Raw genomic sequence first — 72,089 nt, 5'->3', positions numbered from 1 at the left:
TTTCGTGATTCAGATAAAGAATACAATTTTAAGCAACTTTCTAATTTACTCCAATTATCAATTTTTCTTAATTCTCTTTGTATCTTTATTTGAAAAAGCAGGAATGTAAGCTTATGAGCCGGCCCATTTTTGGTTCTGCTCCCTGGGTAGAGTTTGCCACTACATTTAGCCACCAGTCATCAAGCACTACCCAGGTTCTGAACCAAAGATGGTCCGGTTCTTACACTTACATTCCTGCTTTTTCAAATAAAGATACCAAGAGAACAAATACAAATTGATAATATGAGAAAATTAGAAAGTTGCTTAAAATCACATGCTCTATCTGAATCATGAAATAAAAAAATTGGGTTCTGTATCCCTTTAAAATCAGTTCCCTAACATTTCAATTTTTGTGCTCAAATTACAAATACATTTCTTTTGCCTCAAGATAATTTTGTAAGCTGTGTAGTAGTTTGCACTAGTACAATGTCTAGTACTGGATCAAAAAAATATATAAAAAATACCCAATTAGCCTCTAAATCACCATAACCCGCAATTGCATTTATCATCTAAACTCTATCTAATGTATCCCCTAAACCATCAACTATCACTGCCATTAACCACCCCAATAACCTCCCTAAACTACTAAGACCCACTAACACTATTCACCCCTTGACCACCATAACCCTCACAGCCTTTAACCACCATAACTTTATTAAAAACACCCTCAATTATCTCAACCCATTTCTTTTAAGTTAAAGATTGAAAATAATAGCTACCACTATTATCTCTGTTATTAATTAACAATGTCACATGCAATATAATTGAAAACATGCAGATAATGTTATATACCAGATATAATTAACTGTAATTCCTATCAGTTGTAAATGGTGATTTTTTTTTAAGTTGGTTAGGCAGAAGACTCCATATATGTTCTCTGGCATTTCCTCCTGGATGGCCTCTCACCACCTAAAAATAAATATGTCCAAGACTGAACTACTTCTAATTCCCCCCTCTAGCTCCACTCCAGTCTCTAATTTTTCTATCACTGTTGGCGGCACCACTATCTCCCCATCACCTCAAGTCCGCTGCCTTGGAGTCACGCTTGACTCAAATCTGTCCTTCATTCCCCACATCCAACTGCTCTCTTCATCCTGCCGCAACCACCTACGCAATATATCCAAAATTCGTTCGTTTCTGAGTGCTGAAACTACCAAACAGCTCATCCACTCCCTGGTGAATTCCCGACTTGACTACTGTAACAACTTACTAACTGGCCTCCCTCTCTCCCGCCTCTCTCCCCTCCAATCCATCCTAAATGCATTGGCCAGGCTAATCCACCTCTCTCAACACTCTGTTTCTGCTGCACCTCTCTGTGAGTCCCTTCACTGGTTCCCAATCACAACAGAGTTAAATTTAAAATTCTCACCCTGACCTACAAAGCCCTCACCAATGCTGCCCCACCCTACCTGTCCTCACTCATCAACAAATATACTCCTGCCCGTCCCCTAAGATCCAACAACGACCTGCTCCTTGCATCCTCTACCATCACCTCCTCTCTTGCTAGACTACAGGACTTCTCTTGTGCAGCACCAACCCTCTGGAACGCACTTCCTCGAGATGTCAGACTTGCCCCTAACCTCTCCTCTTTTAAACGTTCCCTAAAGACCTTTCTGTTCAGGGAAGCTTATCACCCAACTTATCAACAAACTAACTTCACTTAACTAACAGTTGCCCTCTATCTCCTCACTAATATCATTCTCACCTCTGCAGTCCCCACCTCCTGTTTCCAATCCTCCTACCCGTCTAGATTGTAAGTTCCCATGGGAATAGGGCCCTCAATTCCCCCCCTGTATTTGTCTGTAAAATGTTGTGTCTTATCATATTGTTTCTCCACTGTACTGTTATCCTTGTACCCATGGGCAGCGCTGCGGAATCTGTCGGAGCTTTATAAATAAAGAATAATAATAATAATATGTTTGGCCCTTTTAATTTTAAATTGAAAGGTGTTTCTTCTACCAATCACAAGCCCTAACACATTTGGTACAGGTAATATAAATATAATATTCACAGATATCACTTTACAATAAAGTATCATTATGAAACCCACAGAGTAATCTCTCTACTGTTAAACTCTCACTCTCTCTGATGTTCAATTGTTCTCTCTCTGTAGATCATCTGTGTCTCTAGCGCTCAACTCTCTCTTTGCTCGCAAGCTGCCCACTCTCACTCCCAATCAGACACAACCAAAAAGGTGCAAATTTCCCCTTCCTCTACACTGAACCAATATCACAGAATGCAGGGAACTGTAGTTCCTTGGTTGCAGAGATGCTAACAGCAGCTAATATTGCATGCCATAGAGCTCTGATGGCCATAACAGTAATACCAGCATAAGGATTGCACATATATATAAAAAAAAAAAAAATAAGTAAACAATCAGGGAAAAAAGTACATTTTGTGTCCCTTGATAAAGTTCTAGGGACATAGGGACAGTGTGCTAAAAAATTGTACAATCCCTTTACAAACAGGACATCTGGTCAACGTAGGGTGCAAGTCATTTACATTGGCTGGTTTGAATTTTCATATCAATCAATGGGATCAATTATAATTCAACCAACAGGCATAAGAAACAACTGGATATTAACAGGAAATTGCCAGAGAAGAGGCTGATGCGAAGAGGTGACATTTAGAAGAGGACACTGCAGTGGAATACAATTTCAACAGACAATGGGAGAAATAGGATGGTGAGTAGATTGTGATTTTTTTTGTAATTTAAATTGTTTTACTTTATTATTATTATTATTATTATTATTAATATAATTATTAAGTATTATTACTTATTTGTAGCGCATCAACAGATTCTGCAGCCCTATAAGGGCTCTGTAGGGTCTTAGCGTAGGGGTCTTTTTAGAGTGGGGGTTCCTTGATATAGAAGTATCTCTTGCTGTGGGTTGATCTTAGAGGTTATAAGGTCTAGGACTGGGGCGGGGTTTGATAGGGTTCTAGTGGTTTAGCAGTTAATAGTGGGGTTAATAGCAGTTACTACTCTTGGTAACCATGGCCGGATTGGCCCGCCAGGACACCAGGAGACTTCCCAGTGGGCTGCAGCAGTTGGGGCTGCCCAGCTACAATGTAAGAAGGTGGTGTTGCTGCTGAGGTAACGCAGCAGTATGACCTCTCTTTTCTTCTCTCAGCTAAACTTATTAAGACCAAAAATTATTTCCTTTTATATTTTATTTCTTAGATCATGTACCATTTTAATAGCCCTCCTTTGAATGGTTTTCAGTGTCTAGTCAAGTTGCACTGTGAGTGACACACTGTTTTGAGTTTCAAGATCACAAGGAAAATCATTTTTATGCTGTGAGAGTTATGGATGAAATTTGTGTGTATGACGTCTAAATAGCAACAATTTGACATTTTTTAAAATTACAATGCAAACCAATATATAAGAAATCTGAAAAAAATATTGAGGGAAAGGGGTATCCTAGTAATCTTCTTGAAAAAATTGGTGTGTGTGTTTTCTACTAAATGGATAATAGGGCTGGTCTTCAAATTTTTCCATGGCGGCTTTTTATTCCAAGTCCAGCTCTGTTGGTAACAGTTTACAATAGCTGTTAAAAAGGGTAAGAGTTCAGTAAATCAGCCTGTAATATTTGTAAATTTGTCTTGCACGCTAATTAGAGCATCTAAATATAATTATGCAAAATGCTAATTTAGTTCCAAGCACAAGACAAGTCTTTGGTTACAGTTTTAAACCAATCATGTGTAATACCAAAAAAATCACTACTGACTGTGCGAGCACGAGAAAAAAAGTTCTGCTCGACTAATCTAGCCGTAGTCATCTAAGGTAAATAATGCAAAATCAATGTCAAATTATATTTTGTTTTAATTAAAATGTCCCTTTACTTTTGTGATATTTGTTCCATGTTACATAATTTTCATCTGATACAAAATTAATTTTACATCTCCTTTCTAACAGATATCTTACTCTCAGTCTCTAACCAGTAATTGTATTCATGTAATATCAACTGCCTCTCCGTAGCAGTGAAAATACAAGAGATTGTCTTAAACAGACGTGTCATACACTGCAATTATATAATGTATATGAAACTGGTTAAGGGTAACTGACCTTAAAAATAAAGTAGTGCCATATTTTTGTTAAAGGGACACTAAACCCAATTTTTTTTCTTTAATAATTCAGATAGAGCATGCAATTTTAAACAACATTCTAATTTACTCCTATTATCAATTTTTCTTTGTTCTCTTGGTATCTTTATTTGAAAATGCAGGAATGAAAGCTTAGGAGCCAGACATTTTTTGATTCAGCACCCTGGATACTGATTGTTGGCTACATACCCAAGCATGTGTTAAAAGATCACTAAAGTCAAAATTAAACTTTCATGATTCAGAAAGAGCACACACTTTAAACATCTGTTATGTAAATATGCACAATCTTTATAATATTCACACTTTCTGAGGCACCAGGTCCTACTGAGCATTCATAGAACATACGAATATGTATGTTGTGATTGGATGATGATGTCACATGATTCAGTGGTAAGGAAAATAAAACTAACTTTAAAATCTACTGCCCATGTAAAATTCAAGCTAAGTGCTTTTGCATTGTCTATTTATTTTGCATGTATTGATTATCCTATTATACTGTGTTTAGTTGTCCTATAACTTATCTTTTTTAGCTCTAAAGGGACCCATAATTAGAGCAGGTATATTCTAGAAAAATACAATTCTTATCACCCTGACAGTATAAAGCCCTATGCAGAATGTTAGCAGGGAAAAAAAAGCACGGCCAGATTACGAGTTTTAGTACTATATGTTAGGAAGCAATATATGTATTTAATATCTATAATCCCATTTGGAGTTTTTATGTCCTATTTCCTAACGATAATATCTATGGTTTTACTGACCAATCATTGTTTTAATAGATGAGTATTTTAAGTATTTGCATGATTTTATCCTGTATCAATTCAGTAGGATACATGTTCTTTATTGAATTATTTTAGCAACTCACATATATATTTTATATTATATATTCATATATCTCTAAGTGATTTTTACTATCTCCAGTTATATACTCGTTGTTTCTTTTTAGTAGGTTAGTTTATTAATGTAGAGTCCTCATTAAAAGATTCTGCAATTATGCGTGCTGTCAAAAAAATATCTGGCCCATTCATATAAGAATGTATAGTATCAATGTCGAGCGCAATGAATAATAGACAAATAAAGTTTTCCTTGTTCAATATGGCTTGTGACGAATTAGAACCCCGCCTCCTATGATGCAGTGACGTAGGAATAACATACTTCCTGACCGGCAATTGATCATAACAATTTGTAGCCGCTCGGAGCACAAGCATTATATAATTTGTTTTTAACTACACTTGCAATAGTTGGTATTCGCTTTGTTATTTGAAATTGCATTGTGTAGTGTTTATTTAGACTGCTTGTTAAGGGTGCAATGTTTTTTACAACCCCGCCCACTGACGTAATCACCACAAGTGTGAATAAATGAACTTGGTATTCTGTCAGTAGATCAATACCTCTGATGAAGAAGACAGACGAAAGTCATTTATGCCTTTGAAACGCGTAAGGATCTTACTGACTGCCTATTGTATTGGATCTCAGCTGATTTGACTAGATGCCACATTTTTCTTATTGTTTGCTGAAAATTTACCTCATTTATTGAGGTTATCCTTGTGAGTAGTTTTTCACTGTTAGTGTTTTTAAGCTTGAATAAAACGTTATTACACTATCAGTGTTCCTTCTTTTTCTCTACTTTGTATGAGCACCAGTGAGGTTTCATTACTACCTGAGGAGAGGAGGTCTGAAAGTTTCTAATTGTGGATACTTCAAGAGCTACAGAGGACTCACATCTGAAAACAGTGGCTTGCAAACTCAGTGGGATTGGATGGTGATTACGTCATTACTTACCTCATACAGATTGAGGGTTCCTCAAGTAAGTGCACATCCTTGGGGGAACCGTATTTGAAGATTTCCTGGGATTTTTTGAAATATTTCTCACAACTTTACCTATGTGTTTATGGACTTTTTTATTTAGTTTTTATTGTATTTTTTAACTATTTTTATATTCTGTGATTGAGACATTGACTCTGTCTATCTTTGTATGGTTTTTCTCTTTATGCCTTGCAGCGCTAACCGTTTATTTCTTTTATATCTTTACTTTTAGAAGGGGGAAAATAGGGAGTCTCCCTTTGCATTTTGGTTGAGCAGCAGCTATTGGCATACATAGAAATAATATTCTAGTTCTAGTTTTACTAATAAGGGATTATACTATATTGTCCCTATCTGGAGCGCTTATAGACCCTTAGCTTCCTGGGTATGTGTACATATTTACTTGTATGTGTATATATGTATTTACAGACATATATACACATATAAACACATAAATACATATGTACACACACACACACACACACACACACATATATATATATATATATATATATATATATATAATAGCAAATAATTCAAAGCACTCACTGGTCTTCTGCCATCAAGTTAAATATTTATTTATGTAACGTTTCGGGACCTGTAGCGTCCCTTCTTCTGACAAACAAATAGTGCAAGTGAACAAACTTATGAAGGCCTAACAAACCCTCCCCTGTTCAGCCTCCAATCATTAGTTGAGTGAAGTGTCTGTGATATGTGGCTTACGGATCAAATGTCTGTTTTCCGAGGTGCAGGTGCTTATGAATCAGAGTGGAGTTGGGATTCCAGCAACCTATGGGGACGGTGAAGTACGTGATAAGATCGACAACAGATTGTTTGTTAGGGTAAGTTGAGGTGCCTTATGACTAAGATTTATATCATATATCAAAGATAGGTAGGAATTAGGATATATTAGGGCTATGGTCTTTTGATGATGAACAGGATAGCTGTGATCACTCATGGGTGGTGAATATTAGTCTATTGACAGCATTGATGTCACTACTGCAGATTCAACCTATTAGAAATGAGGGGCGTTTTTTGTTTATAGTCTCTGAATGGAGGTGTGATTCAAGCAGCCAATCAGGACTAGAGGGGCGTGATAGGACAAACAACAGAGAATAGGAAAATGTGTGTTACGATTTTTTGAGGTGTCTTATGACTTAAACTACCTATTGTTGTCGATGATAAGTGAAGATTCAGGACACATTGTTGACGAATTTGATTTTTTGATCTGTGGAATGGCTGTGATCACCTGTGTGTGCAGTAAATCGGGCTGACAGCAGTATTGTTTTTTCAACGGACACAACCAATTAGAAATAAGGGGCGTTTTCTTTGCTGACAATGTTAAGAGGTGGATGATCCCATTTCACATAGAGGGGTTCAGGTGCGGTTCTTTGGATTATAATCATGATAAATTAGATCAGTGCCAATACATATATATACTTTTATTATCACATTTATTGAGAGATATGAATAGTAGCGCTTTTGTTACACTTTATAACACACACACGAGAAGTTTATTTCACTTTGTTATATTTATACTTTTCTAAACTGCATGATGGTTTAGTCTTAGTGTTTTGCACACGGTCTCCAATGATTGGAGGCTGAACAGGGGAGGGTTTGTTAGGCCTTTATAAGTTTGTTCACTTGCACTATTTGTTTGTCAGAAGAAGGGACGCTACAGGTCCAGAAACGTTACATAAATAAATAATTAACTTGATGGCAGAAGACTAGTGAGTGCTTTGAATTATTTGCTATTATATACTCCCTGAGAGCACCCTGGCAGCTGTGGAGAGGTGGTGAGAGTGCATATACTGAGAACTGTCTATATATATATATATATATATATATATATGTGGATTGGAGCCCTTTGCATTTACTGTAAATATTTCACATTCCTATGTTCTGCACATACCAGAATATATTGTAAGTATTTATAAATATATATTTCTACATATATCTCTGTATATCTATACCTATATATAAAATCATGTATATATATATAGGTGTAGATATACTGTATATTGTACCATATTACCTTCAGATATATATAGAAATATGTATTTTTTAATAAATAAAACATATTCTGCTATGTGCAGAAAATTGTAATGTGAAATATTCATATATTCATGTCAGGTTAGCGCACATGAGAATATGCGATCAGGTTTGGGCGCAAGTAGGAGGTTAGTAAGTTTCCACTTTTTTTTGCCCCATTGGGGTCAATTTATCAAGCTCCTTACGGAGCTTGATGCCCCGCGTTTCCGGCGAGCCTCCTAAAGACCGCTGCTCCATAACCTGTCCGCCTGCTCTGAGGCGGCAGACAGAAATCAACCCAATCGAATATTATCAGGTTGATTGACACCCCCTGCTAGCGCCCGATTGGCCGCGAATCTGCAGGGGGCGACATTGCACCAGCTGTTCACAAGAACTCATAGTGCAATGATAAATGCCGACAGCGTATGTCCGCTCGCACATTAATGAATTGACCCCTTTGACTTCTATGGAGGAATAGCTTATCGCACGCATTTTTTGCGTGCTTCGGGTTAACACAAGAGCGATAATGTTTTACTTTCAACTCTTAATACCAGCGCAACCCAACACGCAAAAAAGTTTAATTCTAGCCCAATTAGCACTTTAGCGAAAGCGCCAAATATCGCTCCACTTGCAATCTGGCCCATAAGATTTAATGGCAGTCACATAATAGTTTGTCTCTGTATGTTCCCATTCAATCACTGAAGGCTGGAATGTATTAGTGTGTTGCAAATGAGAATCTGTGCCCTTACTAAAATAAGCCGTAGCAGTAAATGTTAAGCTGTTTTTAGCCATAATGACAGGTATTTTTAATAGCGTTTTTTTTGTATAGAAATACAGAAATCCATCACCTTTTGAGTAATTGAATGTTCATCATTGCTATTCATTCCAGCTTATCTACAAGTCCTTTTTCCCCTTGTCAATGTGGAAGAAAATTGAAAAGTCCCAAGCAATCTGAGACTATTCACTACCTTATTCAGGACTGAAAATGAATCCTTATACACTTTATACCAGATGATATAATATAAGTACAAATACATTTACATTACAATGCTAAGTAACTGAAATTACAGGTAGATACAAATGAAAAAAATGCATGTTTTTTACTGCCCATAGCTATGTGTTTATTTCTTTGAATGAGTTAAACACATAGGTAAAGTTCTGCTATGTTATATATGATAAAGACACTCCTGTTCTTCAGGGAGAGAGAAGGTTGAACATGCACACTTATTTTACAGAAAAAAAGACGCAACTAAAGGATCACTAAACATATTAGAATAACATAATCAATAAACGCATAATAGAAAGTCAACACAAAATCATTTAGTTTGAATTTCATATGAGAAGAAGAATTTTCTGTGAGAAATTTCAAAGTTCTATTTTCCTTCCCACTAAATAATGTGATAACCATCAGCCAATCACAAAATGCTTATATGTATATATACTGTGAATTCTGCACATGCTCAGAGGGAGCCTCAGAAAGTGGGCATATAAAAAGATTATGTATATTTAGATAAATGCGGGAATTAGAAAGTTGTTTAAAAGTGTGTGCTGTATCTGAATCATGAAAGTTTACATTTTGACTGTATTGGTCCTTTAATAATGTGCAATGTAATGTTTTAACCACTGTTCCTTTAACGTGGAACTTGCGAACTATGCTTCCAACGATGTCTCTAGGAACATTCAATGCCTTCGCTATCTTTTTATATCCTGTAACCTTGTTTGTGAAGGGCGATGATCTCTTCTCTTATCTTTTTGGACCATTCTTTTGACTTAGCCATATTTCTAACATGCAGTCAAACGTGACAACAAACTGCTATCCAGTTCAGGAGGCCTATTTAACAACGGTCTTTCGGATCTGATTCGACAGTGCGGATCAGATCCGCAAGACATCGCTGAATGCGGAGAGCAATACGCTCTCCGTATTCAGCATTGCACTAGCAGCTCACAAGAGCTGCTGGTGCAACGCCGCCCCCTGCATTCTCGCGGGCACAATGGGCCGCAAGCAGGGAGGTGTCAATCAACCCGATCGTACTCAATCAGGTTGAATTCTTGCGATTCCTGTCCGCCTGCTCTGGCGAGTCTGAGCTTGATAAATGGGTCTCCAGGTATTTCATGTGTTCTAGCTCAAGCACACCTGGTGCAACTAATGAAGCCCTTGATTAGTTGAATCATTTTGAGACTGCAGAATTCATTAAAAGTTGCATTTTCAGTTGAATTTGGGGAAACAACTTGAAGCATTTGTTGTGCGGAGCTATTTCAATTGCTTTTGTTTGATTTGTTTATTGCAAACAGCTGAAAGTCTGTAGATTTTGACAATAATCCTGATTTGCAATGGAGGTTGAATCATTTTGTATGAACTGTATACTTATGTGTTAATATCTCTATATACACATAGTAACACAAAAATATTTGTATCTAAACATATACATTTATATTTACTGGGAACACACGGTTCCCATAGACTCCAATGTAAAGACGCTTTTCAGTGCTTTTTTTTTCTAACACCCCACAACCGCCAACTTTAACCCAACTGCTTCGCGCAGTTACTTTATTATAAAATAAGGATGCAACTATTTTTATTTTTAATAAAGAACACTACACAGAAATTTGTGAGCAATTGGGGCACATTTAGAAAACTAACCAGAAGCTCATGGTAGCAATAACCAGCCACTTGTAATGGCTGGTTATTTATTGTGCTCCTGTAAACAGGTAAATTTGTCTGTTTATTGACACGCAATAAATTAGCGCTCCACTTGTAATCTAGCCCTAATTGTTTAATTTTGTGTAGTAAAAATGTTCATTATTTTCTTGCTAATTTTTACTGTAAATGAACTCTGTATATTGTGGGCTTTTCAGTTCCTTGAGAATTGGAAGAACATACCCCAGACAAGCCTAACATTGCTATAAAACACACAATTATTGTTTGCTAACTTTAGTAAGTAAACTGTCCTAAGCTAGCCACAGCAGAGAAGATAATATGTAAACCTAGGTTAGATCACGGTTGCACACATTACTTAATGGATATGTACAGCATTAGGCTTAAAGCACTAATTTATCATGTGCCCGCAAACGGGCAAATTTGCCTGTTTACGGGCTCGCGATAAATAACCAGCCATTACAAGTGGCTGCTTATTGCTACTCAAAAAATTAACTAGCGGTCATCCATGTTACAGAATCCCCCTTCAAGGAAGACACTGCGTTGCTTTAATGTCAAGGTTTTAAGGGATGTCTTCAGTGGAAGGTATTAACTTCTCAGGAATTATCTTCTGGGCTGTACCCCTTCCTATTGAATTTCCTTCTATGTAACCTGGGATCCAGTATTTGTTCTACTTTGAATTCATCTTGACTCTCAACCTTGATAGTAGTGTCTGTTGGTGAATGGGTTTTGCCGATAAGGTTTTAGGAGTGAAACATTGAAAGTTGGGTGTATCTTATAGGTTTGTGGTAACTTCAATTGTACTGTGACAGGGTTTAGGATATGTGTGATTTGAAATGGTTTAATGTAAAGGCTGCTTACTTTTCTAGTCTAACTATTTTTTGTGGAAAGCCAAACTAAGTCTCTTTTTGGTAAGTGGGAGGTCTCTGTCTATGCTGGTCATAGTATTGTTTCTGTCTAGCTTGAGCAGTTTTAATGTTGGTCTGTAGAACCTTAAACTCATCTTGAATTTTATCAATAGTCTGAGTTACAGAAAGACACGTTGAGTGACAGTGAGAAAGAGGTAGGAAAGAAGGGTTATATCCATAGTTGGCATTGAAAAATGTGTATTTGGTTGTAGTACTCAGCCATAGATAGAAGGGATAACCAATCGTCCTGCAAATACGAACAATAACAGTGTAGATACTGCTCCAAACACTGACTAATTTGCTCAGTTTGTACTTTGGTCTGTTGTTAATCTACTTTTAAATTGTAATTTTTAGCATAATTCTATCCAGAATCCTGAGATAAATTGGGTACCTCAGTCTGTTGTGATGCTTAAACGGAATTCAATGGAGTTTAATGATATGTTAAAAAACTGACTGAGCTGTTGCAGAAGCATTTGGGTAGATCTTCAATTGGAAGGAAGTGTGCCACCTTTGTTAGGTAATCTACCACTACGAGTATCGTGTTGTGATTTTGAGATCTGGGGAGATCAACTATGAAGTCCATGGAAATTTCTTGCCAAAGTCTGTCAGGAATTAGTAAGGAGATTAAGAGACCTAAATGGGTCTTTTTCTGATTTTGCTTGGGCACAAACAGTGCAAGTTGTGATATATTGGGGGACTGATTTCTCCATAAATGGCCACCAAAATACTCTATGTAACAATACCATGGTTTTGTTGATTCCTGGATGTGCAGTTAAAGGTGCATCATGGAGTAATTTGAGGATGTTAGTGCATAGAGAAGAAGGTATATATTGTGGGTATTGCAAAGAATCACCCACCTTGAAAATTATCACATTTTATTGTTTTGCAGCCTGAAATAAAGACAGACACAGTTTTTGTTTATCCAGTTGAAATTACTCAGTGCATCTTTATAACATCCAAGTGAAAGATATAACACCATGTGAGGCAAAAAATAAAGACAATTCAAAAACAGATTCACTGAGCTGCAAAAAGGATCACCCCCTCCTAAAATTACTTGTAAACTCAATCAGGTGTAGCTAATCGCCCTCTCAACAGCACACACAAGACATTTGACCTTCAACTGTGATCAGCTGTGGGCATATTGATTAGCTCAGCATGAAAAGAGCTTTCCTGGAGCATCTCAGTCCCTGGTAGTGCAACTGAAGCAAACAATCAACTATGGGTGGCAAGGCACTGTCAAAAGATCTCCGGGATAATGTTGTGGATAGGCACAAGTCAGGAGATGGATACAAGAAAATACCAAAGGCTTTACCAATGCCTAGAAGCACAGTGAAGTCTATTATTAAGAAGTGGGAGGTATTTGGTACAATAAAGACCTTCTTTGGATCAGGACCTCGCTCCAAACTGGATTAAAGAGCCAGGAGGAAAATAGTCAGAGAGGCTACCAAGAGGCCCACAGCAACTCTGAAGCATTAATTTATGGCAAAGAGTGGCAATTGTGTGCATGTGAAAACAATATCACAAATTCTCCACAAATGTGGCTTGTATGGGAGGGTTTCAAGAAAACATCCACTCCTCAAGAAAGTCACGACTGAGCTTTGCCATAACACACCTAGCAGGCCACATGGATAAAGCTGTTATAGTCAGATGAGACTAAAATTGAATTATTTGGCCTCAACACCAAACAATATGTCTGGGGGAAATCCATTAAAGCTCACCATCCAAATAACACTATACAGTAAAGCATGGAGGTGGTAATATCCTGTTATGGTGATGTTTCTCTGTAGCAGGCACTGGAGCACTTGTCAGTATAGAAGGAATAATGGATGGGGAAAAATACTGTCAAATTATTGTGGAAAATCTGCTGCCCTCTGCCAGGAAGTTGTCGATGGGAAGAAGGTTTACCTTCCAACATGACAATGACCCAAAGCACACAGCAAAAATGAGCACACAGTGGTTGAAGGAGAAAAAGTTGAATTTCCTTGCATGGCCTAGTCAGAGCCCAGACTTAAACCTCATTGAATATCTGTGGCATGACTTGAAGATTGCAGTCCACAAACGGTCACCATCAAATGTAACAGAATTGGAGCAGTTCTGCAAAGAAGAGTGGGCAAATATTGCATTGTCTAGATGTGCAAAGTTAGTAGAGACATATCCCAACAGACTAAAGTCTGTATTTAAAGCAAAAGGTGATTCAAAAAAATACTGACACAAGGGGATGATCCTTTTTCCAACTCAGTGGTTCTGTTTTTGAAATGTCTTTATTTTTGCCTGACATGTTGGTGTTATTTCTTTCACTTGGATGTTATAAATTGCACTGAGTAATTACAACTGGTTAAACAAAAACTGTGTCTGTCTTTATTTCAAGCTGCAAAGCAACAAACATGATTATTTTAAGGGGGGTGATTCTTTTCAATACCCACTGTATAAGATCTCCTTCTTAACTGAGGATGTATTGTGCTAGCAATTTCCTGCTAACACAGAATGCAGCTTGGTTTTAGGCAGCAACTATGAGCCTTCAGTGCAGTTTAGTTTAACAGTGGGCAGGATCCTGGAAGTCTGAGAACACGCTGGCTGTATCTGGGAGAATCGCCCAATGGAATCCCGGGGGAAGAATGAACTGGACTGACCGAGTCAGACAGGCAGATCAGCAGGAGTAGTGTATCAAGCTGCTGTGCTGATAAGATACAATCCAGAGCTGTGGTTCATATGATACAATATAGTAAGCTACTGGGCTGATGAGATACAATTTGGAGCTGCGGCAGCAAGAAATTGGGCTGTATCTTGTAGCAAGCTGCTTAGATGGGAATTATACTCTTCACACTCAAGTAAAGTGTCTTACAACTCTGGATATCTTCAGTCGAAGGAAACTCTATGAAGTTGCACAGAGTGAGCTTAGTAGAAAGAAACTCCCCTCCAAGGTGGACAGAAGGAAAAGAGCTATACACTTTAACAAACCAAGCGTTTCAGTGATAATACAGCTGGGATTTAACAGAACGATTGATGTCTCTCCCAAGGGGAAGTGTCTGAGTAAAGGTTACTATTGGTCAGGGTTACTAATCACTGGAAAAGCTAAGCAGCAGCATGGATGTAAGTATTTAAGGGAAAAGAATACATCCATGTAACAATCCCGAGCAAGGGAGGTCTGGAGCTAAACATAGCTGCTGAGCCAATCAGAGGTGGCATTTGTAAGTAGCAACCAATCACCTGTCCAGCATAGGATCAACAGTGCATTGGTGCTCTGGAATAGACTTTGCAATAAGAAAATGCAGTAACACATTAGAACATTTTATTTTTGATCTCTTATGTCCCTTTTAATGTATTAAATTTAATTAAAAAATTCCCTTTGCAGCCTCAGAAGTCAGCAAACTACACTTTTAGAATATTTATTTTCTTTATATTACTGGAGATAGGATACTGAAATAGAGTTGATTTGAGACTTCAAACAACCTAAACTATGTTTGTTAGTTCTGCTTGCTAAAGCATTGGGGGAGCCCCATGTTCTGCTTGCTAAAGCATTGGGAAGAAAACACAAATCTTTCAGGTGAGCCTCATCAATTAACTTTGCCTGATGAGATATGATTTGTCATAGAGATAATGGTTTGGCATTAATCCTTTTGCAGCTTTTGTAGCTATTGTTCACATTGATTACCTTACTTGTATCTAAGAAGCATATGAGAAGACTCTCCTCTTTCAAATTAGTGGTCTCTTGTCATTCAAATTCTTCATTCTGTGTAATGTTATTGTACCTATTAGATAACATTCCACCCATTTTGGCAATATCTTGTGGAAGAATGGAAATAGTTTGGCAATGTTGTACAGATGAAAAAAGAAGGATAAGGTGAGAGATTGGATGTGGAGAGAAGAGAACAGAGTCATGTAGAACTCCAAGGCACTAGATATGTTGTGAAGGTGTTAAAGTGGAGTTATCAACACTGATGGAAATCTCTGGTGTTGGAGTGTTAAGAGAAGGGGGAATCAGGAAAAATCAGCCTTAGATATGTTAATTATGGTATGAGTTTCCCAACTTAAGACGTGTAGTTTGAGAAGAACAGATTGTGCAAATCTTAGCCTTTGGGGTATACCAACAGATACCGGATGCACAAATAAAAAGATGCAAAAGAAGTACATGCTGAAGAAGCAATTAGAGAAGTAAGATAACATTCATCATAGGGCTATGTCATGCAAGCCAATGCAGTGGAAACCATCCAATAGAACAGGGCGGTGTGACTTTAGCAATGAGCAAGTCATTTTTAACTTTAGTTAGAGCAGTTTCTGTATAATGTTGTGGTTATGGTGAGGAAAGAAACAGACAATGAGTGCCAAAGTATAAGTCCTCTCATTTATTGGATCTGGGCCTTAAAGTACATTAAGCCACTCCCTTTGTCTGACGCGTTTCACACATGTGTACATGCGCTTCATCAGATGTGGTTGAAAAACAGATTGTTGAATGTCAAGCAAAGAGTTTAAAAACATAGAGGCTGTAAAATGGAGTAGACTGGCTGTTTGAACAGTATGTTAGTTAGGCAGAAAATAAGCATCAAGGGAAGGCTGTTTCAAGATGGATGTTATGAATTTATACTTGAAATGGGATGGAAATGTGTCAATAGCTAAGGAGATACTGATTAGATGGATAAGAAATAGGTTGACACCTAAGTGAGAGTGATGACATACGATTAAAGAGACAGTTTTTGTGATGTAAGGAAAATTGCTTCTTCTTCTTTTCTATTATACGTCTTAAATTGATTGCATAATTACTGATCACGAGAGTAATTGGGAGTAGGACTTAAATTGGTGTTTCTGCAGTTTGGGGTGCTTCGTTAATAAAAAGGGCTATCTAACAACGCCCCCCCCCCCCACACACACACACACACACACACACACACACTACCATCAGCCTAGAACATCTACAAAAAAGAACTTCAAAAATAATTTACCACCATTTCTATGTGCCTTGTTAAATCCATCGCTTTCAGTTACAGAAAGACAACTGTGAACATTTTCTAATTAGAAAAAAAAAAGTAGTTGGAAGAACTTTAGACTTTTGTTTCCAGTCTACTGATTCTGAAAAATGTAATTATAAAGAAGTCATTTTAAAAATCTATTGAGAATGATCCTACCAATATTGGTTAAATTAAAACTTCTATCAAAATCTGCAACTGCCTCACTGATCCTATAACTAATGACACGGATGAGTGGAAAATGGGGCATTGTATTTAGTGTTCTCAAATCCCCTGTATTTCTCAGATAAGCTACAAAAGAATGTTTTCTTTTCAAGTCAAGCATGTAATATGCTAAAGTAGAATGTCTAATTGGAACATATAATCAGCCTCATGAAATTGATAAATTAGTTAACAGGCACAGAAACCATTAGTTAGTATAAGATTAATTCATCATATCTTGAAAGATTTTAAAGGGATATAAAACCCATAATTTTTCTTTCATGATGCAGTTAGATCAGGTAATTTAAACAACTTTCTATTTTACTTATATTAGCAAACTGTCCTTCATTCTCTTGGTATCTTTTGTTGAATAGCAGGGACATATCTTAGGAGGGGGCATGTGTCTGGCGCACTATATGACAGCACTTTTGCAACAATGTTATACATGTACAAGACACTTACCTAGGTATCTCTTCAACAAAGAATACTTTGGGAACAAAGCAAATTTGACAATAGAAGTAAATTGGAAAAAGTTTAAAACTTGCATACTCTGTCTGAATCTCAAAAAACTAATTTGGGTTTTCCTATCTTTTTAAGTCCTTGTACATACAGATCCAGACATAACCTGTCCTGTCACTGTGAACAAGCAAATAAAAAAATGTAATTGTTATATATTAACAAACGGCTAGATTACGAGTTTTGCGGTAAGAGCTGCTCGGTACTAACTTGCAAGCTATTGTCACCGCTCACTTACCTACAGTGCTGGCATTACAGGTTTACAAAAACCCAGCGTTAGCAGGCAAGAAGTGAGCGTAGAGCAAAAATGAGCTCCATACCGCACTCCAATACCAGCGCTGCGGTGAGCTGCGGTAAGCTGGTTTTATGTGCTAGTGCACGATTTCCCGTAAGACATCAAAGGGGAAAAAAAGCCTAACACCTGCAATAAAGAAGCGTAAAGCTCCGCAACCCAGCCCCATTGATTCCTATGGGGAAAGAAAAGTTATGTTTACACCGAACACCCTAACATAAACCCCGAGTCTAAACACCCCTAATCTGCTGCCCCCGACATCGCTGACACCTACATATACTTATTAACCCCTAATCTGCCGCCCCGACACCGCCAACACCTACATTATACTTATTAACCACTAATCTGCTGCCCCCAACATTGCCGACACCTACATAATGTTATTAACCCCTAATCTCCTGCCCCCAATGTCGCCACAACCTACCTACACTTATTAACCCCTAATCTGTCGCGCCCAATGTCGTTGCCACTATACTAAATTTATTAACCCCTAAACCTAACCCTAACACCCACTAACTTTAATGTAATTAAAATAAATCTAAATAAAACCTTCTATTAATAACTAAATAATTCCTATTTAAAACTAAATACTTACCTGTAAAATAAACCCTAAGCTAGCTACAATATAACTAATAGTTACATTGTATCTATCTAAGGTTTTATTTTTATTTCACAGGCAAGTTTGTATTTATTTTAACTAGGTAGAATAGTTATTAAATAGTTATTAACTATTTACTAACTACCTAGCTAAAATAAATACACATTTACCTGTAAAATAAAACCTAACCTGTCTTACACTAACACCTAACCTTACACTACAATTAAATAAATTACATAAATTAAATACAATTAACCAAATTACAGAAAAAAAACAAAACACTAAATTACACAAAATAAAAAAAGAAATTATCAGATATCTAAACTAATTACACCTAATCTAATAGCCCAAAAAAAATAAAAAAGCCCCCTCAAAATAAAAAGAACCCTAGCCAAAACTAAATTACCAATAGCCCTTAAAAGGGCCTTTTGCGGGGCATTGCCCCAAAGAAATCAGCTCTTTTACCTGTAAAAAAAAATACAAACAACCCCCCAACAGTAAAACCCACCACCCACACAACCAACCCCCCCAAATAAAATCCGAACTAAAAAACCTAAGCTCCCCATTACACTGAAAAGGGCATCTGGATGGGCATTGCCCTTAAAAGGGCATTTAGCTCTTTTTCCGCCAAACCCTAATCTTAAAATAAATCCCACCCAATAAACCCTTTTAAAAAGCCTAACACTAACCCCCGAAGATCCACTTACAGTTTTTGAAGACCCGACATCCATCCTCAACGAATCCGGCAGAAGTCCTCAATGAAGCAACAGAAGTCTAGGTGGCGGCGATGTTAGGGGCAGCAGATTAGGGGTTAATAATATTTAGCTAGTGTTTACGATGCTGCAGTACGGTGGTTTAAGGGTTACTATGTTTATTATAGTGGCGGTGATGTCCGGAGTGGCAGATTAGGGGTTAATAATTTTATTTTAGTGTTTGCGATGCGGGAGGGCCTCGGTTTAGGGGTTAATAGGTAGTTTATGGGTGTTGGTGTACTAATGCTGACCTGTGCAAGATAATGTATTTGCTGTAGATTAAACCTTACCAGGTTCATCCCAAAGTGCAAGGTGACCGGGTTTGCTTTCAATGTTACTGTGCCCACATGGATCCTGCTTCCACTGCCAGTATTAATTGCTTCACATTTACTTGGTATACACGTTAATGGTAAAAGAAAATGACACTCAGATACCTTGTGACCATAATTGTACTTTAAATCACATTATTGGTTGTTTTTGCAGAGCGAGTGCACATACAAACCTTACAGAGCCTTACACATCCTGGGAGACAGGGAGTAACATCTCCAAAAATTGTACTAAGGCTTTTAGCTTTTTGGATAATTTAACATCATCTATATATAAATGTCCCTTCATGTGTTCTGAAAAGTGTGTGTAGCTTCTAAGTATTCAGTATCAGTTGAATCCTAAATAAAAAATAAAATATAATCCCTGTCATGTAAAAATGTATCCTCAGGCCCAAAGGCAACCATTCAGCCCTTCATTGGTTTTAATTTGCTTTCATTAACCAGAGTGTATAGATTATATATATATATATATAAAACAGTGTATTTGTGTGTGTATGTGTGTGTGTGTATGTGTGTGTGTGTGTATGTGTGTGTGTATGTGTGTGTGTGTGTGTGTGTGTGTGTGTGTGAGTGTGTATGTGTGTGTATGTGTGTGTATGAGTGTGTATGTGTGTGTATGAGTGTATGTGTGTGTATGTGTGTGTGGGTGTGTGTGTATGTGTGTGTGTGGGGGGGGGGTGTATAAAACAATATTAATTGTGAGGGTGGTGGAGGTCTTGGTAAGTTCCCATACTTTTTTTATAGGACTTGGCCCCTGTATATATGCATTTAATAGTGCAGCTTTGCAAAAGAGTTGCATTAAAAATAAATATTTTAAAATCATTTAGTACTGTAACTTGTTTTGCAGTCCAGGGATACACACCTTGATACACTTCTTTAAAGGACAAATAAAATATCACCCCTGTCATGTAAAAATGTAACCATGGGTGGCCATCCTCAGGCCCAAAGGCAACCATTCAGCCCTTCATTGGTTTTAATTTGCTTTCATTAACCAGAGTGTATAGATTATATACATATAAAACAGTGTGTGGGGGGGAGGGGGGGGTGTATATGTGTGTGTGGGTGTATAAAACAAAATTAATTGTGAAGGTGGTGGAAGTCTTGCTAAGTTCCCATACTTTTATTTATAGGACTTGGCCCCTGTATATATGCATTTAATAGTGCAGCTTTGCAAAAGAGTTGCATTCAAAATAAATATTTTAAAAACATTTAGTACTGTAACTTTGTTTTGCAGTCCAGGGATACACACCTTGATATATATATATATAGATATATATGAGGACGTCATCTTGTCTATTGTTATTTTCTAAATTATATTCAGCTAGATTACGAGTTTTGCGTTATGAGTGAAAAAGCATTGTTATGCTTCATAACGCTGCTTTTTCCCTAACGCCGCTATTACAAGTTTTTTCGGTATAGGTGTACTGCACACCCTTTTGGCCGTCACGCAACGTCAGTACCGCACTTTTAAAAAAGTACTTTTTCAATGGGACTCCCATAGCGCCGGTATTACAAGTTTGCCTGGGAGGCCAAAAAGGGAGTGGTACACTCTATACTGACAAGATCTGTACCCCTATCTAAAGTCAGTACTTATGAGTTTTACGTTACAAAGCTGTAGCAAAAAATAATAACTAAACTGCTACAAAGTACACTAAACACCCATAAACTACCTATTAACCCCTAAACCGAGGCCCTCCCACATCAAAAACACTATAATACATTTATTAACCCCTAATCTGACGATCCGGACATCGCCGCCACTAAACAAATTATTAACCTTTATTCCGTCGCTCCCCGACATTGTCACCACTATAATAAACCTTTTAACCCCTAAACCACCGCCCTCCTGCATCACAAACACTAAAATAAAATTATTAACCCCTAATCTGCCGTCCGCCAACACCGCCGCCATAATAAACCTATTAACCACTAAACCGCAAGCCCCCCCACAACAAAATATACTAAAATAACTTATTGACCCCTAAACCTCTGACCTCCCACATCACTAACTCTACATAAATATATTAACCCCTAATTCTAACCCTGACGTAACCCTAACGTAACCCTAAGCCTAACACCCCCTAACTTAAATATAATTAAAATAAATCTAAATTAACCTTACAATTATTAACTAAATAATTCCTATTTAAAACTAAATACATAATACCTGTAAAAAAAAGAAAACTAAGCTAGCTACAATATAACTAATAGTTATATTGTAGCTAGCTTAGATTTTATTTTTATTTCACAGGTAAGTTTGTATTTATTTTAACTAGGTAGACTAGTTAGTAAATAGTTATTAACTATTTGCTAACTACCTAGTTAAAATAAATAAAAAGTTACCTGTGAAATAAAAATAAAATCTAAGCTAGCTACAATTTAACTATATAGGCCGCATGGATGAAGACTTCTTTGTATTTATTTTAACTAGGTAGACTAGTTAGTAAATAGTTATTAACTATTTGCTAGCTACCTAGTTAAAATAAATACAAAGTTACCTGTAAAATAAAACCTAACCTGCCTTACACTAAAAACTAACATTACAATCAAATGAAATAAATTAAATTAATAAAATACAATTTACTAAATTACAAAAAAAAAACAACTAAATTATACAAAATAAAAACAAATTACTCCTAATCTAATAGCCCTATCAAAATAAAAAAGCCCCCCCCCATAAAATAAAAAAAAATCCCTAGCCTACACTAAACTGCCAATGGCTCTTAAAAGGGCCTTTTGCAGGGCATTGCCCCAAAGAAATCAGCTCTTTTACCTGTATAACAAATACAAACACCCCCCAACAGTAAAACCCACCACCCACCCAACTAAATCCCCTAAATCTAAATAAACATAAGCTAAACATTGAAAGAAAGAAAGTATACACTTGTAGCACTCCTAGGTCTAGAGGTAAATTTAATCTAACTGTGTAACACAAATTATTCCATAAGGAATAAGTGAAAGGGGGAGAAAACAAATTACAAATTTAAAATATAACTTTTATTGGGTTGAATTTAAAATATGAATGAACTTAAAATCACACTTAGGCACTGATTATGTATGATTGGTGCAAACAAATTATTACAGGTTAAGATTGTTGCTCCTGGTACTTCTGTGTTAATTGTAGCCTGGATTTGGAATTGCTAATACTTGTCTCTTGGAGATGTGATGCACCACACGTTCTGTATATGATGTTCACAAATCCAATATGAGAATTGAGTAAATAACGTTATATTTTTTGTCTCCAAAGTGATATGTCTTTATATAGAAAACTTAGTGTAAGTGGAACATCGGGTATATAATTTTTCTATGCTTGTATTCAGCTAAAATTATCTACACCACTTATTACTTGAATTCTAAGTATATTTCAAGGTGGGACAAGTTTATATTAATAACGTTTTCTGTCAACAGTTATAAACAGTATCACTGCTTATCCAAAGTAACTAAACTTCTGTACTAGCAATTACCTACTAAGGGATTAAAGTGTAAGCTATTCACTCCGGAATTCAAAAACTGTCATTCGTGAGCACTCTTATAGTGTATATAGGTGATTGAACTTTATTTTAATACAATTTCTCATTTTTTGTAACAATGTATATCGTTATTCAACTGGATAAACAATATAATGTTAAATTCCTCTGAGGTTGTGTGTAAACCGCTGATATTAGATATACTCAGATTCTGATTGCAAGGATTGCGTTCTTTATTATATGCACTTCAGCTGTATGTGCTGAGTGGCTCCGTGGATAACTTAATTTTGTTATGGTAAGTGTCACTGTTCTGTGCTTGCCAGAACATGCAATCTCTATTAAGGTGCCCTTAATTATTATGTATTATTTATGAACGTAGTTGGGTTAAATTTGCTAATGCTCTTCATGTATTAGCGGCTCTTAGATCAAGTATGTAGCATGTGTTAAAGCAGCAGTAAAAGGTATGCCTGAGTGGTATGTTGCACAACTTATGAGTCAAAATTAGTTTGTATATATTAAACGAACTTGGGTAGAAGTTGTATGCTCACAGTTTCTTTGAGTGCCAATTTAAGTAACTCGCTGTGTTGCGGTAATTAAATAGTGTGATATATAACAGCAATGGAGCGTGTTTATTCCAAGCACTACAGGTTTATTTGAGTACCAATTTAAGTAACTCTCAGTGTTGCGGTAATTAAATAGTGTGGTATATTACAGCAATGGAGCGTATTTGTTCCCAGCACATGTACAAAAAAGAAACAGACAAACAACTCAGGGACACATCTTGCTACAAAAAGTTAGGCTTTAACCCAAACAAAATATTCCTCCATGAATACATGAATATCATAGATATGGCTAAATTTGATAATCTACTCTCAAATAAAGAATACCAATATCTTAAAGTGAAGGAACCAACAGTAGCAACTTTCTACTTAATTCCAAAAATTCACAAAAACCAAAAACAACCTCCAGGACGGCCAATTGTGTCTGGCATCAACAGTCTTACGGAAAAAGCGAGTAGATACATTGACTTTAGACTCAGGAATTATCTCCGTCAACTAGTATCATATGTACAAGACACCACTGATGTCTTGGTTCAGTTAGAAAATGTACATCTTTTACCATCCACATGGTTAGTTACAGCTGATGTTGAATCACTCTATACCTGTATAAATCATGATCTTGGTATAGAAGCTGTACAGTGGTTTCTTTCTATGGGATCTGAGGAAGACCCAGCTCATGACAGTTTTGTTCTACAACTGTTAAAATTCATTTTGACACACAATTTTTTTACTTTTGATAATGGTTTTTACCTTCAAACCAGAGGCACGGCAATGGGTACTGCCTGTGCCCCCACTTATGCCAATCTCTTCCTTGGCTGGTGGGAGCAAAAACATGTGTTCTCAGATGACAATACTGAGGATTTAAACAAAATCCCTTTATGGATGAGGTACATAGACGATGTGCTCTTCCTATGGGAAGGCACTCGTACAGAATTGGACCAATTTATGGCAAAACTGAACACCAATACACTAAATATCAAATTGACCTATGAAGCAAGCCAAGAAAGCATTGACTTTCTAGATCTGAAAATAATAAAAACACCAACAGGCTCACTGGAAACAGATGTCCATCGCAAGAAAACTGCCACTAACAGCTTACTCTTCAGGACAAGTGCTCATGCTCCAAACACAGTGAAAGCGCTCCCCACAGGAGAATTTCTCAGGATGAGACGCAATTGCTCCACTGAAGAGAACTATAAAATAAGAGCAAAAGAATTAACTGGGAGATTAATTTCAAGAGGGTATAGTAAAAGAACAATAAAAAAGCAGAATTTAGAGCTAAAAATACCATGAGACAAGAATTGTTGAAAACGAAAATTAAATCGAAACAGGAACAAGTGAGATTTATCTCTACCTATAACCCTAAAAGCTCTCAAATTCAAAATATTATGCAAAACAATTGGCATATTCTAACCTCTGATCCTGTAATCTCTAAAATTGTGGGAGAAAAAGTACAAACTGGCTTCAGAAGAACTCGCAATCTCAAAGATCTTATTAGTCCCAGTCACTTACAGGGACCAAGAACCTTGGGAGCCTTCAAGAAAGGATCATTTAAATGCGGAACATGCAGTACATGCAGCTTCATGGTCAATAAACAAGAAATTACTGATCGTTTTGAGAAAATCCATAAAATTGAATCCTACATCAATTGTCACACGGAAGGAGTCATATACGTTTTACAATGCAAATGTAATCTGCTATACGTTGGCATGACAACAAGAAAAATAAGACAAAGACTCCAAGAACATCTGAGGAATATAAAAAATGCAACTAAAGACCTGCAAGAAGGAAAAAATCTGACATCTGTAGCTCGTCATTTCCTGAAAAGACATAATTCCAAGCAGTCTGAACTGAAATGCTTTGGGATTCAGAAAATACATTTGGGCATAAGAGGGGGCAATGTAGAGAATGTCCTGCTCAGAGCGGAGAGCAAATGGATTTTTCTTCTTAATTCAGTTCAACCGAATGGATTAAATGAAGTGAATAACTTTACTCCTTTTTTATAAAAACAGATTATCTCTGTTCATAATTAAATAATGCTGGCAGTAACAGTAGCAAAATACACGGGCACACTTTCAGTGCATTGTCAATAAATTAATGATTGCAATATAAATAATTAATACAAACCACATTTCTATCACTTTACACCAATACACTTTTAAAACACCAAGTCACTGTATAAGTGTTGTTGCACTAACTTTAACACAATTCTAGTATGATCTTCATTAAAGATTTATAAACGCACATAAAATCATGTTAAGATTTATTCTAATTTCTCTTCTCTAAGAATAGATTATCGATACATATTATAATGTACTTTTTAGGGGTCTGACGATCCCCCATCTTCACGTAGTAAGCACACATATAGGTTTAGTTATGTTAGAGTTCAAATAGTCCAAACACCCCCCTTTTTTAATATTTTTTTCAATATCCTTTACTCACAGTTTTAACACGCTCCTCTATAATTTTTTCGTCACTATATAACACAAGCAGGTAAGGTTTCACACAGAACACAATCCTGGTGACAATTCTGATTGTATCTTTATCAGAATTATCAATATGACAAACTCAACAACTCTTTAGGAACAAGTCAATATAAGATAGTATGTTATGACAATATAAATATGAGTATAGAGCCACTTTGTTCTACAACACATTAGTTACCTCTGTCAATCAGATAGAATCGGCAAATGAAAATTATTTTGAACAGGATGACTGTTTTTATTATACCATCATTTCATTTTAATCTATCATCTGGCTATTAAAAGAATCTAATGACAGCTCGCAGACAGGATTAATACAAACCGTTCTATAATAGAATTCAGAAGCATCTCTTTACGTCAATCACAAGCCCATTCCATGTCATTGGTCTGAATTACAATACACGCCTATTGGGGGCGTGTTTCTAACGGCCTTAAAAAGCCGCCAATATTGCGGTGCGTTCACCTTTGAAAAAGCAATGTTAAGTTGCGAAACATGTTAGGGACGATAGGGCAATGGTGAGGAGTCCTAGGAGCTCCTGTGTTTTTAGACAGCCTTAGGCTACCGCAAATTACTGTAGTCAGCAAACATTTCACTTGAAATAATGAACGCTCAGATTTAACTATGTGTTAATGTACTGTGCTGGCACCGAATATTGTTTTAAGTGCTATTCCTCTTGTAATAACCGGCTTTAAAACTTATAGTGTAATATAACTGGACAATATAATTATGATTGTGGCTATGGCCTAATAAGTTACAACCGACCTCTAGCTGTATTAGGTATATTTACGATACACTTTTGCTGATAGATATCTCTGCTCCTAAAGCAAACGTGCACTAAGCATATTAGGAACGCAATTGTATTTGCCCTTGTTTTTTATCAGCTCGCAATAAGTGACTCTTTAACTATTAAGTGCAGCTTGATCACAAAGGCACAACTTTGCCTCTAACACCGCTCATACAAAGAGCAGTATACTAATTTAATCTGTGGAGATCTTGTAAGGGGGGTGGAACGTACACAGACTAGTTTAATCAGCTGCGAGTGTGCAAGTTTAAACGAACAGTAAGTTCAACCTCATAGATTTACAATACAAGCAGAATCTTTGTACATCTTTTCGCCAAAACTCTGGTGGTGCTGGGAACAAATACGCTCCATTGCTGTAATATACCACACTATTTAATTACCGCAACACTGAGAGTTACTTAAATTGGTACTCAAATAAACCTGTAGTGCTTGGAATAAACACGCTCTATTGCTGTTATATATCACAGTATTTAATTACCGCAACACAGTGAGTTACTTAAATTGGCACTCAAAGAAACTGTGAGCATACAACTTCTACCCAAGTTCGTTTAATATATACAAACTAATTTTGACTCATAAGTTGTGCAACATACCACTCAGGCATACCTTTTACTGCTGCTTTAACACATGCTACATACTTGATATAAGAGCCGCTAATACATGAAGAGCATTAGCAAATTTAACCCAACTACGTTCATAAATAATACATAATAATTAAGGGTACCTTAATAGAGATTGCATGTTCTGGCAAGCACAGAACAGTGACACTTACCATAACAAAATTGAGTTATCCACGGAGCCACTCAGCACATACAGCTGAAGTGCATATAATAAAGAACGTAATCCTTGCAATCAGAATCTGAGTATATCTAATATCAGCGGTTTACACACAACCTCAGAGGAATTTAACATTATATTGTTTATCCAGTTGAATAACGATATACATTGTTACAAAAAATGAGAAATTGTATTAAAATAAAGTTCAATCACCTATATACACTATAAGAGTGCTCACGAATGACAGTTTTTGAATTCCGGAGTGAATAGCTTACACTTTAATCCCTTAGTAGGTAATTGCTAGTACAGAAGTTTAGTTACTTTGGATAAGCAGTGATACTGTTTATAACTGTTGACGGAAAACGTTATTAATATAAACTTGTCCCACCTTGAAATATACTTAGAATACAAGTAATAAGTGGTGTAGATAATTTTAGCTGAATACAAGCATAGAAAAATTATATACCCGATGTTCCACTTACACTAAGTTTTCTATATAAAGACATATCACTTTGGAGACATTGACAAAAAATATAACGTTATTTACTCAATTCTCATATTGGATTTGTGAACATCATATACAGAACGTGTGGTGCATCACATCTCCAAGAGACAAGTATTAGCAATTCCAAATCCAGCCTACAATTAACACAGAAGTACCAGGAGCAACAATCTTAACCTGTAATAATTTGTTTGCACCAATCATACATAATCGGTGCCTAAGTGTGATTTTAAGTTCATTCCTATTTTAAATTCAACCCAATAAAAGTAATATTTTAAATTTGTAATTTGTTTTCTCCCCCTTTCACTTATTCCTTATGGAATAATTTGTGTTACACAGTTAGATTAAATTTACCTCTAGACCTAGGAGTGCTACAAGTGTATACTTTCTTTCTTTCTTTGCTACAAAAACGTTCATATACACAGCACCCGCATCCTGACAAACTATTGAAGAATTGTAGGAATTTAGGTCTCACATTACAGTAGTGCCATTGGTTTCTTTTCAAATTCCATAAGCTAAACATTGCCCTGAAAAGGGCATTTGGATGGGCATTGGATCAGCCAATAGAATGAGAGCTCAATCCTATTGGCTGATTGCAACAGCCAATAGGATGAAAGCTCAATCCTATTAGCTGATTGCAACAGCTAATAGGATTTGTGTCCCCTTTAATTCCTATTGGCTGATAGAAATCTTTCAGCCAATAGGAATGTAAGGGACGCCATCTTGGATGACGTCACTTAAAGGGAACCTTCATTTTCCCGCAACGGCCGTAAGAAGAGGATGCTCCCCGCCTGATGTCTTGAAGATGGACCCGCTCCGTGCCAGATAGATGAAGATAGAAGATGCCGTCTGGATGAAGACTTATTTCCACTTGGATGAGGACTTTGCCGGGTGGATGAAGATCAAAGAGGCCACATGGATGAAGACTTCTTGCCGCTTGGATGAGGACTTCGCCGGCTGGATGAGGATGGATGTCCGAATTTCAATAACTAAGTGGATCGTCGGGGGTTAGTGTTTTTTTAAGGGTTTTTTGGGTGGCTTTTTTTTTTTAGTTTAGGGTTTTGGGCAATGTAAAAGAGCTAAATGCCCTTTTAAGGGCAATGCCCATCCAAATGCCCTATTCAGGGCAATGTTTAGCTTACGTTTATTTAGATAGGTTTTTATTTGGGGGGTTGGTTGGTTGGTTGGGTGGTGGGTTTCACTGTTGGGGGGTGTTTGTATTTTCTATTACAGGTAAAAGAGCTGATTTCTTTGGGGCAATGCCCCGCAAAAGGATCTTTTAAGGGCCATTGGCAGTTTAGTGTAGGCTAGGTTTTTTTATGAGTAATTCGTTTTTATTTTTGATAATGTGTTGTTGTTTTTTAAATTTAGTGTTTATTCTTTTTGCAAGTCAGAAAATAGTTTTTTTAATAATTTAATTTATTTTATTTTATTGTAATGTTAGTTTTTAGTGTAAGGTAGCTTAGGTTTTATTTTACAGGTAATACCTAGTATTTAAGTTTACTAGGTAGCTAGTAAATAGTTAATAATTATTTTCTAATTAGTCTACCTAGTTAAAATAAATACAAACTTACCTGTGAAATAAAAATAAAACCTAAGATAGCTACAATATTGCTATTAGTTATATTGTAGCTAGCTTAGGTTTTATTTCACAGGTAAGTATGTATTTAGTTTTAAATAGGTATTATTTAGTTAATAATTGTAAGGTTTATTTAGATTTATTTTAATTATATTTAAATTAGGGGGTGTTAGGGTTAGGGTTACATGAGGGCTAGGCTTAGGCTTACGTTAGGGTTAGGTTTAAGGGTTAATAACTTTAGTATAGTGCCGGCGACATTGGGGGCGGCAGATTAGGGGTTAATAACTGTAATGTAGGTGGCGGGGGTGTTAGGGGCAGCAGATTAGGGTTAATAACTGTATGTAGGTGACCGCGATATTGGGGGCGGCAGATTAGGGGTTAATAACTGTATTAGGTGGCAGCAATATCTGGGGCGGCAGATTAGGGGTTAATAACTGTATTAGGTGGCAGCAATATCTGGGGCGGCAGATTAGGGGTTAATAGCTGTAATGTAGGTGGCGGCGATGTTAGGGGCAGCGGATTAGGGGTTTTTAGACTCGGGGTTTATGTTAGGGTGTTAGGTTTAAATGTAACTTTTTCTTTCCATAATGGGGCTGCGTTACAGAGCTTTTGTTTCCACAATCGCAGTTGTTAGGCTTTTTTTTTTGCCGGCTCTCCCCATTGATGTCTATGGGGAAATCGTGCACAAGCACGTCAAAGCAGCGCTTGTATTTGGTGCGGTATGGAGCTCAACGCCATAATAATGTGTGTCAATAATGATGTTATTTGTTCTGACTTAAAGGGACGTAAAACAGGTTGAGATATGTGCATATTCTAAAAGGGCTAATTAATTTATTAAAATAGTTTGCATAAAAAAAGTTTAAAGATTGTTGGCAAATATTTTAAAATAATTTTCAAAAATAAGAAAAATTAATTACATAGCTAAGCTGCCTGAAGCAGCCAACTCCACCCCTCTTATCAGTGTTTAGGCACAGGCATTGTATTTCAACTGAGTTCACAGCTTCTAGGCATGCTCAGCAGAAAATCACTGGGCATTCTTGCATTCTACTAAAACAACAATATATATAGATACAGCCATAGAAGGAAATGTGTGAGTGTGTATGTGTGTGTGTGTGTATGTGTGTGTGTGTGTGTGTATGTGTGTGTGGGGGGGTAGAGCTTTACAATTCAGAAAACTAAAAAAGAAAGGGTTAATGGCAAGACACTGCAGTATAAATTTGCAGGTAAAGTAATTAAAGTACATATTATTATATGTTGTGTCTATCCCAACTTGTTTTATGTCCCTTTAAGCCCTGCTATTAAAATGTTCTGCAGGAGAGAAATTGCAGTTCAGACTTCACAGGGGCTGAACTCACTGAATATTCAAAAGAAAAAGGGTGTAACTCTCCAGTACTGCAAGATCTCTCATTTCCAGTGCACTACAGCACTGCATGATATGTGAGTTTTGTTACACTTTTGTTACACTGCTACTTTAACAAATTAGGATCATACTTTGTATCTTTCTGTTTATATATACAAATTATATGGCACATGGAATTTATTGTATTACAAACTTAAACTGACACTTTTAGAACGTGGGAGTGACAGGGCAGTTCCCTGTGCTGAAGTTCCCAGGGTATGTCTGAAGCTCTCTCACAAGTATTGTGAAATTTTCTAAGCATTTTAAACAAGCTGGTCTCCCTGATTTGTCTCGCTAGCTGTATGCAGGTGAAGTTTGATCAAAATTCACAATACATTTATTTTAACTAACAAAAAACTAATATATATTAAAATATAGACAAACGCAGGTCAAATCTTAGGGAAAACATTTCAGTTTGATTTTGGATTGATGCAAACGGAGCCTTTATATCAGCCGCAGGGGTTCTCCAGTTACCTTCTCTCTCCCATGTGAAATTTGTATCCCAAAGAGCTTCATTACTTTCTATGGCCTAGATTAAGAGTTTGGCGTTAGCCGTGAAAACCAGCGTTAGAGGCTCCTAACGCTGGTTTTAGGCTACCGCCGGTATTTGGAGTCACTCAAAATAGGGTCTAACGCTCACTTTTCAGCCGCGACTTTTCCATACCGCAGATCCCCTTACGTAAATTGCGTATCCTATCTTTTCAATGGGATTTCTCTAACTCCGGTATTTAGAGTCGTTTCTGAAGTGAGCGTTAGACATCTAACGACAAAACTCCAGCCGCAGGAAAAAAGTCAGTAGTTAAGAGCTTTCTGGGCTAACGCCGTTTTATAAAGCTCTTAACTACTGTGCTCTAAAGTACACTAACACCCATAAACTACCTATGTACCCCTAAACCGAGGTCCCCCCACATCGCCGACACTCTAAAAAAAAATTTTAACCCCTAATCTGCCGACCGCCACCTACGTTATCCTTATGTACCCCTAATCTGCTGCCCCTAACACCGCCGACCCCTGTATTATATTTATTAACCCCTAACCTGCCCCCCACAACGTCGCCTCCACCTGCCTACACTTATTAACCCCTAATCTGCCGACCGCAAAGCGCTGCCACCTACGTTATCCTTATGTACCCCTAATCTGCTGCCCCTAACACCGCCGACCCCTATATTATATTTATTAACCCCTAATCTGCCCCCCACAACGTCGCCTCCACCTGCCTACACTTATTAACCCCTAATCTGCCTACCGGACCTGAGCGCTACTATAATAAAGTTATTAACCCCTATCCCGCCTCACTAACCCTATCATAAATAGTATTAACCCCTAATCTGCCCTCCCTAACATCGCCGACACCTAACTTCAATTATTAACCCCTAATCTGCCGACCGAATCTCGCCGCTATTCTAATAAATGTATTAACCCCTAAAGCTAAATATAACCCTAATACTAACACCCCCCTAAATTAAATATAATTTAAATCTAACGAAATTAATTAACTCTTATTAAATAAATTATTCCAATTTAAAGCTAAATACTTACCTGTAAAATAAATCCTAATATAGCTACAATATAAATTATAATTATATTATAGCTATTTTAGGATTAATATTTATTTTACAGGCAACTTTGTAATTATTTTAACCAGGTACAATAGCTATTAAATAGTTAAGAACTATTTAATAGCTAAAATAGTTAAAATAATTACAAATTTACCTGTAAAAGAAATCCTAACCTAAGTTACAAATAAACCTAACACTAGACTATCAATAAATTAATTAAATAAACTACCTACAATTAACCTAACACTACACTATCAATAAATTAATTAAATACAATTGCTACAAATAAATACAATTAAATAAACTAGCTAAAGTACAAAAAATAAAAAAATATTTACAAACATAAGAAAAATATTACAACAATTTTAAACTAATTACACCTACTCTAAGTCCCCTAATAAAATAACAAAGCACCCCTAAATAAAAAAATGCCCTACCCTATTCTAAATTACTAAAGTTCAAAGCTCTTTTACCTTACCAGCCCTGAACAGGGCCCTTTGCGGGGCATGCCCCAAGAAATTCAGCTCTTTTGCCTGTAAAAAAATACAATACCCCCCCCAACATTACAACCCACCACCCACATACCCCTAATCTAACCCAAACCCCCCTTAAATAAACCTAACACTAAGCCCCTGAAGATCATCCTACCTTGTCTTCACCATACCAGGTTCACCGATCGGTCCAGAAGAGCTCCTCCGATGTCCTGATCCAAGCCCAAGCGGGGGGCTGAAGAGGTCCATGATCCGGCTGAAGTCTTCATCCAAGCGGGCCAGAAGAGGTCTTCCATCCGATTGAAGTCTTCATCCAAGCGGCATCCATCCGGAGCGAAGCGGCAGCATCCTGAAGACCTCCACCGCGGAACATCCATCCTGGCCGACGACTGAACGACGAATGACGGTTCCTTTAAATGACGTCATCCAAGATGGCGTCCCTCGAATTCCGATTGGCTGATAGGATTCTATCAGCCAATCGGAATTAAGGTAGGAATATTCTGATTGGCTGATGGAATCAGCCAATCAGAATCAAGTTCAATCCGATTGGCTGATCCAATCAGCCAATCAGATTGAGCTCGCATTCTATTGGCTGATCGGAACAGCCAATAGAATGCGAGCTCAATCTGATTGGCCAATCGGATTGAACTTGATTCTGATTGGCTGATTCCATCAGCCAATCAGAATATTCCTACCTTAATTCCGATTGGCTGATAGAATCCTATCAGCCAATCGGAATTCGAGGGTCGCCATCTTGGATGACGTCATTTAAAGGAACCGTCATTCGTCGTTCAGTCGTCGGCCAGGATGGATGTTCCGCGGTGGAGGTCTTCAGGATGCTGCCGCTTCGCTCCGGATGGATGCCGCTTGGATGAAGACTTCAATCGGATGGAAGACCTCTTCTGGCCCGCTTGGATGAAGACTTCAGCCGGATCATGGACCTCTTCAGCCCCCGCTTGGGCTTGGATCAGGACATCGGAGGAGCTCTTCTGGACCGATCGGTGAACCTGGTATGGTGAAGACAAGGTAGGATGATCTTCAGGTGCTTAGTGTTAGGTTTATTTAAGGGGGGTTTGGGTTAGATTAGGGGTATGTGGGTGGTGGGTTGTAATGTTGGGGGGGGGGTATTGTATTTTTTTTTACAGGCAAAAGAGCTGAATTTCTTGGGGCATGCCCCGCAAAGGGCCCTGTTCAGGGCTGGTAAGGTAAAAGAGCTTTGAACTTTAGTAATTTAGAATAGGGTAGGGCATTTTTTTATTTAGGGGGGCTTTGTTATTTTATTAGGGGGCTTAGAGTAGGTGTAATTAGTTTAAAATTGTTGTAATATTTTTCTTATGTTTGTAAATATTTTTTTATTTTTTGTAACTTAGTTCTTTTTTATTTTTTGAACTTTAGCTAGTTTATTTAATTGTATTTATTTGTAGCAATTGTATTTAATTAATTTATTGATAGTGTAGTGTTAGGTTAATTGTAGGTAATTGTAGGTAGTTTAATTTATTTATTGATAGTGTAGTGTTAGGTTAATTGTAGGTAATTGTAGGTAGTTTATTTAATTAATTTATTGATAGTCTAGTGTTAGGTTTATTTGTAACTTAGGTTAGGATTTCTTTTACAGGTAAATTTGTAATTATTTTAACTATTTTAGCTATTAAATAGTTCTTAACTATTTAATAGCTATTGTACCTGGTTAAAATAATTACAAAGTTACCTGTAAAATAAATATAAATCCTAAAATAGCTATAATATAATTATAATTTATATTGTAGCTATATTAGGATTTATTTTACAGGTAAGTATTTAGCTTTAAATTGGAATAATTTATATAATAAGAGTTAATTAATTTCGTTAGATTTAAATTATATTTAAGTTAGGGGGGTGTTAGTATTAGGGTTAGATTTAGCTTTAGGGGTTAATACATTTATTAGAATAGCGGCGAGATTCGGTCGGCAGATTAGGGGTTAATAATTGAAGTTAGGTGTCGGCGATGTTAGGGAGGGCAGATTAGGGGTTAATACTATTTATGATAGGGTTAGTGAGGCGGGTTAGGGGTTAATAACTTTATTATAGTAGCGCTCAGGTCCGGACGGCAGATTAGGGGTTAATAAGTGTAGGCAGGTAAAGGCAACGTTGTGTGGGGCAGATTAGGGGTTAATAAATATAATATAGGGGTCGGCGGTGTTAGGGGCAGCAGATTAGGGGTACATAGGGATAATGTAAGTAGCGGCGGTTTACGGAGCCGCAGATTAGGGGTTAATAATAATATGCAGGGGTCAGCGATAGCGGGGCGGCAGATTAGGGGTTAATAAGTGTAAGGTTAGGGGTGTTTAGACTCGGGGTACATGTTAGAGTGTTAAGTGCAGACGTAGGAAGGGTTACCGCATAGCAAACAATGGGGCTGCGTTAGGAGCTGAACGCGGCTTTTTTGCAGGTGTTTGGTTTTTTTTCAGCTCAAACAGCCCCATTGTTTCCTATGGGGGAATCGTGCACGAGCACGTTTTTGAGGCTGGCCGCGTCCGTAAACAACTCTGGTATCAAGAGTTGAAGCTGCGTTAAATATGCTCTACTCTCCTTTTTTGGAGCCTAACGCAGCCTTTATGTGGACTCTCGATACCAGAGTTATTTTTATGGTGCGGCCAGAAAAAAGCCGGCGTTAGTTTTTCGGGTCGTTACCGACAAAACTCCAAATCTAGGCCTATGGAAGGCATCTTTCATCTCTCTGGGATTTCCAGGTTCCTCCCCTTTTTCTTAGAAAATGTAGCGAGTTCTACCTCCGATATGTCTGCTCTATAGTATTTGTAATATTACAATCCTAAATACACTGCTGTATACAAAATTAAATACATAATAGAAATTTAAAGTTTAAAAGTAATCAAATGTAATCTGAAGTGTAAAGTGATATAAAATACAGAGCACAAAGTGTAAATGCAGCAGAACTCTCGTGTCATGCAGTGCTATATTGTACTGGGCTTGTATCTCCCTCACATATAGAAATGCAGAGAAAAATATTAGGGATCTTGCGGTGCTGGAGATTCATTGTAGAATATCTCCCCTGAGCAGAGCGGTTTTGAATATTAGGGCCTTAGTCTGTCTTATTCTGTTTATCATTGGTTACAACTTGCACTAACTAAATATGATTTAGTCATACTTATCTTGTACTTTCATGTATTCTATCAAACCCATTTATACGTTGTCATATATTTTCCCCATATGAGAGCGATCATTTTATAATGATCTAGTTACATTTGGGTTCAGAGCAATATGTTTTGGCAGCACAAAGCAGCATTATCAAAACAATGTCTGTGATGCCCTAAAATATTGTTTATTAATATTACTATTTATTAAAATGCATAGCTGTTGGTCTCCTGTATGCACCTCTTTACTCACCTCTATATGTAAAACTGAGACATAATCCTGCCCTCCTCTCTCTCTTACACCCATTTATCAACGTTCCTGACTAAATCTTTTGGCAAAACGCAAAGCTGTTCATGACTCCTTCCTCACAGCAAAATAATGAACACTGCTTGAGCAACATATTCCAAAAGCTTTTAACTTGGTACCCCACTGAGTAATGTAAATATATATATATATATATATATATATATATATATATATATATATATATATAAAATTGTATATATATATATATATATATATATATATATATATACACTAGTCCTAAAGAACATTCACACGGGCCATTTTTTTGCAGTACACACGGTCCCACCCCTTGCTCTCTCCCCTCTCTTTTGCGCTCTCTCTCGCTCCACCTCTTTTTTGCTCTCTCTCCCCCCTCTCTTTTGCTCTCTCTCTCCCCCCTCTCTTTTGCTCTCTCCCCCCCCCCCTTTCTTTTGCTGTCTCTCCCCCTCTCTTTTGTGCTCTCTCCCCCTCTCTTTTGCGCTCTCTCTCGCTCCACCTCTCTTTTTGCTCTCTCTCTCCCCCCTCTCTTTTGCTACCTCTCTCCCCCTCTCTTTTGCGCTCTCTCTCACTCCACCTCTCTTTTTGCTCTCTCTCTCCCCCCTCACTTTTGCTCCCTCTCTCCCCCTCTCTTTTGCGCTCTCTCTCGCTCCACCTCTACCCCTCTCTTTTGTGCTCTCTCTCACTCCACCTCTCTTTTGCTCTCTCCCCCTCTCTTTTGCTCCCTCTCTCACCCTCTCTTTTGCTCTCTCTCTCCCAACTCTCTTTTGCTCTCTCTACCCCCTCTCTTTTGCTCCCTATCTCCCCCTCTCTTTTGCGCTCTCTCTCGCTCCTCCTCTCTTTTGCTCTCTCTCTCCCCCCTTTCTTTTGCTCCCTCTCTCCCCCTCTCTTTTGCTTTTTCTCCCCCCTCTCTTTTGCTCTCTTTCCCCCTCTCTTTTGCGTTCTCTCTCCCCCTCTCTTTTACGCTCTCTCCACCTCTCTTTTGCTCTCTCTCTCCCCCCTCTCGTTTGCTGTCTCTCCCCCTCTCTTTTGCTATCTCTCCCCCTCTCTTTTGTGCTCTCTCCCCCTCTCTTTTGCACTCTCTCTCGCTCCACCTCTCTTTTGCTCTCTCTCTCCCCCCTCTCTTTTGCTCCCTCTCTCACCCTCTCTTTTGCTTTCTCTCTCCCACCTCTCTTTTGCTCTCTCTCTCCCCCCTCTCTTTTGCTCCCTCTCTCCCCCTCTCTTTTGCGCTCTCTCTCGCTCCACCTCTCTTTTGCTCTCTCCCCCCTTTCTTTTGCTCCCTCTCTCCCCCTCTCTTTTGCTTTTTCTCCCCCCTCTCTTTTGATCTTTCTCCCCCTCTCTTTTGCGCTCTCTCTCCCCCCTCTCTTTTACGCTCTCTCTCTCCCCCTCTCTTTTGCATTCTCTCTCTCCCTCCTCTTTTTTACGCTCTCTCTCTCCCTTCTCTTTTGCGTTCTCTCTCTCCCCCTCACTTTTGCGTACTCTCTCTCCCCCCTCTCTTTTGCATTCTCTCTCTCTTTTGCACTCTCTCCCCCCCTCTTTTGCGCTCTCTCTCCCCCTCTCTTTTGTGCTCTCTCCCCCTCTTTTTTGCACTCTCTTCCACTCTCTTTTGCGCGCTCTCTCTCCCCCTCTCTTTTGCGCTCTCTCCCCCCTCTCTTTTGCGCTCTCTCTCCCCCCTCTCTTTTGCGCTCTCTCTCCCCTCCTCTCTTTTGCGCTCTCTCTCTCCCCCCTCTCTTTTGCTCTTTCTCTCCGTCCCTCTCTCTCTCCCCCCTCTCTTTTACTCTCTCTCTCCCCCCTCTCTTTTTCTCTCTCCCCCATCTCTTTTGCTCTCTCTCCCCCTCTCTTTTTCTCTCTCTTCCCTCGCTTTTTCCCCTCTCTTTTGCTCTTTCCCCTCTCTTTTGCTCTCTCTCTCCCCCCTCTCTTTTGCTCTCTCTCCCCCCTCTCTTTTGCTCTCTCCCCCCCCTCTCTTTTTCACTCTTCCCTCTCTTTTGCTCTTTCCCCTCTATTTTGCTCTCTCTCCCCCTCTCTTCTGCACTTTCCTCTCACTTCTGCTCTTCCCCCTCTCTTTAGCTCTTTCCTATCTTTTTTTGTCTCTACCCCTCTCTTTCTATTTCTCTCCCCTCTCTTGCGCCGACCGCATGCAGTCACGCCACCGTCACGCCCAATCACACCCCTGACCATGCCCACGCTCCCGACCCGGCCACGCCATCTTACGCCGCAAACAGCATGTCAGGTTATTGCCAGGTGTTTTTGTCCTCGTGCTGTCTCTACTGCGCATGACAGCTTCGGACAAACACACTTGGCCTTTTATATAATAGGATATATAAAGTGTGGTCTTATGCATACGTCTGTCTATCTGTCTGTCTGTCTATATGTCGGTCTGTTTATCTATAATGCTCCTTTATTTTGAGGCCCCCTCTTTGATGTTTATGATTTGCTAATATTGGATAGAGCATTTATTATGGCCCGTAATAGGGGCTATCTATCTATTTATCTATCTATCTATCTATCTATCTGTAATGTTCCTTTATTTATGGTTCCCTTTAAAGGGACAGTAAAGTCAAAATTAAGCTTTCATTACTTAGATAGAGCGTGCAATTTTAAACAACTTTCCCATTTACTTCTGTTTTCAAATTTGCTTAAGTGTCTTGGTATCTTTTATTGAAGCGTAAGACTAGGTAGGGTCATAAGAGCTCAGGATTGTGCATGTGTCTTCTTTAGTACTCTATAGCATCATTATTTTTAGATTTGTTATACAATGTTGCAAAACACTGCTGCCATAGAGTACTAAAGACACGTGCACACTCCTGAGCTCTTATGACCCTACCTAGTCTTACGCTTTCAATAAAAGATACCAAGACAATTAAGCAAATTTGAAAACAGAAATAAATTGGAAAATTTTTAAAATTGCATGCGCTATCTGAATCATTAAAGTTTAATTTAGTTTTTACTGTCCCTTTAATGTGTAAGGGTTACTAATATTGGATTCATTTATTCTGGTCTTTAATAGCACATGCATCAAAGGTGATGACATAATTTTATTTATATGAATTATTGATGTGTTGCTATTCTGCAATCAAGAATAATTTGGCATCATAAATGTAAAACTGCTAATATTGATTTAGAAATAGCCTACATTCATATCATTACCTAAGCTTATGAAGTCTGAAGGGTTTAGAGAATAATGAGGGCATAGTTTTGTATAAAATGTATCTAATCAGTCTTGTTAGGAAATTATTAAATGAAATCAATGCTGGACAAACATGAAAACACGAGTGCTCATAAATCAAATGTATGGCATTTTATTCCAACTTTCAACAGGAAACAATCAACCTTACAAAGCTTTATGGACTAATTTTGACACAAAAAAAAAATCTATTCTGCAATACTTTTAACAACGTGGCTTCTTCTTGCATTGTTGGTTAGTCATACAGTAACTAATTAGTGTGATAATGGCGTTTGACAGATTTGATACAAACACCATTGTCACACTCCATAGCTTCAGTAGTCAATTCCAACAGAAAATGGTATCTTGTGGGAAATGCTGAGCAACGTGAAAACTGGTTTTAGTGACATCATATTCATGACAAATCATCCCGACATCAGATTTCTGCAATACATAGAAATAAAATCAGATAAAAAAGCATAACAGTAGCTGTTAATTTCCAAATAGTGTGTTATAATTGCATGTTTTCTAATTAAACTTTAACAACAATCAAAATGTATATATACATAATATTCATTAATGTAAGTCATGTTTCTATAAGGATTGTCAACCCGTACATGGTAATTAATTTAAATATTGCCCATTCAACTAAAAAATATATAGTTAGAATGTGGTGTATATCTTAAAGGGCAATTAAAGTGAAAAAAATATTTTGCTGTTATTTGTTAGCATAACATTTTAGCATTAAAGTCACTGCAACTCTGTTTTTAATGCCCACAAAGGGGGAGCTCGTAAATTTTGTTTTATCATATCTGTCCCTTTAATGGGTCACTGTGAAGATATCATGAATAACTTTGCAGACTAATGTGCATATATAGTTTCCTAATATACATAATGTTGATGCCCGGCATACAGTAATTTAGCATATTCAGTCATATTAAATGTGTTTTTTTTAAATAAAGTTTTCACATTATTATTGAAAAGAAAGTACACATGATTCTATAACTGTCAAATGAAATAATTGGCCCCACAGATACCTAGCATGTGGTTTACACACTCGTGTTATATTTATTAAAAGTGGTTTCCTTCCATTTATTTTTTCAGTAGCTGTTACTTTTGAAAAGCTTATCAACAATTATTCTACAAAACTAAAACCTATAGGAGTTTATGTAGCTAAAATATATGCTAAGCATTCTTAATTATGACAGTATACCCAAATATTAGTCGCCTTGCTACTGTGTCTTAAACATACTAAACTTTGAAATTAAATTTTAATTAGCTGATTTATAACTTTCATGATTCAGATAGGGCATGCAATTTTAAACTTTCCAATTTACTTTTATCATTAAATTTGCTTTGTTCTCTTGGTATTCTTTGTTGAAAGCTAAACCTAAGTAGGCTCATATACTAATTTCTAAGCCCTTCAAGGGAGCCTCTTATCTCAGTGCATTTTGACATTTTTTTTACAGCTAGACAGCACTAGTTCATATGTGCCATATAGATACCATTGTGCTAACTCCCGTGGAGTTACTTATGAGAGGGCACTGATTGGCTAAAATACAAGTCTGTCAAAAGAACTGAGGTAAGGGGGCAGTCTGCAGAGGCTTAGATACAAGGTAATCACAGAGGTAAAAAGTATATTAATATAACAGTGTTGGTTATGCAAAACTGGGGAATGGGTAATAAAGGGATTATCTATCTCTTTAAACAATAACACTTCTGGAGTACACTGTCCCTTTAATGATCAGGTACTGCACTTTACAGAACATATATTGTACATAATGACAAAAAGAAAAAGCTTGACATGTTTTATAGAGACCTAATATTAAAGGGCCACTAAACCCAAAATCTTTCTTTCATGATTCAGATATAGAATAGAAATTTAAACAACATTACAATTTACTTCTATTATTTATTTTGCTTCATTTTTTAGATATCATATTTTAGAAAAAGTAATGCACGTGGTGAGCCAATCACACAAGGCTTCTATGTGCAGCAACCAATCAGCAGCTGCTGAGCATATCTAGATATGCTTTTCAGCAAAGAATATCAAGAGAATAAAACAAATTAGATAATATAAGTAAATTAGAAAGTTGTTTAAAATTGCATTCTCTTTCTAAATCATGAAAGAAAAAATGTGGGTGTCATGTCCCTTTAAAGTGATATGAAAGTAAAAATTAGACTTTAATGCTTCAGACAGAGCATGTTATTTTAGAGAGTTTTCCGGTTTACTTCTATTCTAAAATGTACTTCTTTTTTTTTCTCTTAATTTCCTTTGTTGAAGAGAATACCTAGGTCATTTTACAAGCATGTATGTGTCCTGGGCACTATATGGCACCAGTGTTTGTAACCAAGGTTTTTAACAATGTTATACATTGTTGAGAACTATAGGTCAGCAGTATAACAGTTACAAATATGGTTGCAAACATTGTTGCATATAATGCTCAAGATATATGCATGTTCCAGAGCCTATCTAGGTATGCTCTTTAACAAAGGATACCAATAGAACAAAGTAAATGTGATAATAGAAGTGAATTGGAAAATTGTTAAAATTGTGTGATCTGTTTAAATCATGAAAGTTTAGTTTTGACTGTTATATCCCATTAACTCTTTGCCTTCGATATGGGCCCTCTCTAGAAGACAAATGGGTTAAACCATATGGGTAAAGTAAATCTATTGACATATTGTAGCTTTTTCTTATTTGTAGAACTAGTGTTGTTCATACTATTTTGAAGAAAGATATATAATTAGGCTGACCATAGTGCCGCTTTAAGAAGGAACACATATGAAAAATACATATGTGAGGGTTCTTATACAAAACATTTCTTTAAACAGCCCTGAAAACAGCCCTGACATATGTATTTTTCATATGTGTCCCTTTTTAAAGCGGCAATATGGTCAGCCTATATATAATACATTACAACAAAGATATTCAGAGCGTTTCCTTTCAGTACTACCCCCTGAGTGACAGCACAGTGACCAATGAGGAGCCTGCATCTGCCACACCTTCTGTGATTCTGGTCTCCTTTACATGAAGGAGTGATCTCAGCAGATTAACGGCAGAAACCATATTGATATAGGACTCACTCAAAAGAAACTGAAAATGTAGGAACAAAAATGCCAAGGAAATGCTGTGGTTCCTAACTCTCAAAGAGAGTGAGACAAAGTTATTTTATTAGAAAGCTGTTGAGCTGTAAACAGGGATTTTATATTTTATATCATTTTTGTCTGTCAAAAAGTAATTTCATTTTAAATAGTGACTAATACAGCAGTATAAGTTGTTTACATCCTATTAATAATCACTGGCTGATAAGAAAACATTTCAGTATCTTATTGGTTGAAAGGGACAAGCCTCTGCAAGCCTGACAAGAAAATATTGGTTATTTAGGACAGGAAAATGCATTTGAACAAAAACAAACCAAAACAATTATATACTTTTAAATGTTCTTTTTTTTCTGTGGTTCACTGTTCTTGTAAATGTGCTTTAGTGCTATAAAGCACATTCACTTACATCTGTTCTTTTTATGCTTTGTGTTGTAATTTCACATCACCTCATTTTTCATTATTGGGTACAACAGTTCTGCATTCATAGATCATCTAGATGTTGCTATGAAGTTCATCAAATCTAAAGTTTAACATTAAAAAATAAAATAAATTGTCCTTAATAAATTTACCACTTTATACTCTATAAAGGGTTAGGTTTACCTCTGGGGTTTCAAAATTGTCATCATGACTCCCTAACAGGCCAGATTTTCAGGATTACCTGGGGTGAGAACAGGTTAATAACCTTGTTTACTAATCAGTTAATTATTTCACCTGTGCTCTAGTTTAGATATCCTGAATCTGTCCTGTTATGGAGGCCTAAGGACCGAGTTTAGCTCTTCAGACACAAAATACACAATGCAATGTAGCATTCTCTGGCATATAAGTGGTTAATATGAGATTGCCCCTCCCCATACTCGTAACACCACCTGCAACATTACAGCACAAATTACTGTAACTTTTTGATAAGAACTTCATGCTTTAGATATTATGACAGACACATTGTACCAAGAAGAACCTTTTTATTTATTTCCAAACTGCTTAATCAAATATCATGAGTTAGATTCAATCTTACAGATCAATACCTACACATCTACACCTCTAGCATTACTATAACAGACAGCCACAGATAATACATACTCTCTACTCCAGCTAAAATTACAAATATTAAATGAAATGGCGCTTCCCCACTGCGAAAATATTATTGTATGAAAAACATTTTTTTAGATTATCACTATTATGTACCTACAAACTCAAAAGGGGTATAAATAATTTTAAACCCCCCACCCTCCAAAAAAAGTTCTCTAATTGAACACACAACTACCTGCACCTTAATCCATTATTTCCTCCACACACAAAGCACTAAAGATCACTTTGCTGTGAGACCTTTGGACTCAGTGAGTTGGACTACTTTCTTTCACTTCAACACAAAAGGACAGTACCCTCTCTTATTACGTTATTGGGTACAATACACCTGCATTTATAGACCATAGGCCAGGTAGATGTTGTTTGTTATGGAGACCATAAAAACTGAACTTTTCCATTAAAAAATATATGTTGTCCCTAATAAAGTTACCACTTTATACTCAGCTCTGTCATCTCCTAATAAAAGTTTAGTTTTAGCTCCTTGGACACATATACAATGCAAAGTAGCACTCTCTAGCATCTAAAGGGTTAATGGAAGATTGCACCTCCCCATACTATCAACACCACCTGCAACATTACAGCTTTTTGACAGTCACATCACATTTAGCTCCTAAAGAAAGAAATGTTCAAGATATTTGTTATATTATCACCAAATTGCACAATGACTCTAATTGATCACACAAAATACCTGCACCTTAAAGGGACAGTACACTATAAAATTGTTTTTCCATTAATGTATTTTAAATTACTGATTATACTACCTGCAGAGTATAAAATATTTGAGAAATTGTATTTTCAGGTTTATTTGTGTATATGAAGTAGCTGGTTTTGTGCTTTAAAGCCACAGCCTATTACAATGGGTTGAGCTTCAGATAATATCAGATCTCATTATGTTATCACTTTTATTTACACAGACTTGCTTCCTTATCTTATATTTGTCTGGAACACCATCGCTCAATACAAAGAGAGAACAATGGAAAATTATCATTTTATTACTTAACTATCATGCCCCCACTGACAGTGTAATCTCTTCTGCTGACTGTGTTTACTTAGGCTTGTCAATAGCATATACTCCAGTATCAAAACTTTCAGTATAGGTTGGGAAACCACAAGCTAAATCAGCTATTTCAAATGCTGAAATAGAAGTAAAGGAGCTACTTGCAACCAATTTAATACACTCTAGCAGGTAAAAAGGATCATTGGGAATAATTTAAAGGGGAGAAAGTTTTTGGGTGAACTGTCCCTTTAATCCATTCTCTCCCCAACCCACAAACCAGTGAAACCACATAAGATAATTTTGCTGCACTCAGGGTCACATAAGCAACATTATGAGACTATTGGTTTCTTTTCAATGGATTATAGGCTTAAAATATAATTAAAGCAAGATGACTTATTTAACTTAAACTTTGAGGTTTGGTTCAAATTAGAATGGAAAAAATTCTGTAGGAAAAATCTGATCCAGGGAAATAATTAATATCTGAACTTATTAAATTCCCCTTTCGGCTCACAATTTCCCACCCTAAATAATCCTTATATGCTTGGCACCTAAATAGGTCTATATGTTTAATTTCAGAAGATAAATGTATTAACTAGCCTTAAAAATACTCCTGTGTCTTGTGGTAACTTTGGAAATGTGATCCAGTAGTTCAGCTTCCTTATACTCTTCTCTAACTCCATAATATTGTCATACATTTCTTTTTTCTGTTAGTTGCTGCATCTAAAAGTTTGATTTTAAAAATAGATGTTTCTGCACTGGAAAAAAAAAAGACGTAGTTTGCATGCCTGTATGGCATATCACTGTTCACTAATAGAATTATAGCAGTATTCTTTCTCAGCCAATGAGCAATTTGTCCTGAAGAATGAGCTGTGCATATAAACTTTATTTTAATTTCTCTAACTTTTTAAAAATTATATGTAAAGGTGTGTGTTTGAATAGTGATCATTCATATACATGATAGATATTTTTTAATTTAATATCTATATAAAAATACCCAATGGAATATTTGCTAGAAAAGGCAAACATATCATTTATAATATTTATTTCATTTTTTCCACTTCCATCAAATTTAATCTATTTTATTTTGTTTAATTATAATCCATTTTATTGTGTTAAATGTAATCAACTCCTTGAGTACTCAATAAGATGTTGAAACAAAAAACAAATCAGTTTATAGGAATATATTTTAATTAGGAAACTATTTCAAGTGCCTTTGATATGTGTACAATTATATATAAAGTTTTTTTTTGTGTGTAGTTACTGTACAAATATATTTATAAACTATCAATATCAATCTATTTCTAATCCCAAGGTGTGATATTTAGGTGGAGAATAAATAAAAAAAAAAATAAAATTACTGGGGTTTTTTTTAAATAAAGTGAGCTTAAAAATGCAATATTTTTAGTTATTTCAAGGTTTATAAACAAGCATGAAACCTTTTTTTTCCTGTAACATCTGAGGAAATATTCTAAATTACATCCTACAGTTCATGAATTGTTTAGTAAAGCATTCTAATTTAATATAATCTGTGTTTTATTAGGAAGTAAATGATGTTCAAGGTTACTATGGATAAAAAAATAATTAATTAGTACAAATTCCAATGAATATTTACTTATTTACATTTACCAATAAAATTTCAATCTGCAATTACAAGTAGAGTATTTTTAAATATTACCTGCTTTATGAAATAGTGAATTTATTTTAAGTACTTTTTTCCCAATATTCTACAGTAATGTTTATATTAATTTAAAAGCTAATGTTTTTAAAATGCTATTGTCATAAAAGTTTAAAATTTTACAAAAATCATATATATTCATAACACAAACAAAATCTTACCTTAAAACAATGTCTAGTTTCTGCCATCTGTATAAGGTGTTTATATTTTTAAATTCAATTCTTTGTCATTGGAGTTAGTTTATCAATTTACAACTTCTAATGCACTTAATAATTTCGGTAGAACCAGGTTTTATGCCAGTACCTAAGAGTCTAACTGTACAGGAAGTGTTCCCTCTCCCTTTATGTAAATCTGAACTTTTAAGTAAACAAACGTCTTTCTGATAAGTCACAGTAAAATATTGATTAGCAGAGTTAGTTCCGCTAGTTTTGGATTGAGCCATCTTTGGTTAAACAATGCAATTTTCCCCCTCTTTAAAAAAAATGTATGCAGTAATGTAATGACATTCTTTCTAAATGTTTTTTAGTCTCAAAACTACTTTTAATTATTTATAATTTGGGTCAATTTTATAGCAGAGTAAATCGTACATAACAAAACAGCAAATAGTAACAGCTATCAATTTATTGAAAAATAAAAAAGTAAACTAATATTTCCTTGTTTTAATCCTCAGATTATTATTGATTTGTTCTATCTTCATTTTAAATTGAGTAAATATACAAACTTTATTTTTTTTTTTTTTCTATTTTATTGTTGGCTATTTGTAATCAGAAACTGTTCACCTATCTCCAGACTTGTATATAAAAACATTTTTTTTGTGCTAAGCATTTTAATAAATGTAAACACTTTACAAGCTGGATAACATTTACTGATATATTTTTACGTAGCCTACTGTGTGTTTGTTGCATTATGCACCTTATTGGTTATAAATATTAGGTAGAGCTGTCCAAAAATATATCCAGAATGTTATTCGCAGTGCTAAATGAAAAGACATTAAAATATGTTGTCTTTGTTTCATCTAAGGGGTAATGTAAATTGTATAATTGAGATTTTTGTCACTGCAGGCATTCGTTATCATTATCGTTTCTACAAAAAAATGTTGTCAGATCAGGGTAAGCCTCCAACTGTGTCAACATAAATCATTTCCTCGCAAAAAGAGAAAAAAAGAGTATTAAACCATATAGCTACGGTTGCCACCAGTCCCTTAAAATACAGAACACTTATAAGTTACACATGCTGCAGGGTGTGCAGGAAGGAATATGAATAGTGCTGTCCAGAAACACAATACATGCTCCTCCCTGCATACCCTGCAGCATGTGTAACTCATATGTGTTCAGGAAAACATAGCACTCTCATCCTACAGGACTCCACCAAGGCAATAAACTAGATACAAATACAACTTTTATTGAAACTAATTAGAATTGGGTTAAAAAGAAAATGAATATATAAATATTACTACAGTTCACCAGTCAGGGTGATGAAAAGTAAAACAGCTAACTTTACACTTTATTTAAGTTTCGTTTACTACATTTCTTTTTCATTAGAACAGTTTAGTTTTTTTAACAAAGTTTCACACAGATTGTGATTAAACACTTAGGCAATGTAATTGCTGGTCATTACCAGAATCCCATGTGTGTTGCACAGGCTTTAACATAGAGATACATACATATACTGTACATGTCTAAATATGGGTATATATATATTGTACATTTGTATTTCTGTATTAATATGTGTATATTTGTATACTATTTACGGACATATATCCAAATATAAACACATTCATACATATGTACACACATACAGTATATACACATATATTTAAGTGCATTGGAGCCCTTTGCAGTTAAGTAGATGAAAACATGTAAAAGCCGATTTATGCAATATTCATATTTAATAAATGTTTTAACTATGTATTTACTGTAAATATTTTACATTCCAATGTTCTGTACATAGCAGAATATGTTCTAAGTATTTCTAAATAGATATTCCTATATATATCTATACCTATATATTATCATGTATATGTATGTATAGATATATACTGTATCAATATATATATATATATATGTAGAAATATGTATTTATATGAATAAGAAGAACATATTCTTCTATGTGCAGAACATTGGAATGTGAAATATTCATCTTTTCATGTCGGGTTAGTACACATGAGAATATGCGATCGGGTTTGCGTGAAAGTGGGGTTTTAGATTTTTTTTCACTTTTTTTTCTTCATTGACTTCTATAGGGGAATTTGTGAACAAGCACGCAATATTGTAAGTTTGTCTTTTGTGTGCTTGTTGGATTTGCGCACAAACGTAAACAGTTAACTTTCAACTCATAGTATGAGTGCAACCGGATTAGTGTAAAAAGCTTACTTCTAGTGCAATTAATTCTAGAGCGGGAGTGTTAATTAGTGCTCCACTTATAATCTGGCCCTAAATGTTTAATATTTTATATTAAACACACTTACAATAAACTTAAATTTTGTCCATTTTACCTGTAATTTTTTGCAAATTGTTGGTTTTCTCAGTATTCCTGAGTTTACAACAGGTGCCACCATGTTTAAACCTAGGTTTCCCCTTATAGAAACTCGTCTGCTGATGACAGGGGCAGATATAAAATAGTCAGTGAAAGAGTGAGTGCAAACTATGTCTGTGAGGAAACCTTATTAGCCTTCTGTCCCTCAGCAGAAGAGACGGTTAAGGGCAAATCCTAAGTTTTAAAATATCAGGGCCTGCTCCTTTATAGAAACTAAAGTGATATATAAAACCTAAACCTTTACACCTATACCTCCAATACTTAAAAAACAAATATAATAAATATATATATATACAGAAGCAACAAGAATGCACTCTCTGGATTTGAATCACTTCCAGTGTATATTTAGTGACATTTTGAGGTGGTGCAACCCCCTAACCCTTCCTCAGACGTCTGGAGAGTGCTTTCTTGTTGCTTCTGCAGATATTGCCCGGATTTGGCACCCTGGTCTAAGGATACATTTGGTTTGTGAGAGTGCACTGATTTCTACTTATATATACAGTATATATATATATATTCTTAAGGTAATCTTTTCATAAAACAAATTAAATAATCTCCAATAATTAAACACAAATAAAGAGGTAGGAACATTTATATTTTAGTGATATAACCAGATATGTGTATTATGACAGTTTTCAAAGCTGGCAGACCAGCATTTGACATATTGTTAGTGTATACCATTTTGTTACACACTGAAAGGTAAACTAATTGTATTTTAGGTATCGGTAGGTCATTTGTGTAACAACAAATTAAAAGATTCAGACATTAAAGGGACATGAAACCCCCAAAAAATTATTTCATGATTCAGATAGAGAATACAATTTTAAACAACTTTCTAATTTACTTCTATTATCTGATCTGTTTTATTCTCTTGGTATCATTTGTTGAAGGAGCAGCCGTGCACTACTGGTTTCTAACTGAACACATGGGTGAGCCAATCACAATCAGTTTATATATGCAGCCACTAATCAACAGCTAGAGCCTAGGTTCTCTGCTGCGCATGAGCTTGCCTAGATAAACATTTCAGCAAAGGATAACAAGAGAAAGAAGCACATTAAATAATAGAAGTAAATTGGAAAGTTATTTGAAATTGTATTCTCTATCTGAATCATGAAAGAAAAATTTTGGGTTTCATGTTCCTTTAAGGGCAAGATTACTAGTGGAGCTTTAATTTATCGCACACCTGCAAATGGGTGAATTTGCCCTTTTACGGGTGCACAATAAATAACCAGCCATTACAAGTGGCAATTAGCGCTCAAAAAAAATTAACCAGAGGTCAGACCTCTGGTTAATTTTTTAAATGTGCCCCAATTGCCCCCAACAAATGTGTGATGCCCCTTTATCACAAACTGCATATAGCTATATACTGTGCTCTTTTGCACATGGTCATTAGGAGTTAAAGCGCCAGAAAATGTGCACTTAGATGTATATACATTTTATTATATTGTTTGCTTTATCTGAATCATGAAACTTTACTTTTTACTTTAGCGACCCTTTAAGTCTTTTTTAATTATACGCAGTAAGTGGGTAGGAATAAAATAGCTAACAATATAAATATTACATACACCTAACATATGCACAATATTAATAGTTTAACAAATCTATGATGGACAGTCAGTTTCTTTTCAAGAGCTGTATATGCAGCAAAGTCATCAAAACCGGCTTCATGGTATTTAGAAATGTTAAATTGACTCAGCAATGAGTGTGTTGCGATGAAGGGTGGGAAAAGATAAAGCAAAAAGTTCAACAAGTGTTCAATATTTTTAATAACTGATGAACAAGCACTGAATTACTTATTGCACTGGCTGCTGAATAAGGTTGTAATGCAATATTGCATAATCTAGAGCAGCCCACTCTGGCATCAAAATGGTTAAAGGGACAGTCTAGTCAAAATTAAACTTTCATGATTCAGATAGGGTATGCAATTTTAAAATCTTTTCAATTTAGAGTATATAAAAGTGCAACAATATATGACTGTGCATTAAAGAGAAAGGATATAGTCCAAAATGTAGCAATTATAACACATAGAATCTGCACAATGTAACCTCGAAGAAAAAAGCAAACATAGCGTGACTCTGTAAACTGGTGTAATTTCTCAAATTAAAGCAACCTCACTCACATTAAAGAGAGCTATAACTGAGCTCTCAAGTTCAATATAGTTTTTTAATAGCTGTTTCCTCCGGCATCAATCCTATATAGGACTTTGTTCACGTGCGTGAGAGCTATAACTGAGTTCTCAGGATAGAAGGCATATAAATATATCACTCACTCCCAGGTAAGTAAGTAGATAGCTCATGGATGAATAGAATAAGTAAACAATTTATTACAACATTAAAAAAGCACAATACGGAGCAGTCACAGGGGTATTTGTTAGGACTAAGTGCACTATGTCGTCGGATCTACGGAGAAGTCACAAACGCTCACTCTCACTGAGTGTTCCTCTACTGATATTGGAGCTGACCAGCTGTGTACTAAAAGTCCCACTTCCAGCGATGTCACGAATACGTGCAGCGTAAACCTCCAACGTACATTTCACTGATAATTGAGCTTTTTCAAGGAGTATGTCTCCATTCATCCTGGTCTTGTATTGAAAGGTCTTTCTGCATCCTGATTGGTGGAATTTCGCAATTCATATTTATCTTAGTTGTAGGTAAGTATCAAAAACTGTAAATACCGCATTCAGTCATCAAGGATGCCACAAAAGTATAAAATAAACATTCGTACAAATTGCTACATTTTGAACTATATCCTTTCTCTTTAATACACATTGATATATTGTTTCACTTTTTATGTACTGTATTTTTTTGTTTTTGTAGAATATATCACTGCAGAGTGATAATAACACATTGTTTTGCACTTTGTGTATCTTTCCAATTTTCTTTTATCATCAAATTTTATTTTTCTCTTGATATTCTTTCTTGAAAGCTAAACCTATGTAGGCTCATATACTAATTTCTTAGCCCTTGAAGGGCACATCTCAGTGCATTTTGACAGTTTTTTACAGCTAGACTGCCATATACATAGTTAACATTGTGCTCACTCCCGTGACGTTACCTAAGAGTCAGCACTGATTGGCTAAAATGCAAGTCTGTCAAAAGAACTGCAGAGGCTTAGATACAAGGTAATTACAGAGGTAAAACGTATATTAATATAACAGTGTTAGTTATGCAAACCTGGGGAATGGGTAATAAATGGATTATCTATTTTTTTTAAACAATAACAATTCTGGAGTAGACTGTCACTTTATTTTTTTCAGGCTTCATTACATTACTAGTAAGTGTGCACACATTCTTGCAAGCAGCAGCAGTCTGTATATTTTTATTCCTTAACATTGAAGAGTAATTTGATGATGGTTTGCAGTATTGTCTACTGTGCGCTTCCCATCTGTACGGTTTTTATTCCTGTTTTGGTGAGCCATTTGCTTTAAATCTGGCAGCAAGTTCCTGATAATCAAGCCAGGCCTAAAAAGAACATAATGTACTGTACAATTACTAATGTAATGTCTGGCAGCGGCTGCCACAGTGTTTTCTCAGATGCAATATTTGTAGAATAACTTGATATAGATATAGAGAAGATGTTACTGCATTCTGACCCTTATTCAGATCATTACATATCACTTCTTTACAGGACGAAACCGAAATATTAGTATTAGTAGTAATATTATTATCTAAATATTCTTTTTAGGAATATAACTTGATAACCTTTATTCTCATTCTGGTCTGTGTTACACCTCAGCAATATATTTTGGAACATCTGGATTCCTTGCATGCATTGATAAAAGCTTTTGTCAGCTGTGGAAAATCATTGATCCAAACAATATTGTGCATCTAATTAACCCCCTATCGTTAGTATAAAGCACTTTAGGGGATTGAATGCCAGTATCATTTAGACACTGCCATTAAGCACCACCATCAGAATCATCCCAGTGACTGTTCCAAAACCGTTGGAATAGCCAAGTGCAATTGCTTCAGTTAGTAAATTAACCCCTGCATTAATGGAATTCCCTAAATACAATTGCACCTGAACACATCCTGCAGAATCCACTGCCTATTTTACAGAACCACAGTGTAAATTTCAGCCGAATTCACTAAAAACCCTCACCCACTGCAAAGTAACACACACAAGTGTTGGTGTACATTTAAATGCACATCCACTGGGGTAAAATGTATTTCATCTATATTTAAAGGGACAGTATACATTAATTGTCATATAACTGCATGTAATAGACACTGCTATAAAGAAGAATATGCACAGATACTGATATAAAAATCCAGTATAAAACACAAACACCTAGATTTAGAGTTCTGCGTTAGCCGTCCAAACCAGCGTTAAGGGCTCCTAATGCTGGTTTTGGCCTCCCGCTGGTATTTAGAGTCAGTCAGGAAAGGGTCTAACGCTCACTTTCCAGCCACGACTTTTCCATACCGCAGATCCCCTTACGTCAATTGCGTATCCTATCTTTTCAATGGGATCTTTCTAACTCTGGTATTTAGAGTCTTGGCTGAAGTGAGCGTTAGAACTCTAACGACAAGACTCCAGCCACAGAAAAAAGTCAGGAGTTAAGAGCTTTATGGGCTAACGCCGGTTCATAAAGCTTTTAACTACTGTGCTCTAAAGTACACTAACACCCATAAACTACCTATGTACCCCAAAACCGAGGTCCCCCCACACCGCCGCCACTCTAATAAAAAAATGTAACCCCTAATCTGCCGACCGCACACCGCCGCAACCTACATTATCCCTATGTACCCCTAATCTGCTGTCCTTAACATCGCTGACACCTACATAATATTTATTAACCCCTAATCTGCCCCCCCCCAACTTCGCCACTACCTTACCTACACTTATTAACCCCTAATCTGCCAACCGGACCTCGCCGCTACTCTAATAAATGTATTAACCCCTAAAGCTAAGTCTATCCCTAACACCCCCCTAAGTTAAATATAATTTAAATCTAACAAAATAAAATAAATCTTATTAAATAAATTAATCCTATTTAAAGCTAAATACTTACCTGTAAAATAAACCCTAATATAGCTACAATATAACGAATAATTATATTGTAGCTATTTTAGGATTTATATTTATTTTACAGGCAACTTTGTATTTATTTTAACTAGGTACAATAGCTATTAAATAGTTATTTACTATTTAATATCTACCTAGTTAAAATAATTACAAAATTACCTGTAAAATAAATCCTAACCTAAGTTACAATTAAACCTAACACTACACTATCAATAAATTAATTAACTAAACTACCTACAATTATCTACAATTAATTCAACTAAACTAAATTACAAAAAATAAAAAAAGATTACAAGAATTTTAAACTAATTACACCTACTCTAAGCCCCCTAAAAAAATAACAAAGCCCCCCAAAATAAAAAAATGCCCTACCCTATTCTAAAATAAAAAGTTAACAGCTCTTTTACCTTACCAGCCCTTTAAAGGGCCTTTTGCGGTGCATGCCCTAAAGAAAACAGCTCTTTTGCATTTAAAAAAAAATAAACTACTTGGTTTAGATTTTGGAATAGTTTGAATTTTGGAATATTTGCATCTTTAAAATGGGGATGGGGCCACGTGACTGTTCTATTGGAACAGCCAATAGAATGCGAGCTCAATCTGATTGGCTGATTGGATCAGCCAATCGTATTGAACTTGAATCTGATTGGCTGATTCAATCAGCCAATCAGATTTTTCCTACCTTAATTCCGATTGGCTGATAGAATCCTATCAGCCAATCGGAATTCGAGGGACGCCATCTTGGATGACATCACTTAAAGGAACCTTCATTCGTCGGGAATCGCCGGAAGAAGAGGCTGCTTCAAGATGGTCCCGCGCCGGATGGATGAAGATAGAAGACGCCGCCTGGATGAACAACTCTTCTTGCCGGATAGGATGAAGACTTCGGACCCTCTTCTGGACCTCTTCTTGCTGGATTGGATGAAGACTTCGGACCCTCTTCTGGACGGATCGGTGATACCCGGCGTGCATCAGCCAATAGGATTTTTTCTAACTTAATTCCGATTGGCTGATAGAATTCTAGCAGCCAATTGGAATCTATGGGACTCCATCTTGGATGACATCACTTAAAGAAACATTCTGATGAAGCCGTCGATTGAAGAGGATGCTCCGCGCCGGATGTCTTGAAGATGGACCCGCTCCGCGTCGGAAGGATGAAGATAGAAGATGCCGTCTGGATGAAAACTTCTGCACATCTGGAGGACCACTTCTGCCCATCTGGAGGACATCTTGCCGCTTGGATGAAGACCGGTAAGTGAATCTTCGGGGGCTAGTGTTAGGATTTTTTAAGGGTGTATTGGGTAGGTTTATTTTTTAGGTTAGGGCTTTGGGCAGCAATAGAGCTAAATGCCCTTTAAGGGCAATGCCCATCCAAATGCCCTTTTCAGGGCAATGGGGAGCTTAGGTTTTTTAAGTTAGTCTTTTATTTGGGGGGTTGGTTGTGTGGGTGGTAGGTTTTACTGTTGGGGGGTTGTTTGTATTTTGTTTTACAGGTAAAAACACTGATTTATTTGGGGCAATGCCCCGCAAAATGCCCTTTTAAGGGCTATTGGTAGTTTAGTTTAGGCTGGGGGGGGGTTATTTTGGGTGGGCTTTTTTTATTTTGATAGGGCTATTAGATTAGGTGTAATTAGTTTAAGTAATTTGTTTTTTATTTTCTGTAATTTAGTGGGGGGGTTGGTAATTTAGCTAATTTTATTTAATTTATTTAATTGTATTTAATGTAGGGAATTTATTTAATTGTAGTGTAGTGTTAGGTGTTATTGTAACTTAGGTTAGATTTTATTTTACAGGTCAATTTGTATTTATTTTAGCTAGGTAGTTATTAAATAGTTAATAACTATTTAGTAACTATTCTACCTAGTTAAAATAAATACAAACTTGCCTGTGGAAAAAAAAAACTAAGCTAGATACAATGTAACTATTAGTTATATTGTAGCTAGCTTAGGGTTTATTTTATAGGTAAGTATTTAGTTTTAAATAGGAATAATTTAGGTAATGATAGTAATTTGTATTTAGATTTATTTAAATTATATTTAAGTTAGGGGGTGTTAGGGTTAGGGCTAGACTTAGGTTTCGGGGTTAATACATTTTGAATAGTGGCGGCGACATTGGGAACGGCAGATTAGGGTTTAATAAATGTAGGTAGGTGGCGGTGATGTTGGGGGCAGCATGTTAGGGGTTAATAAATATAATATAGGTAGCGGCGATGTCCGGAGCGGAAGATTAGGGGTTAATAAGTATAATGTAGGTGGCGGCGATGTAAGGGGCAGCAGATTAGGGGTTAATAATATTTAACTAGTGTTTGCAAGGCTGGAGTGTAGCGGTTTAGGGGATAATATATATTATATTTATTATAGTGGCGGCAATGTGCGGAGCGGCAGATTAGGGGTTAAAAATTTTATTATAGTGTTTGCGATGCGAGAGGGCCTCGGTTTAGGGGTTAATAGGTAGTTTATGGGTGTTAGTGTACTTTTTAGCACTTTAGTTATGAGTTTTATGCTACAGCGTTGTAGTGTAAAACTCATAACTACTGACTTTAAAATGCGTTAGGAATCTTGTCGGTAGAGGGTGTACCGCTCACTTTTTGGCCTCCCAGGACAGACTCGTAATACCAGCGCTATGGAAGTCCCATGGAAAAAAGGCTTTACGAAATTTGCGTAAGTAGGTTTGCGGTAAGGCCAAAAAGTGTGCGGTACACCTATACCTGCAAGACTCGTAATATCAGCGGGCGTAAAAGAGCAGCGTTAGGACCTGTTAACACTGCTTTTTTACCTTAACGCAAAACTCGTAATCTAGCCGATATAATTTACGGTATATAAAAAACAAAAAGGCCCATTAAAGGGACACAGGAGCCAAAATTAAACTTTCATGATTCAGAGAGAGCAGGCAATTTTAATTTTTTTTCCAATTTACATTTATTAACAAAATGTGTGCAGTCTTTTTATATTTACACTTTTTTGAGTCACCAGTTCCTACTGAGCATGTGCAAGAATTCACAGAATATACGTATATGCATTTGTGATTGGCTGATGCTGTCACATGATACAGAGGGAGTGGAAATAGACATAACTTTGAAATTTGTCAGAAAAAAAAAAACTACTACTTATTTAAAGTTCAGACATAGGCCTGATAATTGAAAGTGCTACGAAGGGGCAAAATATTCAAAGGGATCCACCGATATGTAGAGCAAGCTTGACAAAATATTCCAAGCTCTCGACATAGCGGTATCGCCAAGAGGCATTTACTATACTTGCCATTGATCACCGTTGCTAGCTACAGGCAACGCCCAGAATCGCCGACCATATTGGCGATGTATTGTAAAAGAATCTCTTCAATATAACTGCCATGTGCCTAACCACTAATACTAATACCCTTAACCCGAAGCAAACTAACACTACACTAATAAAGATCTAAACTGCCACATACCCACCGAAAGTACTATCCTATTAACTCCTATGCTGCAACCATACCCCCTGCTAGTATCTAACTATTAACCCCTATGCTGCCACATACCCAATGCAAGTATCTAACTATTAACCCCTATGCCGCAACATACCCAGCACAAGTATCCTAACTATTTACCCCCTATGCCGCAACATACCCACCACAAATATCTAACTATTAGCCCCTGTGGGACCTATTTAAGAACGTGCGAGCGGACATGATCCAATATTGCGGATCATGTCCGCTGCACATTGATAAATGCCGACACTCTCATACTCTCATACATTCACTCTCGGCATTTATCATTGCACCACCAGTTCTTGCTAACTGCTGGAGCAATACCGCCCCCTGCAGATTTGCGGCCAATTGACCGCTAGCAGGGGGCGTCAATCAACCCGATCATATTGGATCAGGTTGATTTCGGGCGATGTCTGTCCGCCACCTCAGAGCAGGTGGACAGGTTATGCCGCCAAACCCCAAACTGTCCTAACCACCCTCTAAATTAAACCCCTTAAGTTACAATAAAAATCTAAGTTTAAAAAAATATTAAACCTAAACCACCACAACCCCAAACGTAATCTCCTAACCACCCCCCATACCTGTATGGGAGTTGATTAGGTGATTATTGATGGTTACCATTTATTAGGCCTCAATCTCCTAACCATCCCTCATACCTATATGGGTGTTGATTAGGTAATTATTGATGGATATCATTTATTAGGCCTCAATCTCCTAACCACCCCCCATACCTGTAAGGTGTTGATTAGACGATTATTGTTAGTTAGTATATATAGTAGGCTTTAACCTCCTAACCACCCCTCATACCTGTATGAGGGTTAATTATGTGATTAGGTTAGTTCAGCTTAGGAGTGAATAGTGCATTTATCTACAATTTTTAAAATAGTATGCATTCTTATTTCTGATGCATATTTTTTAACTAGTGTATAAAATAAATTATTATGTATTTATTTTTTCTTGTGTTTTTTATTTTAAACATAAATATATATTTTAAATGTATTTTCATGTTACAAAAAGCATTAGTATTACAATTGTTGTATTACATAACAGACATACAGTTATGTTATACTATAATTATAATGCAACTGTCTTTTATAACATAAATATCTATTTTAAAAAGATATTTATATTTACAATAATAAATGCATCAAGCAAAAATATCTACATTTTAATTTATATATCCAATACTTAAACTAATATGCTTTCTACATGACCATGCATTTTATTTCAAAGATTGTAGATATAATGTAGTCAGGCCTTGCATTAATATTCAATATTTAAACAGTTATGCATGTATATACATTTAAATGCATTTATGTTAGCTTGTTGTGTTTATTATTGAAAACATAGATATATATGTTAATGTATATTTATGTTAAAGTAGTAAGTAGCATTACATTATATTGTTACATAACAGGCATGCAATTATGTAGAGCTATAATGTTAATTATACTGTCTTTAATTACAAATAATAAATACAACAAGCAACATTAATTGCATTTTAATTTATATGCAAATATTTAAACATTATGCATTCTACATAAAAATGTATCATTTTAAATATTGAATATTTATGTGTAGAGCCTTAGTTTTCTACAGTTAGTTATAGGTTATGGCAGATGAGGGAGTCTGTCATGAGATGCAGGACATATGCAGGACACGGCAATGATGGTACAACTCTATTTTATTGCAGAGCATAGCAACACACATCTAGTAAGGTTGATTGTACTAAACTAACTGCGACACAGACACCGGACCTAAGCCCCGCCCACCAACTAGTGACATCACATCCTGCTCTCATCACATCTTCCCCTTTTTCAAAGGCGAAGCATACATTTGCATATAACAAATAACAAGGTACACAAACATAGTATACAACAACATTTTTGTTTTTGAACATTATATAAACAAATAGGTTAGAAAACATGAACAAATAAATTACATCCTGACTACCCTAGTCCACAGTGACCATGGGATTATTCTGCCCATACTTCCGGTCACTGTTCTAGCTAAAGTCAGTCCCTATATCGGGCCGGAAGTTTCACCACTCTTCCGCTTGATGTAACTTTGCATGAACTGTCCTCTGATACAGAAGATGGTGAACAAGAGTCCGCTGGAGGCAAAGATATATCCCTGTTGTGGTCTTGCTGAGGGGAAGGCACCTCTCTTAGAACAGGCGGTGGTACTGAGGCATCCAGTTCCAGACTCTCAGGTACAGACTGAAGATGTCTTCGGTTACGGCGTGTAACTGTCCCTCCCTCCGTAAGGACTGTATAAGACCTTGGTTCTGGAGAGCGGCCAACTACCGTAGCAGGGGTCTTCCATTTCTTCTCATCATCCAGTGTAATTCTGACACTTTGGCCTGCTTTCAGTTCCTGTAAGGGCCTGACAGAATGTCTCCTGTCGTAGAAGAAACGATAACCCTTTTTGGCCTCTTCATCCCTCCTAAGGACTTCGTCACGAGGAACAGGGCCAGGCGGCTTGAAGACACCCACTGAGGGTAAAGTGGTGTGAATCTGGCGTCCTAGCATCAGCTGTGCCGGGCTAAACCCGGTGGCTTGAATGGGCGTCGCCCTGTATGACAAGAGGGCTAGGTACGCCTCAGATTGCTTTAGAATGAATTTTGTTGTTTGAACTGCCCTTCAGCCATTCCGTTGGCCTGCGGATAATGTGGACTTGACGTGGAATGTACAAAATCATACTCCCTGCTGAAAGCACTGAACTCTGTAGAAGCGAACTGCATACCATTATCACTCACTAGCTACATTGGAATGCCCCAGCGGGCGAACAAGCTCTTCAGGCGAATGATAACGGCCTGACTTGTGATATCATTCAGGGGTGCAATCTCCAAATACCTGGAATAGTAGTCTTTTTCCCGTGCAGTTCGCACAAATCAGCAGCTATTTTCTGCCACGGCCCCGCAGGCAGCGGAGTAGACATCAAGGGCTCCCTTCTCTGAGTAGGCCGGCGTTCCCGGCAAAAGGCACATTTAGACACGTGATTTGCAATGTCGGAGCTGATCCCAGGCCACCACACAGCTGTAGCTGCCCTTTCTCTGCACTTTGTAATGCCTAAGTGGCCATCGTGAATCCTGTTTAACATCTCCTTCCTCATGCTGACAGGAATTACAATGCGGTCTTGGAACAGCACCAACCCCTCCAGCTCCGTGAGCTACGACCTCTCTGGCTGGTAAGCATTTAAAGACATCCAGGCTGCCCGGCTCTCGGGCCAGCCTTCTTTTATGTACCTTATAACTTCTTGCAGATCTGTGTCCAAATATGTCTCTTTCTTTATCGCTTCCAGTTTCCTTGAAGAAATAGACTTAGAGGCCAGAACTGAATCAACATACACTTTCACATCCGATTCTGTGGAGGATTCTTCAGCAGCAGCCAGCGGGAGCCTGGATAGTGTATCCGCCACAACCAGTTGTTTCCCCGGCACATGCACTGCCTGAACATTGAACCTGAGCAGTCTCATTAAAAGTCTCTGGCATCTCAAGGGTGTTTTGTCAATGTCATAAGAGTTGATTAGAGGGACTAGCGGTTTGTGGTCAGTTTCCAGACTAAATTTCTCCAAACCCACTAGATAGCGCTGGAAGCGCTCACAGGCCCAAACTGCAGCCAGGCACTCTTTCTCAATTTGAGCGTATTTTGACTCCGCAGCCGTCAGTGTGCGGGAACAGTAGGCGATGGGCTGTAGTTTATTTTCGTTCAGCTGCAGGAGTGCAGCCCCCAACCCATAACTGCTTGCATCGGCACTAACCACAGTCTTTTTTGAAGGGTCGTAGAACCCCAGCACTGGGGCAGACCCCAGCAGGGACTTGGCATGCAGGAAAGCTTTTTCTTGTGAAGGTCCCCAGACCCAGGCAACGTCTTTCTTAAGCAACTCTGTGATAGGGTGTAAAACTGTTGATAAATCTGGAAGAAACTTGCCCACGTAATTTACAAAGCCCAATATCTGTCTCAGCTCATGTACATCAGAAGGGCTTTTCATCTGTTCAATAGCACAAATTTTCTCGGGGTCTGGCTTGATGCCATCCCCGTTGATGATATGCCCAAAGTAGCATAATTCAGTTTTCCTAAAATGACATTTTTCTTTATTCAGCTTCAGCCCAGACTCTTTGATAGCCTGTAGCACACAACTCAAACGCTGATCATGCTCCTCCACTGTAGACCCATACACTAGAATGTCGTCCATGATGACCGCTGTGCCCACGTGGTCACTCAGGAGAGAACTCATTTCCCTTTGAAAGATTTCAGGAGCGGAGGATATCCCAAAGGGGAGTCTGCAGAAGCAGAACCGACCTACCGGTGTGATAAAGGTAGTCAGTTGGCGGCACTTTGGATCCAGGGGGATCTGCCAAAAGCCGCTAGAAGCATCTAATGTGGAAAAGAACTTCGCCCAGCCAACTTCGGAGCTATATCTTCTAATGTCGGCAGCATAAATCTCTCTCTCTTCACTGCCTCATTCAACCTTTTCAGGTCCACACAGATGCGCACCTTTCCGTTTTTCTTTGCAACTGGAACAATGGGGGCACACCAATCAGTCGCTTCAACAACCTCTTCAATAACCCCCATAGACTTCATGCGCATAAGCTCTTTCTCCACTTGAGGCATGAGCGGGAACGGAATTCTACGAGGAGTAGAAATACTGTATGGGACTGCGTCACTTTTAAGTGCTATACAAACTGGTTTGCAATTCAGTAGGCCCAACTCGCCAAACATATCTTTGGAAATCTCATTCACTCTGGCCACAAGGCCCAAGTCAGAGGCTGCTTTTCTGCTCAATAAATTGTTAACACACTGACCTCGAATCACATGCACCCACATGGTGAACTTTCTTTGCTTGTACTCACAGCTGGCAAGAAATTTCCCCGCACAATCAATGCGGCCACCAGGACTATGGACATTTGTAGTAACCTTCGCCAGCTGGGGCTGTAGAGGCAGTTTCATAAATTCAGCAAAAGACATTACAGTGATATCTGCTCCTGTGTCAATCTTAAAATCAACTTTGTCTCCCATTACAGTAAAAGTAACTTTCCAATCTTCCTCTGAGCTTGGCCGTTCCACAACGGACCCCACAAAAGACACTTCCTGACCCTCCTGGTCACCGTCCACCTGCATCTCCTTAATGTATTCAGTTCTACACACCACTTCAAAATGGCCCATTCTGTTACATTTTCTGCATCTTTTATCCCTGGCCGGGCATATAACACTCTGATCATGGGCACAGTAGCACCGCGTGCATCGGGCATGTTGCGCCCATCCATTTCTAGGCCTTTCCAGTACTTTAGATCTACCGCTCACACTGTGCCTTTCACTAGAATTTTTCCTAGACTGCTGCACTTCATCCACAATACTCTCAGACCTCAGATCAGCACTTTGCTTTTTCACCATCCTAATAGCCCCATCTAATGTTAAATCAGGCTCTAACTGCCGCTTCAGTGAGACTTCAGCATCTGCAATCCCAATAACTATTCTGTCTCTGATTTGCTCTTCTTTAGCAACTCCAAACTCACAGAATTCAGCTAGTTCATGCAGGCTGCGCACAAATGACTCCACAGATTCTCCCACACGCTGATTACGTTTGTGAAAACAGGCTCTCTCATGAATCACATTTCTTTTGGGCACAAAGTGGGCACTGAGTTTATCTATAACTATATCAAAGTTAAATTCTTCCCCTTCTTGGAAAGTAAAAGCATTGAACACTGGCTCCACATCTTTCCCCATAGAGTATAAAAGAGAATTAACTTGTACTTCACCACTTTCCTTGTTCAGTTTGGATGCAATCCTGAAGCGCTGAAACCGCTGACGCCATGTGGGCCAAGCTGCAGGCTGAGTGAAGTCAAAAGGCTCAGGTGGGGTAAACTTTGACATTGCAATCGATCAGGAACAGAAGCGCAGTCCAGAACTTCTGACACCATGTCATGAGATGCAGGACATATGCAGGACACAGCAATGATGGTACAACTCTATTTTATTGCAGAGCATAGCAATACACATCTAGTCAGGTTGATTGTACTAAACTAACTGCGACACAGACACCGGACCTAAGCCCCGCCCACCAACTAGTGACATCGCATCCTGCTCTCATCACAGAGTCAATGTTTAAATGATATGCATAGTAATGTACAATGTGTATTGATTAAAGTATTTTAGACTTTAATGGTTGCTTGCTATTTTTAACATAAACATATATTTTCAAATATAAAATAGCAATAAACTATTAAATGCCTTTTAAGATATCTACAATACTTTAAATAATCTACATTGTACATGATAATGCATATATTGTCAAGGAGATGAGGTAAACGCCAGAGGGGACGACAAAACCTCGCCAGCCTAGCCGAGCTCCTGGAACTTAGCTCCGGACCAGAATTGAGCCCCAGTCTGCCAAAAACATACTAAAAGGGAGACTTGATCCTCTGCAAACTACTCAATCGATACCCCTGTTGAGAAGTGGCAGACTGGGGCTCAATTCCGGTCCGGCGCTGAGTTTGAGGTGCCCAGCTAGGCCAGTGAGGTTTTGGTGGTCAACCGCCAGCATTTTAGCGCATCTCTATGGCACATTATATAAACATTGATCATAACTTTAGCGGCATAGCTTCATAGTTATAATGGAGAGGTTTATTATTTATAGCATAGTTTATTATAGTGAGGATTTTTTTGACAGAATGGTTATTAACATTCTCCTCTCATGCATGCCCTGTGTATTGGCACTTGCGGTCTGTACCAGAGGGGAACTCAGATGCAAGTGACCTACCACAGTATGCTTGGTGTGATATATACGTTACATTGTTTGGTAGTAAGCAAAACAAGACACAAAGGTGTCTTTATGAGTAAATCACAGTAATAGGCACACTTATCAACAGAAGCAGTTTTATTGTATAAAAAAACATTTAGTCAAAAAGTCAATGAAATCTTTTTGCAATGCTGCATTCTTAAAGGGAAGTCCTATGTGGTGGAACTGGGGAACAGTTGTTCATTTAGTCCACTGGCTTTCAAACCTGTCCTCAGGCCTTGCTAACAGGACAGATTTTCAGGATCACCTTGGGTGAGAGCAGGTAAAATAACCACGTTTACTAATCAGCTGATCATTTTTTACTTGTACTCCAGTTCAGATATGAGGGCAGGTTTGAAAACCAGTAATCTAATCCATGCTTAAAGGACCACTCAATACATGCTGAAATGAAAGTTTAAAAAAACTACTAGTGCATGGATAACACGAAATTCAATCTACCTGCATTATAAAATTTAAAGAGAAGAATGTAAAGTTTTCAGAAAACTTACTTTGAAAATCATGCTTACTCAATTTCACCACCGCACGCCGACCGCCCAGGTCCAGAGGAGGATTTCCCTTCAAGGATTGACAAGCGTATTGGACCAATCATTGTAGCGCTAATTAGCATGGACATTGTTCATGTACGCATACGCGCATTACTTTACAACTCATCAGCGTGCTCACATTCACCCCCCCTCCTCTGCCGCGCTCAAACACAATGTTGCACAGAATAAAAGGGTGCAGCTCTGCTGTAGGATCAGTGAAGCTGGAGCTGTTCTCTTTTGTGTCGCTGCTCTCATCTTTAAGTTCATATGGTGGTTACAAATAAATCACTTCTGATTCTGTGCACACCAAAGCACGGTCTTGGCTTGCGGCAACGTCAAAGGCGATGTCATTGATGAGGTCACCGGCTCCTAATGCGCATGTGTAGTTTTAATGCACATGCGTTGTGCAGGAAAACCGCATATACGTATATGCTATTTTCTTAGGCTAGTGCAACCCATGTGACCACAGAGGACAGGTAATTTATTATAAATTTCAAAACGATAGAGCAGAAAGAATATGCAGCAGATTTTAAGGAAGTGTGTATATAAATAATTGTGGTGATTTTTTATAAATGTTTCAGCACAAATTCAACAGTGTTGACTGGTCCTTTAATTTAAATTGTAGGGGAGGAGCACTATGGAGCTAGAACAACACTCTAGTACAAAGGATTTTGTGTATTGGTGAAGTAAAGCTTATTATATTAATAGCAGTTTATTGCACTGCAGAATATGTTGGCTCTCTACATATAAATGATAATTACAACTTACAACTAAGGAGTGACTGTGTCACAGTAGGACTAATGAGTCTTCAGGTAAGTTGTTGCAATAACTTTTTCAAAAAAATAAAATTTGTAAAATGTATGTATTCAAAACCAAAATGCTGTACTGACTTCCATGCTGCTTTAAAGGGACAGTATACACTAATTTTCATTTAACTGCATTTAAGAGACACTATTATAAAGAAGAATATGCACAGCTACTGATATAAAAATCCAGTATAAAACCGTTTAAAAACGTACTTAGAAGCTCCCAATTTAGCACTGTTGACAAGGTTACGCTGTGACACCCGCTGAAAGGGGCTGAGAGCAGCCCCCCTCCCTTGCAGATGAACAGACCGGTTTTACAAACAGAAGCAATCTATATACATTAGTACACAATTAAAATGTCGGGGCTTGGTTAGGACTCAGAGTCTGAAAATCAGCACAGTGTAATTTAACCTCTTCACGCCGTTATGCCGTTGTATTCCATCACAACGGCACTGGGCTTTAAAGCCATTATGACAGAATACAACGTCATAGCTAACGGCTGTCCTGAAGCTTACTGCGCTTGCAGGATTTGATCGCGGTCTGGAGGTCATTCCTAGCGTCATAGGGACGCCCCCCAGACCCGATCCAATAATTGAAATCTCGCGATCGTTTGCACGATTGCGTGATTTTAATTTGTCTACATCGGAACGCTGTTCCGATGTCGACTTTTTAGCCCGGTCGCGAAAGTGTTAAAAATAAGAAAACTATTTTTAATAAACAAACCTGTATGGGCTATATAAATGGATCATCTACAAAACATTTATGCAAAGAAAAATCTAGTTTACTTTACAATGTCCCATTAACCTTCTACTGTTTGCTTTTCCACATATCCTTATTTCCTAGTATATATCTAAGACTAACTGCAAACTTTCTGGAGAATCAGATCAGATTCTAGACATGTGCGGTTCGTTTTGGATTAATTCGGAAATTCGGTAAATTCGGTAAATTCGGTAAATTCGGAGATTCGGATCGATTCGGATTTCCGAATTAAAATACTTCCGAATCTACCGAATGAATCCGAAATAGCTGCCGTATCTCCGAATAAATCCGAATTAGCTCGTTAAAATTCGGCATTTCCCCATAGGAAACAATGGGAGTTTCGGCTGAAAAAAAACTAACACCGCAGCCCCATTGTTTCCTATGGGGAAACACTAAGTCTGCACCTAACACCCTAACATGTACCCCGAGTCTCTAAACACCCCTAATCTAACACTTATTAACCCCTAATCTGCCGCCCCCCGCTATCGCTGACACCTGCATTATTTTATTAACCCCTAATCTGCCGACCGAATATCGCCGCCACCTACATTATAACTATTAACCCCTAATCTGCTGTCCCTAACACCGCCGACCCCTACATTATAGTTATTAACCCCTAATCTGCCTCCCCCAACGTCGCCGCAATCTAACTACAAGTATTAACCCCTAATCTGCCGACCGAATATCGCCGCCGCCTACATTATAGCTATTAACCCCTAATCTGCTGTCCCTAACACCGCCGACCCCTACATTATAGTTATTAACCCCTAATCTGCCCCCCCCAACGTCGCCACAATCTAACTACAAGTATTAACCCCTAATCTGCCGACCCGATATCGCCGCCGCCTACATTATAGCTATTAACCCCTAATCTGCTGTCCCTAACACCGCCGACCCCTACATTATAGTTATTAACCCCTAATCTGCCCCCCCAACGTCGCCGCAATCTAACTACAAGTATTAACCCCTAATCTGCCGACCCGATATCGCCACCGCCTACATTATAGCTATTAACCCCTAATCTGCTGTCCCTAACACCGCCGACCCCTACATTATAGTTATTAACCCCTAATCTGCCCCCCCCCCACGTCGCCACAATCTAACTACAAGTATTAACCCCTAATCTGCCCGCCCCCAACGTTGCCGCTACTATAATAAGGTTATTAACCCCTAAACCTAAGTCTAACCCTAACACTAACACCCCCTAACTTAAATATAATTTAAATAAAATGAAATAAATTTACTATAGTTAAATAAATGAATCCTATTTAAAACTAAAGACTTACCTGTAAAATAAACCCTAAGATAGCTGCAATATAACTAATAGTTACATTGTAGCTATTTTAGGATTTATTTTTATTTTACAGGCAACTTTGTATTTATTTTAACTAGGTACAATAGTTATTAAATAGTTAATAACTATTTAATAACTACCTAGCTAAAATAAATACAAATTTACCTGTAAAATAAATCCTAACCTAAGTTACAATTACACCTAACACTACACTATCATTTAATTAATTAAATAAATGACTCATATTTAAAACTAAATACTTACCTGTAAAATAAACCCTAATATAGCTGCAATATAACTAATAGTTACATTGTAGCTATTTTAGCATTTATATTTATTTTACAGGCAACTTTGTATTTATTTTAACTAGGTACAATAGCTATTAAATAGTTATTGACTAATTAATAGCTACCTAGCTAAAATAATTACAAAATTACCTGTAAAATAAATCCTAACCTAAGTTACAATAAAACCTAACACTGCACTATCATTAAATAAATTAACTACAAGTACCTACAATTATCTACAATTAAATAAACTAAAGTACAAAACCCCCCCACTAAATTACAAAAAATAAAAAACCACTAAATTACAAAAAAAAAAAAATATTACAAGAATTTTAAACTAATTACACCTAATCTAAGCCCCCTAATAAAATAACAAAGCCCCCCAAAATAAAAAAAAATGCCCTACCCTATACTAAATTACAAAAGTTAACAGCTCTATTACCTTACCAGCCCTGAACAGGGCCCTTTGCGGGGCATGCCCCAAAGAAAACAGCTCTTTTGCCTGTAAAAAAAAAACACAATCCCCCCCCCACATTACAACCCACCACCCACATACCCCTACTCTAACCCAAACCCCCCTTAAATAAACCTAACACTACCCCCCTGAAGATCTCCCTACCTTGAGTCGTGTTCAGCCAGCCGGGCCGAAGTCTTCATCCGATGGGGCAGAAGAGGACATCCAGACCGGCAGAAGTCTTCATCCAAGCGGGGCAAGAAGAGGTCTTCCATCCATCATACAAGTACCAAAATACAAACAAACACTAAATTACCAAAAATAATAAAATATTACAATAATTTTAAACTAATTACACCTAATCTAAGCCCCCTACTAGCTATTAATATAGCTTCAATATAACTAATAGTTACATTGTAGCTATTTTAGGATTTATATGTATTTTACAGGCAACTTTGTATTTATTTTAACTAGGTACAATAGTTATTAAATAGTTAATAACTATTTAATAACTACCTAGCTAAAATAAATACAAATTTACCTGTAAAATAAATCATAACCTAAGTTACAATTACACCTAACACTACACTATCATTAAATTAACTAAATAAATGAATCCTATATAAAACTAAAGACTTACCTGTAAAATAAACCCTAATATAGCTGCAATATAACTAATAGTTACATTGTAGCTATTTTAGCATTTATATTTATTGTACAGGCAACTTTGTATTCATTTTAACTAGGTTCAATAGCTATTAAATAGATATTGACTATTTAATAGCTACCTAGTTAAAATAATTACAAAATTACCTGTAAAATAAATCCTAAACTAAGTTACAATTAAACCTAACACTACACAATCATTAAATAAATTAACTACAAGTACCTACAATTAAATACAATTAAAAAAACTAAACTAAAGTACAAACCCCCCCCCACTAAATTACAAAAAATAAAAAAATATTACAAGAATTTTAAACTAATTACACCTAATCTAAGCCCCCTAATAAAATAACAAAGCCCCCCAAAATAAAAAAAATGCCCTAACCTATACTAAATTACAAAAGTTAACAGCTCTATTACCTTACCAGCCCTGAACAGGGCCCTTTGCGGGGCATGCCCCAAAGAAAACAGCTCTTTTGCCTGTAAAAAAAAACACAATCCCCCCCCCACATTACAACCCACCACCCCCATACCCCTACTCTAACCCAAACCCCCCTTAAATAAACCTAACACTACCCCCCTGAAGATCTCCCTACCTTGAGTCGTGTTCACCCAGCCGGGCCGAAGTCTTCATCCGATGGGGCAGAAGAGGACATCCAGACCGGCAGAAGTCTTCATCCAAGCGGGGCAAGAAGAGGTCTTCCATCCATCAGAAAAGTACAAAAAAACAAACAAACACTAAATTAGCAAAAATAATAAAATATTACAATAATTTTAAACTAATTACACCTAATCTAAGCCCCCTACTAGCTATTAATATAGCTACAATATAACTAATAGTAACATTGTAGCTATTTTAGGATTTATATGTATTTTACAGGCAACATTGTATTTATTTTAACTAGGTACAATAGCTATTAAATAGTTAATAACTATTTAATAACTACCTAGCTAAAATAAATACAAATTTACCTGTAAAATAAACCCTAACCTAAGTTACAATTACACCTAACACTACACTGTCATTAAATTAACTAAATAAATTAATCCTATATAAAACTAAATACTTACCTGTAAAATAATCCCTAATATAGCTACAATATAACTAATAGTTACATTGTAGCTATTTTAGCATTTATATTTATTTTACAGGCAACTTTGTATTTATTTTAACTAGGTACAATAGCTATTAAATAGATATTTACTGTTTAATAGCTACCTAGTTAAAATAATTACAAAATTACCTGTAAAATAAATCCTAACCTAAGTTACAATTAAACCTAACACTACACTATCATTAAATAAATTAACTACAAGTACCTACAATTAAATACAATGAAATAAACTAAACTAAAGTACAAAAAAAACAAACACTAAATTACAAAAAATAAAAAAAATTACAAGAATTTTAAACTAATTACACCTAATCTAAGCCCCCTAATAAAATTACAAAGCCCCCCAAAATAAAAAAATGCCCTACCCTATACTAAATTACAAAAGTAATCAGCTCTATTACCTTACCAGCCCTTAAAAGGGCCTTTTGCGGGGCATGCCCCAAAGAAAACAGCTCTTTTGCCTGTAAAAAAAAACACAATACCCCCCCCCACATTACAACCCACCACCCACATACCCCTACTCTAACCCAAACCCCCCTTAAATAAACCTAACACTACCCCCCTGAAGATCTCTCTACCGTGTCTTCACCCAGCCGGGCCGAAGTCTTCATCCGATCGGGCAGAAGAGGACATCCAGACCGGCAGAAGTCTTCATCCAAGCGGGGCAAGAAGAGGTCTTCCATCCATCAGAAGTCTTGATCCAGGCGGCATCTTCTCTGTTCATCCATCGGGAGCGGAGCGGCAGCATCCTGAAGACATCTCACGCAGAGCATCCTCTTCTTTCTTGATCCGACGACTAGGTGACTGTACCTTTAAGTGACGTCATCCAAGATGGCGTCCCTTGAATTCCGATTGGCTGATAGGATTCTATCAGCCAATCGGAATTAAGGTAGGAAAAATCTGATTGGCTGATTCAATCAGCCAATCAGATTCAAGTTCAATCCGATTGGCTGATGGAATCAGCCAATCAGATTGACCTCGCATTCTATTGGCTGTTCCGATCAGCCAATAGAATGCGAGCTCAATCTGATTGGCTGATTGGATCAGCCAATCGGATTGAACTTGAATCTGATTGGCTGATTGAATCAGCCAATCAGATTTTTCCTACCTTAATTCCGCTTGGATGAAGACTTCTGCCGGTCTGGATGTCCTCTTCTGCCCGATCGGATGAAGACTTCGGCCCGCTGGGTGAAGACACGGTAGAGAGATCTTCAGGGGGGTAGTGTTAGGTTTATTTAAGGGGGGTTTGGGTTAGAGTAGGGGTATGTGGGTGGTGGGTTGTAATGTGGGGGGGGGTATTGTGTTTTTTTTTACAGGCAAAAGAGCTGTTTTCTTTGGGGCATGCCCCGCAAAAGGCCCTGTTCAGGGCTGGTAAGGTAATAGAGCTGATTACTTTTGTAATTTAGTATAGGGTAGGGCATTTTTTTATTTTGGGGGGCTTTGTTATTTTATTAGGGGGCTTAGATTAGGTGTAATTAGTTTAAAATTCTTGTAATTTGTTTTATTTTTTGTAATTTAGTGTTTGTTTTTTTGTACTTTAGTTTAGTTTATTTCATTGTATTTAATTGTAGGTACTTGTAGTTAATTTATTTAATGATAGTGTAGTGTTAGGTTTAATAGTAACTTAGGTTAGGATTTATTTTACAGGTAATTTTGTAATTATTTTAACTAGGTAGCTATTAAACAGTAAATATCTATTTAATAGCTATTGTACCTAGTTAAAATAAATACAAAGTTGCCTGTAAAATAAATATAAATGCTAAAATAGCTACAATGTAACTATTAGTTATATTGTAGCTATATTAGGGTTTATTTTACAGGTAAGTATTTAGTTTTATATAGGATTAATTTATTTAGTTAATTTAATGACAGTGTAGTGTTAGGTGTAATTGTAACTTAGGTTAGGGTTTATTTTACAGGTAAATTTGTATTTATTTTAGCTAGGTAGTTATTAAATAGTTATTAACTATTTAATAGCTATTGTACCTAGTTAAAATAAATACAAAGTTGCCTGTAAAATAAATATAAATCCTAAAATAGCTACAATGTAACTATTAGTTATATTGTAGCTATATTAATAGCTAGTAGGGGGCTTAGATTAGGTGTAATTAGTT

General features: G+C 37.1%; 1 long non-coding RNA gene across 1 annotated transcript; it reads right to left on the bottom strand.

Moving 5' to 3' along the window:
- Positions 1–39,504: 39,504 nt before the first annotated feature.
- LOC128647664 (uncharacterized) lies at positions 39,505–46,533 on the bottom strand. Its single transcript, XR_008400376.1, has 2 exons — positions 46,406–46,533; positions 39,505–39,828 (listed from the first exon to the last, which is right to left on the bottom strand). It is a non-coding gene; the product is annotated as an uncharacterized LOC128647664 (long non-coding RNA).
- Positions 46,534–72,089: the final 25,556 nt, after the last annotated feature.

Source organism: Bombina bombina, chromosome 2 (assembly GCF_027579735.1).
Source record: "Bombina bombina isolate aBomBom1 chromosome 2, aBomBom1.pri, whole genome shotgun sequence".
Lineage (NCBI taxonomy): Eukaryota > Metazoa > Chordata > Amphibia > Anura > Bombinatoridae > Bombina > Bombina bombina.
Note: the sequence above shows the minus strand (reverse complement) of the source record. Positions and strands in the feature narration are given on the sequence as shown.